General features: G+C 47.7%; 7 protein-coding genes across 17 annotated transcripts in view; 3 read left to right on the forward strand and 4 right to left on the reverse strand.

The window, feature by feature from the left end:
* Positions 1 to 24,365: 24,365 nt before the first annotated feature.
* Positions 24,366 to 29,622, forward strand: LOC109781117 (calmodulin-binding receptor-like cytoplasmic kinase 3). 6 transcript variants are annotated; one of them, XM_073508798.1, is made up of 7 exons: positions 24,366 to 24,643; positions 25,412 to 25,780; positions 25,937 to 26,190; positions 26,916 to 27,081; positions 27,159 to 27,248; positions 27,882 to 28,180; positions 28,931 to 29,622. In XM_073508798.1, the coding sequence occupies exons 2-7, from the start codon at positions 25,660 to 25,662 to the stop codon at positions 29,150 to 29,152; spliced, it is 1,152 nt and encodes a 383-aa protein (XP_073364899.1). In that variant the 5' UTR covers positions 24,366 to 24,643; positions 25,412 to 25,659; the 3' UTR covers positions 29,153 to 29,622. The 6 variants fall into 6 exon arrangements, with proteins under 6 accessions (XP_073364899.1, XP_020195292.1, XP_020195294.1 ...); XM_020339703.4 differs by lacking the exon at positions 24,366 to 24,643 and adding an exon at positions 24,663 to 25,308; XM_020339705.4 differs by lacking the exon at positions 24,366 to 24,643 and adding an exon at positions 24,663 to 25,002.
* A 161-nt stretch (positions 29,623 to 29,783) lies between these two features.
* Positions 29,784 to 33,496, reverse strand: LOC109781116 (dol-P-Glc:Glc(2)Man(9)GlcNAc(2)-PP-Dol alpha-1,2-glucosyltransferase). 5 transcript variants are annotated; one of them, XR_005768744.3, is made up of 8 exons: positions 33,108 to 33,496; positions 32,476 to 32,564; positions 32,072 to 32,405; positions 31,502 to 31,763; positions 31,050 to 31,187; positions 30,721 to 30,944; positions 30,330 to 30,472; positions 29,784 to 30,243 (listed from the first exon to the last, which is right to left on the reverse strand). XR_005768744.3 is itself a non-coding variant. In XM_020339700.3 (8 exons), exons 1-8 carry the CDS (start codon positions 33,195 to 33,197, stop codon positions 29,984 to 29,986), a joined length of 1,521 nt encoding a protein of 506 aa, XP_020195289.1. In that variant the 5' UTR covers positions 33,198 to 33,496; the 3' UTR covers positions 29,784 to 29,983. The 5 variants fall into 5 exon arrangements, 3 of the variants coding, with proteins under 3 accessions (XP_020195289.1, XP_020195288.1, XP_020195291.1); XM_020339700.3 differs by having other exon boundaries at positions 30,740 to 30,944; XM_020339699.3 differs by having other exon boundaries at positions 29,784 to 30,261; positions 30,740 to 30,944.
* An 85-nt stretch (positions 33,497 to 33,581) lies between these two features.
* LOC109781119 (uncharacterized) lies at positions 33,582 to 37,829 on the forward strand. Its single transcript, XM_020339708.3, has 5 exons — positions 33,582 to 33,716; positions 35,752 to 35,867; positions 36,417 to 36,502; positions 36,671 to 36,818; positions 37,465 to 37,829. Exons 2-5 carry the CDS (start codon positions 35,787 to 35,789, stop codon positions 37,555 to 37,557), a joined length of 408 nt encoding a protein of 135 aa, XP_020195297.1. The 5' UTR covers positions 33,582 to 33,716; positions 35,752 to 35,786; the 3' UTR covers positions 37,558 to 37,829.
* Positions 37,830 to 44,974: 7,145 nt separating this feature from the next.
* On the forward strand, positions 44,975 to 49,303 carry LOC109781114 (adenine phosphoribosyltransferase 2). Its single transcript, XM_020339696.4, has 7 exons — positions 44,975 to 45,485; positions 45,609 to 45,719; positions 46,842 to 46,934; positions 47,189 to 47,338; positions 47,932 to 47,990; positions 48,507 to 48,589; positions 48,997 to 49,303. The coding sequence occupies exons 1-6, from the start codon at positions 45,335 to 45,337 to the stop codon at positions 48,561 to 48,563; spliced, it is 621 nt and encodes a 206-aa protein (XP_020195285.1). The 5' UTR covers positions 44,975 to 45,334; the 3' UTR covers positions 48,564 to 48,589; positions 48,997 to 49,303.
* Positions 49,304 to 49,987: 684 nt separating this feature from the next.
* Positions 49,988 to 50,876, reverse strand: LOC109781115 (uncharacterized). Its single transcript, XM_020339697.4, has 2 exons — positions 50,358 to 50,876; positions 49,988 to 50,264 (listed from the first exon to the last, which is right to left on the reverse strand). Exons 1-2 carry the CDS (start codon positions 50,778 to 50,780, stop codon positions 50,160 to 50,162), a joined length of 528 nt encoding a protein of 175 aa, XP_020195286.1. The 5' UTR covers positions 50,781 to 50,876; the 3' UTR covers positions 49,988 to 50,159.
* Positions 50,877 to 54,697: 3,821 nt separating this feature from the next.
* On the reverse strand, positions 54,698 to 55,908 carry LOC109781111 (septin and tuftelin-interacting protein 1 homolog 1-like). The gene has a single exon (XM_020339693.3). It carries the CDS (start codon positions 55,906 to 55,908, stop codon positions 54,811 to 54,813), a length of 1,098 nt encoding a protein of 365 aa, XP_020195282.1. The 3' UTR covers positions 54,698 to 54,810.
* A 12,138-nt stretch (positions 55,909 to 68,046) lies between these two features.
* Positions 68,047 to 69,485, reverse strand: part of LOC109781112 (E3 ubiquitin-protein ligase WAV3) — a 5,482-nt gene continuing 4,043 nt past the window's right edge. For both annotated transcript variants that reach the window (XM_020339695.4, XM_020339694.4), the window contains one exon: positions 68,047 to 69,485. This exon is cut by the window's right edge and continues 770 nt beyond it. In XM_020339695.4, the coding sequence (XP_020195284.1) occupies positions 68,333 to 69,485 (1,153 nt within the window). In that variant the 3' untranslated portion in view covers positions 68,047 to 68,332.

Here is a 69,485-nt window from a genome sequence, read left to right on the forward strand (position 1 = left end):
AAATACAATTACTATATTTCCAAGTTGTTAAGCATGCTTGGTTTGGTTAACTGTCTGATCTCTTAGGAGTATGGTATATTGTGCAATGTGGTGCTCGGTTAATATTTGGTTCATTTGTTGTGGTGTTTACTTAACTGCATGGTTCAATTCTGCAATGCGATGTCCAATTGTTGTGGCTGCATTCTGTTATTGTATACCATGTGAGAAATAAATCGAATTTGGCTGTACTAAATACATGAGAAACATATACAAGTGCTATATTTCCTAGTTCTTGATCATGCTTGGTTTGGATAAATGGGTTTTCCATGTGGCTTGAATTAATCTGATGAATCTGCAATGTGCTTATTTTTCATCAACATATTTTATTGATAGCATGCGAACCCTTACTTAACCTGATGACTAACTACCTCATATGTGTTGCAAGGAAACAATGGGAAGCACTGAGGTTTACAATCGAGGTTAGCACGTGCATGGTCCGTTGTCTAATAGCACATTATTGTGCAATTGCAGGAACCATTCTAATATTTAGGTTTTTAACAATTTGGTCTTGGACATGTAGGTCCTGCTGTCAGAGGTTTTGACCCACTGTTCGACCACTTTTGCATATGGGGAAATGAGTTGTCCATGAATATCAGTCAAGTCAAGAAACTCTGAAAGATTGTTAGGATAAAGAAATTAGCGACAAAAAGCAACAAGATCTTTGTCTGCACAATGAAGAAGACATCAGTTCACTACAGGATGGTACTAACTATTATACCTTGCCTTTTCCTTTGCCCCATTTTCAATATAGAGAAGATATTTATGCACATCCTTGTTTTCAGGCCTTTCCAAAGTAGTTCATTGATGATTACCTCTCAAACCACCTGTATGGTCAGGCGGCGAGGAAGGTATTCATACAACACCCACAGTTCAATATTGAAGTGTTCCTGAAGAGGACGAAGGATGGACGGTCAATCATCCACAGGCACTGGCCTAAAGTTACAAAGACCTTCAACATCAATGAAGGCTCAATATTCGCCTTCTGCTTCAGCAGTTTTCCAGATGAGATACATCTGTCTATGTACCGTCTATGATGCTAATTTCGAAAGGTTATAGATGTTGGATGTGAAACTTGGTGTTGGTGTAGTTGTGTAATGGGGTAGCTGAGTGCTGAAGCTATATGATGTTGTACTCTGATGTATTTCAATTACGAAAATGAAATATATTGTGTGCTTAATATGAAATGTCAATTAGATTAATAAATGGATTATTAATAATCAGATAATTAGCCTGCTAATTGGGGTTTTCTATTGCAAACGGTTATTGAGAAAACACCGTGTGCGATGTATTCAATAACGCACACAGTTTCTAGGAATAAACCGTGTTAGATTAATGAACAATCACACACGACATCCTCTTGAAAATTGTTTGTGTTAGGCCACCTGGCGCAAACATTTACCACATAAACTGTGGTGATGGACAGCCCTTGACACGCAGTTTCTTCTACGCACCGTGTGTGATGCATTCAATAACGCAAACGATAAAATTGTTAATACCGTGTGCAATGGAAACGCTATCTCAAACGATTTAACGGGGAAAATTTTGTGTGATGTACTTGCGAACAGAAACATTTTCCTTGGAGCGACTATGTGGGATGTATATACGAATGGAAACGTTTAGCGGTGACTGACTGTGTGGGATGTACTTGCGACCGGAAATGATTTCGCCTGTATAATTGTATTTTTTGGGGGCTCTACTGTACGTATTTCCATATTTGAGCGCTCGCCGGTCGCACACGATCTCATTTTGCCGAGCGTGTGTGACAGGAGGGCATATTCCCGATGGTTTCTGGGTCATGTGGGAAGGACCCCCCTAACCCACACTCACTTGGCAACGGTTCCAAATGTCGTCGTGGAAAGGGGTTAAAAACCGTTGTACAGCACCTCGTTGTACTAGTGATCACACTTCTATTTACTTACAACTCAAAAATTACAACTCGATACTAGAACAAAATTATGACTCTATGTGAATGCCTCTGGCGGTGTAACAGGATGTGCAATGAATCAAGAGCGACATGTATAAAAAATAATGATGAACAGTGGCTTCGCCACAAATACGATGTCAACTACATGATCATGCAAAGCAATATGACAATGATGATGCGTGTCATAATAAATGGAACGGTGGAAAGTTGCATGGCAATATATCTCGGAATGGCTATGGAAATGCCATAATAGGTAGGTATGATGGCTATTTTGAGGAAGGTATATGGTGGGTTTATGGTACCGGCGAAAGTTGCGCGGTACAAGAGAGGCTAGCGATGGCGGAAAGATGAGAGTGTGTATAATCCATGGACTCGACATTAGTCATAAAGAACTCACATACTTATTGCAAAAATCTATTAGTCATCGAAACAAAGTACTATGCGCATGCTCCTAGGGGGATAGATTGGTAGGAAAAGAACATCGCTCATCCCCGACCGCCACTCATAAGGAAGACAATCAAAAAATATCTCATGCTCCAACTTCGTTACATAACGGTTCACCATACGTGCATGCTAAGGGACTTACAAACCTTAACACAAGTATTTCTCAAATTCACAACTACTCACTAGCATGACCCTAATATCAACATCTTCATATCTCAAAACAATCATAAGGAATCAAACTTCTCATAGTATTCAATGCACTTATATCCCTCTTGGATGTCTATCATATTAGGATTAATTTTATAACCAAAGCAAATTACCATGCTGTTTTTAAAGACTCGCAAAATAATATAAGTGAAGTACGAAAGTTCATCAATTTCTATAAAATAAAACAACTGCCGTGCTCTAAAAATATATAAGTGAAGCACTAGAGCAAAATTTCCTAGCTGAAAAGATATAAGTGAAGCACTAGAGCAAAATTACCTAGCTGAAAAGATATAAGTGAAGCACATAGAGTATTCTAATAAATCACGATTCATGCGTGTCTCTCCCAAAAGGTGTGTACAACAAGGATGATTGTGGCAAAATAAAAAGCAAAGACTCAAATCATACAAGATGCTCCAAGCAAAACACATATCATGTGGTAAATAAAAATATAGCCTCCAGTAAAGTTACCGATAGACGGAAACAAAAGAGGGGATGCCTTCCCGGGGCATCCCCAAGCTTAGGATCTTGGTTGTCCTTGAATATTACCTTGGGGTGCCTTGGGCATCCCCAAGCTTAGGCTCTTGCCACTCCTTATTCCATAGTCCATCAAATCCTTACCCAAAACTTGAAAACTTCACAACACAAAACTTCAACAGAAAATCTCGTAAGCTCCGTTAGTATAAGAAAATAAATCACCACTTTTGGTACTGTTGTGAACTCATTCTTTATTTATATTGGTGTAATATCTACTATACTCCAACTTTTTCATGGTTCATACCCCCCCCCCCGATACTAGCCATAGATTCATTAAAATAAGCAAACAACAAGCGAAAAAAATATGTTAAAAACAGAATAGTCTGTAGTAATCTGGATATTTCGAATACTTCTGTAACTCCAAAAAACCTGAGAAATTAGGAAGTCCTAAGAAATTTGTTTATTAATCTTCTGAAAAAAGAATCAACTTAAAATCACGTTTCTGTGATTTATGAAAATTATTTTTGTGCGCACAAAAGTTTCTGTTTTTCAGCAAGATCAAATCAACTATCACCGTAAGCTATCCCAAAGGTCTTACTTGGCACAAACACCAATTAAAACACAAAACCACATCTAACCAGAGGCTAGATAAAATATTTATTGCAAAACAGGAACTAAAAAGCAAAAACAAAAATAAAATTGGGTTTCCTCCCAACAAGCGCTATTGTTTAATGCCCTTAGCTAGGCATTTAACACGAATAGATATAAGTGTTATCATCTTTGGCTTTTATCCTTTTAATGGAATTATGCTCGAATGCGGGAGGCTCCTTGTGTTTCCCTTCATATTCAGAATTTTTTAGATCTAGAGCATCCAACTGCTTATTGCAAAGAGTAATCAACATATTCATGCGGTGAAGGTTTCCGCTAACATTTTTAAGAGATTCAAGAGATTTCTGCAGAATTTTTGTTACTTCGCATAATTTCTCAAAAACTTGGGCCCCTTCTTGAGTATGATGTAATTCCTTTTGTGGGGGTAGTATTCCTACTATTCCCTCTATAATTTCATACGCAATGGTGGGATCAATTTCAATAAAATTCCCTTTTGCAGCGAAATCCAAGAGTTGCCTATGGGACATGTTCAACCCAACATAAAAATTACGAAGTAAAATCTTAAAATCTCCCTCTATAGTGCAATTACGATATGATTCTATCATCCTACACCAAGCATCTTTTAAATTTTCTCCTTGTCTTTGTTTGAAGTGGAGGACTTCAAAATCCGGAGATAAGGGAAGAGAGAAAGTACTAGCCATAGAAGCGAGATGAGCACACAAGAAGCAAGAGAAGAAGACGAACGGAAGAGGGGCGAAAAAGGCGAATCTTTTCAAAAATCGTTTTAGAAGTGGGGGAGAGGCAAACGAGAGGCGAATGGCGAATAATGTAATGCGAGGGATGAGAGTTTTATGATGGGTACTTGGTATGTCTCGCTTGGCGTAGATCTCCCCGGCAACGACGCCAGAAATTCTTCCTGCTACCTCTTGAGCTTGCGTTGGTTTTTCCCTTGAAGAGGAAAGGGTGATGCAGCAAAGTAGAGTAAGTATTTCCCTCAGCTTTTGAGAACCAAGGTATCAATCTAGTAGGAGACAACGCAGCAAGCCACCGAATACCTGCACAAACAAACACCAACTTGCACCCAACGCGATAAAGGGGTTGTCAATCCCTTCATGGTTATTTGCAAGATGAGATCTGATATGGATAAACGGTAAAGTAATATTTTTGGTATTTTTGGTTTATGGAATGGAAAGTAAAAGATTGCAAAGAAAGTAAATAGGAAACTAAGATTGTAGATCGGAAACTTATATGATGGAAAATAGACCCGGGGCCATAGGTTTCACTAGAGGCTTCTCTCAAGATAGAAAATAATATGGTGGGTGAACAAACTACTGCTGAGTAATTGATAGAAAATTGCAAAGTTATGACGATATCTAAGGCAATGATCATGAATATAGGCATCACGTCCGTGTCAAGTAGACCGAAACAATTCTGCGTCTACTACTATTACTCCACACATCGACCACTATCCAGCATGCATCTAGAGTATTAAGTTCATAAGAACAGAGTAACGCATTAGGCAAGATGACATGATGTAGAGGAATTAACTCAAGCAATATGATGAAAACCCCATCTATTTATCCTCGATGGCAACAATACAATACGTGTCGGTTCCCCTTCTTTCACTAGGATCGAGCACCGCAAGATTGAACCCAAAGCTAAGGACTTCTCCGATTGCAAGAAAAACCAGTCTAGTTGGCCAAACCAAATCGATACTTCGAAGAGACTTGCAAAGATATCAAATCATGCATATAAGAATTAAGAGAAGATTCAAATAATATTCATAGATAAGCTGATCATAAATCCACAATTCATCGGATCTCGGCAAACACACCGCAAAAGATAATTACATCAAATAGATCTCCTAGAACATCAAGGAGAACTTTGTATTGAGAATCAAAGAGAGAGAAGAAGCCATCTAGCTACTAACTATGGACCCGTAGGTCTGTGGTAAACTACTCACACTTCATCGGAGAGGCAACGGTGTTGATGGAGAAGCCCTTCGTGATCGAATCCCCCTCCGGCAGGATGCCGGAAAAGGCCCCTGGATGGGATCTCACGGGTACAGAAGGTTGCGCTGGTGGAAAAGTGGTTTCGTGGCTCCCCTGGAAGTTTTTGGGATATTTGAGAATATATAGGAGGAAGATCTAGGTCAGGGGGTCACTGAGGGCCCCACAAGGTCGGGGGGCGCGCCCTCCACCCTTGTGGCCGCCTCATGGCTCTTTTGACTTGCACTCCAACTTTCCTGGGTGTCTTCTGGTCCAAGAAAAATCATCGTGAAAGTTTCATTCCGTTTGGACTCCATTTGGTATTCCTTTTCTGCGAAACTCTAAAACAAGGAAAAACTGAAACTGGAACTGGGCTCTAGGTTAATAGGTTAGTCTCAAAAATCATATAAAATAACATATTAATACATATAAAACATCCAAAACAGATAATATAATAGCATGGAACAATAAAAAATTATAGATACGTTGGAGACGTATCAGGAGCCGGTGGAGACGAGGATGTGTTATCAAAGTTCCTTCCCTTTGAGAGGAAGTACGTCTTCGTTGAAGCGGTGTGGAGGTACAATGCTCCCCAAGAAGCCACTATGGCCACCATATTCTCCTCACGTGTAACACCCCGAGAATCATGCTACAGGAACTCTCTGTGATTAAGCTAATCATGTTGCTAAACAGGGCTTGATCACATTGGAATCACATTTCCTATCAAACTCCTAATTCAAACTTCAATTAAAATTAAAGTGGAAAATAAAAGTTTTCAAAAATTTAAACAAAAATGTTCGGTGGGTGCCAAATAATACACTGGTAATTATTGTGGAGAAAACTCCTTTTTATAAAATGCCTAAATACTTTTAAATGAAATAAAACAGAAAAGAAAATAAACAAATAAAAAGAAAATGCAAAAGAACACAGAACAAAGAAAAAAAAGGAAAAGGAGAAGGCCCCCCCCCACTGGACCTGGCCCAACTGGGCCACCCCAGGCCCAGCCGGCCGGCCCACCCCGCGCTCCCCCTCTCACCTTATCCCACCCCCACCGACACCTCCCCCCCCACCCCCGAAATATCCCACTCACTCCTCCCTCTCCCCCGATCTGGATCGAGGAGGGCTCGACCCCGTCGCCGCGCCTGTCGCCTCGCCCCCGACAACCACGGCGGCCTGAGACCGACGTCGCCGCGCGGAGCCCCTCTCCGTCACCGAACCGCCTCCGAGCTCGTCGCCTCGTCCCCGTCGTCCTCCCCGCGCCCACTGCCCTTATCCCTACGGACCCGCGGTGAGGCCCCGGGCTCCCGCCCCCTCTCCTCGCACCCCCCCCCCCCCCCCCCGCGACTGTCGCCGCGCCTCGCGCGTTCCGTCCCCGCGCTCACCGCGGCCGGCCGCGCCCTGGCCACGCGCTACTCCGACCGGCCGTGCCCGCCTTGCCGCCCGCTTCCCCTGCTACCGCCCGCACGCGCTGCCCCCCCCCCTCACCGCTCCGGTCTGCCGCGCCTCGCGCGCCCCCGAGCCTTGCGGCAACTCCGCCTGCACCTGCCGCCGAGCCCGCCACCGTTGCTGCCGCTCCCCGCGCCCCGCTCCGGTGCCGCCCGGCGCTCCTCCCGTCCTCGCCCTGGTGCCGTGCCACTTCTGCTCCGCCCACCACGGATCCGTTCGCCCCGTCGGTGCCCTTGCCCGCCCCGCGCGACGTACCCCCCTCGCCGGAGCTCCCCTGCCGCCTCGCAGCGCCCGGTCGGGTGCGCCTCTGTTCGGGCTGGCGCCCGTGCGCCCGCTGCGCGAACGCCCGCGCCCGCGCCCGAAACGGCACCCGCATCGCCCCCTCTGGGCCGCTGCCAGGTGGGCCTCGCCCCACCTGGGCCACTGGACAACGGGGCCTAGCCCACCAGAACGTTTATTAATAAAAAAAGAGATAATAAATAAAATAATAATAATAATAATAATAAATATAATAATAATAATAATAATAAATATAATAATAATAATAATAAATATAATATAATAATAATAATAATAACAATAAGTAATAATAATAATAATAATAATAATAATAATAATAATAATTTAATTAATAAAGATAAATAAATAAAGAAATAAAAATAATTTTAATTAATTAATTAATTAAGTTAATTAATCCTGTTTAATTTAATTAAATAATAATTAATTAGCTAAACCCTAATTAACCTTAACAGTGAATGACAGGTGGGTCCCACTGGACCCACATGTCAGTTTGACTTAGTCAACCCCTGTTGACTGCTGATGTCAGCATGACATCATGCTGATGTCATAAATCCAAATTTCGAATTAAATTAAATATTTAATTAAATTCCAGAAATTAATAAAATCTTTATAAAATCATATCTTTTAATCCGTAACTCGGATTAAAATATTTCCAACATGAAAATTGCTCAGAATGACGAGACGAATCCGAATACGCAGTCCGTTCGTCCACCGCACCTCCCTAACCTATCGAACTCGCAACTTTCCCCCTCCGGTCCATCTGTCCGAAAACGCAAAACATTGGGAATACTTCCCGGATGTTCCCCCCCTTCGCCGGTACCACCTACTGTCGCGTTAGGACACACCTAGCACCGCTCATTGTCATGTCACGCATCATCATGTTTATGTTTGCATTGTATTTACTGTTTCTTCCCCCTCTTCTCTCCGGTAGACTACGAGACCGACACTGCTGTTGCCCAGTTCGACTACGGAGTTGACGACCCCTCCTACTTGCCAGAGCAACCAGGCAAGCCCCCCCTTTGATCACCAGATATCGCCTATTCTTCTCTATACTGCTTGCATTAGAGTAGTGTAGCATGTTACTACTTTCCGATATCCTATCCTGATGCATAGCCTATCCTTGCTACTACTGTTGTTACCTTTACCTGCAATCCTACATGCTTAGTATAGGATGCTAGTTTTCCATCAGTGGCCCTACATTCTTGTCCGTCTGCTGTGCTATACTATCGGGCCGTGATCACCTGGGCGGTGATCACGGGTATATACTTATACACTATATACCTGACACATGTGATGACTAAAGTCGGGTCGGCTCGTAGGAGTACCCGCGAGTGGATCTTTGTGGCGGAGCGACAGGGCAGGTTGAGACTGCCTAGGTGAGAGGTGGGCCTGGCCCTGGTCGGCGTTCGCGGTTACTTAACACGCTTAACGAGATCTTGGTATTTGATCTGAGTCTGGCCATTTGGTCCATACGCACTAACCATCTACGTGGGAGTAGTTATGGGTATCCCGACGTCGTGGTATCAGCCGAAGCTCTTTTGACGTCAGCAACTGAGTGGCGCGCGCCGCATTGGACCGTAAGCTCGCGCTTGTATTAAGGGGGCTAGGTCTGCTTCCGGCCGCGTACGCAACGTGCAGGTGTGCATAGGGCGATGGGCCCAGACCCCTGCGCGCATAGGTTTAGACCGGCGTGCTGACCTCTCAGTTGAGCCTAGGTGGGGCTGCGACGTGTTGATCTTACGAGGCCGGACATGACCCAGAAAAGTGTGTCCGGCCAAATGGGATCGAGCGTGTTGGGTTATGTGGTGCACCCCTGCAGGGAAGTTTATCTATTCGAATAGCCGTGTCCCTCGGTAAAAGGACGACCCGGAGTTGTACCTTGACCTTATGACAACTAGAACCGGATACTGAATAAAATACACCCTTCCAAGTGCCAGATACAACCCGGTGATCGCTCTCTAACAGGGCGACGAGGAGGGGATCGCCGGGTAGGATTATGCTATGCGATGCTACTTGGAGGACTTCAATCTACTCCCTTCTATATGCTGCAAGATGGAGGTGACCAGAAGCGTAGTCTTCGACAGGACTAGCTTTCCCCCTTTTATTCTGGCATTCTGCAGTTCAGTCCACTGATATGCCCCTTTACACATATACCCATGCATATGTAGTGTAGCTCCTTGCTTGCGAGTACTTTGGATGAGTACTCACGGTTGCTTCTCTCCCTCTTTCCCCCTCTCCTTCCTATCTGGTTGTCGCAACCAGATGTTGGAGTCCAGGAGCCAGACGCCACCGTCGATGATGACTCCTACGACACTGGAGGTGCCTACTACTACGTGCAGGCCGCTGACGACGACCAGGAGTAGTTAGGAGGATCCCAGGCAGGAGGCCTGCGCCTCGTTCGATCTGTATTCCAGTTTGTGCTAGCCTTCTTAAGGCAAACTTGTTTAACTTATGTCTGTACTCAGATATTGTTGCTTCCGCTGACTCGTCTCTGATCGAGCACTTGTATTCGAGCCCTCGAGGCCCCTGGCTTGTATTATGATGCTTGTATGACTTAATTATGTTGTAGAGTTGTGTTGTGATATCTTCCCGTGAGTCCCTGACCTTGATCGTACACATTTGCGTGCATGATTAGTGTACGGTCAAATCGGGGGCGTCACAAGTTGGTATCAGAGCCGACTGCCTGTAGGAATCCCCCTTTCCACACTCCTTGGCCGAAGTCGAGTCTAGACATTACAAAAACTATTACTAACATGGTTGTGTGTCTTACGGGCCCACGTCGCCATTGGGTGGTACTAGGATCTTTTACTCCTCGACCTTTACTCTGGGACTCTGAACTCTCTTCTACTCGGGTTAAACGAATTTACTAACTCTAACTCTAGGATCCCGTGACCGCATTCACCCCAAAGTTGGATAAGCCATAGTTGTTTCTTAGAGTAGTATTTTGAACAATTCACACACTGTCATTTGACTCCTTTGAAACGTCTTTGCTTTCAGATGGAACCCACGAGGCAGGTAGTTCGCCACACGATGGCCATTGGTGCCTCGGGATCACCTGCGGTGCTAGCTGAGATGATGACCTATCTGGGTTATCGTTGGCACCCTGAGTACACCGTCTACGAGGAGTATCAGGACTTTAACCAGGAGCAGTACCGTGCCATCGTCCACCTCTACCCTCGGGAGTATGACTCCACTACTGTGCTGCACACCGCACATGGAGTTGGTGTGACCATCGATATGGCTGTCCACGATGCTGCCTATGCTGCTCTGACACGTCTTCGTGGAGAGTATCAGGAGTTGGACACCTCCCCTTTCAGGCACATTGCTATCGCATCTGATGTTGGTGCGGAGGGATACTATACTGCTGCCTACTCCACTGTCGCCCGAGAGCCCTTCTACCATCAGAACCTGGTTCTGCATGCTGATGGGCTGGATCGAGCTAACCGAGCTCTTCGCCACGAGATGTACACCACTCGTCAGCACCTTTACCGTGCTCTGACGCTGCTACACCCCTTTGTCCGATCTGGACAGGTACCGCGTACTGCGATCTACCCAGCCAGGACCGTGATGCCCCACGGTGTCGGTTGGCCAGAGGTGGGAGGCTACTCTCCCGCACTTGGTCCTCTTCTGCCACCTGAGCGTCGGGCTCTACACCTGAGTATCCGCGGCCCCCAGTCTGCTGACGTGGAGGGCTATCTATTGCCTCACTACCAGCTGTCGGGCTACGATTACCTCCACAGTACCTCTTGGGACTGAGGTAGTCTTGCTTAGTTAGTATTAGTTGCAGTCGCCGCGAGCCTGTGTGCCGCCTATGCTGTTTTAGTCTATGTACTGAACTCTATGCATGACCCCTTTTGTAAGTTATGCCGACTACTATGTAGTAGTTGTCGTGCTCCTTTCATTATGCATGTTTCATCATGAATGATTCTTGTCTTTGCAACTATTTTCCAATGCTGAACTACCCCTGTTATATATTAGCAGGATGGTTAGACCAGGTGGTCGTGGTCGTGGTGGCGATGCCCCACCACCACCTGAGTACATGGCTGGTATGATCCAACAGTTTGAACTGAACCGCCAATTCATGGAAAATATGATGGCTCAGTTTCCTCGCCCCAATATGAACCAGCAGCCAGCCCAAGTGACTCTTCAAGATTTCATACGCCTCAACCCAACCATCTACCGCAGCTCAACTCAGCCTCTGGATGCTGATGACTGGCTCCGTGACATCACCTATGAGATGGAGTCTGCTGATGTAGCCCCTGCCAGCTATGTCACCTTTGCTTCCTTCTTCTTGAAGGGACCCGCAGCTCAATGGTGGGACAGCCACAGGCGTACTCTGCCAGCTGGAACAATCATCACATGGCCAGACTTCCAAGCAGCTTTCCGTGCCCGCTTCATTCCTCAAGGAGTCATGGACCGGAAGAAGCGTGAGTTCCGCAACCTCACCCAAGGCAACAAAACTGTCGAAGCTTATCAGCGGGAGTTTCTGGACTTGTCCCGCTATGCTGAAGAAGACATTGCAACTGATGCACGTAGACAGGAGAAGTTCCGTGATGGCCTTCAAGCTGACATCAAGCTCGCACTTCTAGTGCATGACTTTGCTGATTTCGCCACCTTGGTGAACAAGGCCATCAATGTCGAAACTGGTCTGCAGGAATACCAGAGCTCTCACAGGCGCAACCGTGACACGGGCTCATCTTCGGGCTCGCCCGCACAGAAGCGTAAGATATGGATCCCGAACAGCATGTACCGTCCAAATGCATCTGCCCCAAGGCAGAACTATGCTGCACCTCGTCTGCCTCCACCACCATCTAGGCAGTCAAGACTTCCAGCTCCACCATCCCAAGCTCCTGTTCCCACTCCCAATAATGGTCTGTGCTACAAGTGTGGACAACCAGGTCACCGTGCCAGGGACTGCCATCAGAATCAGAATCAACTGGCCCTTCCAACAACGGGCCGTGGTAACAACCAGCCCCGCAACAACAATGCTAAGCCTTATGGTCGTGCTCATGCCAACCACGTTGATCTCAACGAAGCTCACCAGCCTGCTACTGTGATGGGTACACTCCTCGTAAATTCAGTACCAGCATCCGTATTATTTGATACAGGTGCATCGCATTCATTCATGTCAGAAGATTTTGCATACAAGCACGATGTTAAATGTGAGGAGATGGACACTTCGGTACTGGTCAAAACCCCCGTGGGACAGTGTCAAACCTCCTTGGTTGGCATCGATGTCCCCGTGGAAATCGAAGGGCTGGAATTCTATGCCTCTCCCATTATCCTGAAGTCGTCTAACATCGACCTCATTTTGGGTATGGATTGGTTGAAAGCGCATACTGCTTCTATAGTTTGCGCCACTAAAACCGTCCATCTGCTACACCCTTCAGATGAAATAGTTGCTTACCAAGCTAATCTGGTGCAAAATGCCGAGGCAAGGCTCTACGCATTGAATGCATTGAACGCTGCACCACTCGAGGGCATTGAAAACATTCCCGTCGTGCGTGAATTCCTCGACGTCTTCCCTGAAGAACTTCCGGGGATTCCCCCTGCTAGAGCTGTCGAATTCATCATCGACTTGAAACCAGGCACCACTCCTATAGCCAAGCGACCCTACAAAATGCCGCCACATGAACTCCTTGAGCTTAAGGAGGAAATCGACAAATCTCTTTGCAAAGGATTCATTCGCCCAAGTTGCTCTCCTTGGGGAGCACCTTCTCTCTTTGTCAAGAAGAAGGATGGGACTAACCGATTGGTTCAAGACTACCGTCCTATAAACCAAGCTACCATTCAGAATAAATACCCTCTTCCTCGGATCAATGATCTGTATGATCAACTGGCGGGTTCATCAGTGTTCTCTAAGCTCGACTTGAGGTTGGGCTACCACCAGATCCGTGTTCGCGAAGAGGATATCCCAAAGACCGCCTTCGTGACTCGCTATGGTTCATACGAGTACACCGTCATGTCTTTCGGTTTAACCAATGCTCCAGCCACCTTCTCTCGTCTGATGAACTATATATTCATGGATTACCTCGACAAGTTCGTCGTGGTTTATCTGGATGATATCCTGGTATTTTCCAAGAACGAAGAAGAACATGCTGAACATCTTCGACTTGTGCTGGAGAAGCTACGAGAGCATCAACTATATGCCAAGTTCTCCAAATGTGAATTCTGGCTACCGGAAGTAACCTATCTTGGGCATGTCATCTCTAAGGATGGTATTGCCGTCAACCCCGAGCGAGTTCAGGCTATTCTTGATTGGACTCCTCCCAAGAACGTTAAGCAAGTCAGAAGTTTTCTCGGTCTCGCCAGCTATTGCCGTCGATTTGTCGAGAACTTCTCTAAGATCGCCAGGCCTCTGACTAACCTGTTGCATAAGGGTGTCAAGTTCCAATGGACAGACAAATGTCAGGAAAGTTTCCAGGCACTCAAAGACAAGTTGACTTCTGCTCCAGTTCTAGCTCCACCTGATACTAAGAAGGACTTCGTCATTTACTGCGACGCTTCCCGTCAAGGATTAGGCTGTGTTCTAATGCAAGACCGCAAAGTGATTGCTTATGCCTCTCGGCAATTGCGCCCTCACGAAGAGAACTACCCAGTTCACGACCTCGAACTTGCTGCTGTCATTCATGCGCTGAAGCAGTGGCGACATTACCTTCTCGGTAATCGTTGCGAGATCTTCACTGACCACCAAAGTCTGAAGTATCTGTTTACTCAGCCAGATCTGAACCTCCGTCAACAGAGATGGATGGAGCTTGTTGCAGACTTTGACTTGGGTATTTCCTATACGCCAGGCAAGGCTAATGTAATGGCTGATGCCTTGAGCCGCAAGTCTTACTGTAACCACCTCCAGGTTCACAAAGTTCAGCCCTCGCTTGTTGAAGAATTCGGGAAGCTGAACCTCCATATTGTTCCTCCGGGTGCACTCGCTCCCCCTCCTAAGGAGTTTGGCAAGGTGAACCTCCACGTTGTTACCCAGGGTTCCCTCAATACCCTAGTTGCTAAACCAGATCTCGAGGACAGCATCAAAAGGCTACAGAAGTATGACTCTGAAGCCCACAAGATTAAGCGCTACCTCGCAGAAGGAAAGCCCTCATTCTTCACCATTGCTGAAGATGGCACCCTATACTTCAAGGGCCGCCTAGTGGTGCCATGTGCAGAGAAAAACCTGGATATGACACAGGAAGTTATGAAAGAAGCTCATGATACGCCTCTATGTATCCATCCTGGTAGTACAAAGATGTACCAAGACATCCGTCAGAGATTCTGGTGGTCTAATATGAAGCAAGACATTGCTCGTTATGTTGCTGAGTGTGACGTTTGCCGTCGTATCAAAGCAGAACATCAAAGGCCTGCTGGAACTCTGCAACCTATCTCTATTCCTGAATGGAAATGGGACCATGTTGAGATGGACTTCGTCACTGGATTTCCCAAATCACAGAAAGGTAATGATGCTATTCTTGTCGTCATTGACCGGCTTTCCAAAGTTGCACATTTTCTGGCAGTCAAAGAAACGATCACTGCTAGCCAGTTGGCAACGCTCTATATGTCCAGGATTGTTTCCCTCCACGGTATTCCATTGGTTATCAGTTCAGACCGTGGCAGCTTATTCACTTCAAGATTCTGGGCAAGTTTCCAAGAAGCTATGGGAACTCATCTGTCATTCAGTACTGCGTTTCATCCTCAATCGCAAGGGCAAGTTGAACGCGTCAACCAAGTTCTCGAAGACATGCTTCGAGCTTGCGTTATTTCCTTCGGCAAGAAATGGGAGGAATCTCTCCCGTATGCTGAGTTCTCTTATAATAATAGCTATCAAGCTAGTCTGAAGATGGCCCCCTTCGAAGTGTTATATGGACGAAAGTGCCGAACCCCTCTGAACTGGTCAGAAACTGGGGAACGTCCACTCTTCGGTCCGGATATTATCCAAGATGCCGAAGAACAAGTCCGCATTATTCGTGAGAATCTCAAGACTGCTCAGTCACGTCAGAAGAGTCAGTATGACCGTCATCATAAAGACATGGTCTATCAACCTGGCGAAAAGGCTTATCTTCGAGTCACACCTATGAAGGGTGCTCACCGCTTCGGGATCAAGGGAAAACTAGCTCCTCGCTATATTGGCCCATTCACTATCCTCGAAAGGCGTGGAAAAGTGGCATACCAACTGGAGCTACCGCCGAACCTTTCTCAGGTTCACGATGTGTTCCATGTGTCACAGCTCCGCCGTTGCTTCAAGGACCCAATCCGAGCTGTGGATCATGAAGTGCTCGAATTGCAGCAAGACCTCTCCTATAAGGAGCATCCGGTCTGCATTCTCGACCAAGCTGAACGCCGCACACGTCAGAAGGCGATCAAGTTTCTCAAAGTCCGGTGGTCGCACCATTCTGAAGATGAGGCCACTTGGGAACGAGAGGATCGTCTGCGCGAAGAATACCCTGCACTGTTTCATTCTACCTCCTAAATCTCGGGACGAGATTTCTTGTAGTGGAGGAGATTTGTAACACCCCGAGAATCATGCTACAGTAACTCTCTGTGATTAAGCTAATCATGTTGCTAAACAGGGCTTGATCACATTGGAATCACATTTCCTATCAAACTCCTAATTCAAACTTCAATTAAAATTAAAGTGGAAAATAAAAGTTTTCAAAAATTTAAACAAAAATGTTCGGTGGGTGCCAAATAATACACTGGTAATTATTGTGGAGAAAACTCCTTTTTATAAAATGCCTAAATACTTTTAAATGAAATAAAACAGAAAAGAAAATAAACAAATAAAAAGAAAATGCAAAAGAACACAGAACAAAGAAAAAAAAGGGAAAAGGAGAAGGCCCCCCCCACTGGACCTGGCCCAACTGGGCCACCCCAGGCCCAGCCGGCCGGCCCACCCCGCGCTCCCCCTCTCACCTTATCCCACCCCCACCGACACCTCCCCCCACCCCCGAAATATCCCACTCACTCCTCCCTCTCCCCCGATCTGGATCGAGGAGGGCTCGACCCCGTCGCCGCGCCTGCCGCCTCGCCCCCGACAACCACGGCGGCCTGAGACCGACGTCGCCGCGCGGAGCCCCTCTCCGTCACCGAACCGCCTCCGAGCTCGTCGCCTCGTCCCCGTCGTCCTCCCCGCGCCCACTGCCCTTATCCCTACGGACCCGCGGTGAGGCCCCGGGCTCCCGCCCCCTCTCCTCGCACCCCCCCCCCCCCGCGACTGTCGCCGCGCCTCGCGCGTTCCGTCCCCGCGCTCACCGCGGCCGGCCGCGCCCTGGCCACGCGCTACTCCGACCGGCTGTGCCCGCCTTGCCGCTCGCTTCCCCTGCTACCGCCCGCACGTGCTGCCCCCCCCCCTCACCGCTCCGGTCTGCCGCGCCTCGCGCGCCCCCGAGCCCTGCGGCAACTCCGCCTGCACCTGCCGCCGAGCCCGCCACCGTTGCTGCCGCTCCCCGCGCCCCGCTCCGGTGCCGCCCGGCGCTCCTCCCGTCCTCGCCCTGGTGCCGTGCCACTTCTGCTCCGCCCGCCACGGATCCGTTCGCCCCGTCGGTGCCCTTGCCCGCCCCGCGCGCCGTACCCCCCTCGCTGGAGCTCCCCTGCCGCCTCGCAGCGCCCGGTCGGGTGCGCCTCTGTTCGGGCTGGCGCCCGTGCGCCCGCTGCGCGAACGATCGCGCCCGCGCCCGAAACAGCACCCGCATCGCCCCCTCTGGGCCGCTGCCAGGTGGGCCTCGCCCCACCTGGGCCACTGGACAACGGGGCCTAGCCCACCAGAACGTTTATTAATAAAAAAGAGAGATAATAAATAAAATAATAATAATAATAATAAATATAATAAAAATAATAATAATAATAACAATAAATAAAATAATAATAATAATAAGAATAATTTAATTAATAAAGATTAATAAATAAATAAATAAAAATAAATTTAATTAATTAACTAAATAAATAAATTAATTAAGTTAATTAATCCTGTTTAATTTAATTAAATAATAATTAATTAGCTAAACCCTAATTAACCTTAACAGTGAATGACAGGTGGGTCCCACTGGACCCACATGTCAGTTTGACTTAGTCAACCCCTGTTGACTGCTGATGTGAGCATGACATCATGCTGATGTCATAAATCCAAAATTCGAATTAAATTAAATATTTAATTAAATTCCAGAAATTAATAAAATCTTTATAAAATCATATCTTTTAATCCGTAACTCGGATTAAAATATTTCCAACATGAAAATTGCTCAGAACGACGAGACGAATCCGAATACGCAGTCCGTTCGTCCACCGCACCTCCCTAACCTATCGAACTCGCAACTTTCCCCCTCCGGTCCATCTGTCCGAAAACGCAAAACATCGGGAATACTTCTCGGATGTTCCCCCCCTTCGCCGGTACCACCTACTGTCGCGTTAGGACACACCTAGCACCGCTCATTGTCATGTCACGCATCGTCATGTTTATGTTTGCATTGTATTTACTGTTTCTTCCCCCTCTTCTCTCCGGTAGACTACGAGACCGACACTGCTGCTGCCCAGTTCGACTACGGAGTTGACGACCCCTCCTATTTGCCAGAGCAACCAGGCAAGCCCCCCCTTTGATCACCAGATATCGCCTATTCTTCTCTATACTGCTTGCATTAGAGTAGTGTAGCATGTTACTACTTTCCGATATCCTATCCTGATGCATAGCCTATCCTTGCTACTACTGTTGTTACCTTTACCTGCAATCCTACATGCTTAGTATAGGATGCTAGTTTTCCATCAGTGGCCCTACATTCTTGTCCGTCTGCTGTGCTATACTATCGGGCCGTGATCACCTGGGCGGTGATCACGGGTATATACTTATACACTATATACCTGACACATGTGATGACTAAAGTCGGGTCGGCTCGTAGGAGTACCCGCGAGTGGATCTTTGTGGCGGAGCGACAGGGCAGGTTGAGACCGCCTAGGTGAGAGGTGGGCCTGGCCCTGGTCGGCGTTCGCGGTTACTTAACACGCTTAACGAGATCTTGGTATTTGATCTGAGTCTGGCCATTTGGTCTATACGCACTAACCATCTACGTGGGAGTAGTTATGGGTATCCCGACGTCGTGGTATCAGCCGAAGCTCTTTTGACGTCAGCAACTGAGTGGCGCGCGCCGCATTGGACCGTAAGCTCGCGCTTGTATTAAGGGGGCTAGGTCTGCTTCCGGCCGCGTACGCAACGTGCAGGTGTGCATAGGGTGATGGGCCCAGACCCCTGCGCGCATAGGTTTAGACCGGCGTGCTGACCTCTCAGTTGAGCCTAGGTGGGGCTGCGACGTGTTGATCTTACGAGGCCGGGCATGACCCAGAAAAGTGTGTCCGGCCAAATGGGATCGAGCGTGTTGGGTTATGTGGTGCACCCCTGCAGGGAAGTTTATCTATTCGAATAGCCATGTCCCTCGGTAAAAGGACGACCCGGAGTTGTACCTTGACCTTATGACAACTAGAACCGGATACTGAATAAAATACACCCTTCCAAGTGCCAGATACAACCCGGTGATCGCTCTCTAACAGGGCGACGAGGAGGGGATCGCCGGGTAGGATTATGCTTTGCGATGCTACTTGGAGGACTTCAATCTACTCCCTTCTATATGCTGCAAGATGGAGGTGACCAGAAGCGTAGTCTTCGACAGGACTAGCTTTCCCCCTTTTATTCTGGCATTCTGCAGTTCAGTCCACTGATATGCCCCTTTACACATGTACCCATGCATATGTAGTGTAGCTCCTTGCTTGCGAGTACTTTGGATGAGTACTCACGGTTGCTTCTCTCCCTCTTTCCCCCTCTCCTTCCTATCTGGTTGTCGCAACCAGATGTTGGAGTCCAGGAGCCAGACGCCACCGTCGATGACGACTCCTACGACACTGGAGGTGCCTACTACTACGTGCAGGCCGCTGACGACGACCAGGAGTAGTTAGGAGGATCCCAGGCAGGAGGCCTGCGCCTCGTTCGATCTGTATTCCAGTTTGTGCTAGCCTTCTTAAGACAAACTTGTTTAACTTATGTCTGTACTCAGATATTGTTGCTTCCGCTGACTCGTCTGTGATCGAGCACTTGTATTCGAGCCCTCGAGGCCCCTGGCTTGTATTATGATGCTTGTATGACTTAATTATGTTGTAGAGTTGTGTTGTGATATCTTCCCGTGAGTCCCTGACCTTGATCGTACACATTTGCGTGCATGATTAGTGTACGGTCAAATCGGGGGCGTCACACACGCCCTCACACAATGCGAGATGCCGTGATTCCACTAGTGGTGCACTTGAAGGCGGCAACCAGACCTTTACAAACAAGGTTGGGGCTCTCTCCACAACCAAATTGGAGGTTCCCAACACCACCAAAAAGCTTCACCACAATGGAATGTGACTCCGAGGTGACCTCAACCGTCTAGGGTGCTCAAACACCCAAGAGTAATAAGATCCGCAAGGGATTAGTGGGGGAATCAAATTTCTCTTGGTGGAAGTGTAGATCTAGGCCTTCTCAAGTAATACCTAAAGAATCAACAAGTTTGATTGGCTAGGGAGATTGTTTGGGCAAGAATGAGCTTGCGAGCAACAATGGAGCTTGGGGGAGGAAGAGGTAAGTCAACTTGGGGAAGATGACTCCTTTATATAGTGGGGGATGAAATCCAACCATTATGCACTCACAGCCCGTGCACAAGCAGTAGTACCGCTCAGGTGAGTGGTACTTCCGTTGGCACGGAAGATTTCAGCCATTGCGTTCAAATGAGCATGTTAGGGAAGCGGTAGTGCCACCGGAGCGGTACTACCACTCCCACCAGCGGTACTTCCGCTTGGTGTTGAACAACAGCTGGAATCCGCGGTAGTAGAGGAAGACAGGGCGGCAGTGTCGTCCTGGGCGGTACTGCTACCTCTTGAGCATGCGTTGGTTTTCCCTTGAAGAGGAAAGGTGATGCAGCAAAGTAGCGTAAGTATTTCCCTCAGTTTTTGAGAACCAAGGTATCAATCCAGTAGGAGACTACACGCAAGTCCCTCGTACCTGCACAAACAATCAAGAACCTTGCAACCAACGTGCTAAAGGGGTTGTCAATCCCTTCACGGCCACTTGCAAAAGTGAGATCTGATAAAGTTAATAAGATAAATATTTTTGGTATTTTTGTTGTATAGATTGAAAAGTAAAGATTGCAAAATAAACGGCGACAGAAATAGAACGTTGGCGGGAGATTAATATGATGGAAGATAGACCCGGGGGCCATAGGTTTCACTAGTGGCTTCTCTCAAGATAGCATAATCTACGGTGGGTGAACAAATTACTGTCGAGCAATTGATAGAAAAGCGCATAGTTATGAGAATATCTAGGCATGATCATGTATATAGGCATCACGTCCATGACAAGTAGACCGAAACGATTTTGCATCTACTACTATTACTCCACACATCGACCGCTATCCAGCATGCATCTAGAGTATTAAGTTCATAAGAACATAGTAACGCATTAGGCAAGATGACATGATGTAGAGGGATAAACTCAAGCAATATGATATAAACCCCATCTTTTTATCCTCGATGACAACAATGCAATACGTGCCTTGCTGCCCCTGCTGTCACTGGGAAAGGACACCGCAAGATTGAACCCAAAGCTAAGCACTTCTCCCATTGCAAGAAAGATCAATCTAGTAGGCCAAACCAAACTGATAATTCGAAGAGACTTGAAAAGATATCAAATCATGCATAAAAGAATTCAGAGAAGAATCAAATATTGTTCATAGATAATCTTGATCATAAACCCACAATTCATCGGGTCTCGACAAACACACCGCAAAAAGAATTACATCGAATAGATCTTCAAGAAGATCGAGGAGAACTTCGTATTATGATCCAAAGAGAGAGAAGTCGTCTAGCTAATAACTATGGACCCGAAGGTCTGTGGTAAACTACTCACACATCATCGGAGAGGCTATGGTGTTGATGTAGAAGCCCTCCGTGATCGATTCCCCCTCCGGCGGAGCACTGGAAAAGGCCCCAAGATGGGATCTCACGGATACAGAAGGTTGCGGCGGTGGAAATAGGGTTTCGTGGTGCTCTCGGATGTTTTCAGGGTATATGGGTATATATAGGCGAAAGAAGTAGGTCGGTGGAGCCACGAGGGGCCCACGAGGGTGGGGGCGCGCCTACCCCCCTGGGCACGCCCTCCTACCTCGTGGCCGCCTCGTTGCTTCCTTAACGTCCACTCCAAGTCTCCTGGATTGCGTTTGTTCCAAAAACGATCCTCGCGAAGGTTTCATTCCGTGTGTATTCCGTTTGATATTCCTTTTCTGCAAAACACTGAAATAGGCAAAAAAACAGCAATTTGCACTGGGCCTTCGGTTAATAGGTTAGTCTAAAAAATAATATAAAAGTGCATAATAAAGCCCATTAAACATCCAAAACAGATAATATAATAGCATGGAACAATAAAAAATTATAGATATGTTGGAGACGTATCAGGTACTACCGGTCTCCACTGCCGCTCTACTTCCGCTTGTGGGACGGAGATTTCTAGAAGGAACAAAATAAGCGGTACTCCGTGCGGCGGTAGTTCCACCGGAGCGGTACTTCTGCTCATCTGAACAGTGCCCAGTAAACCTGCGGTAGTAGAGTGGTAGTTAGAGCCGCAGTACCGCTGGAGCGGTACTACCGCGCTGAACTGCCGCTCTACTAGCTACCGCCCATTTACAGAACGCACAGAACAAGCGGAAGTGAGGGTAGCATTGTTCTGCGGCAGTACCGCTGGAGCGCTACTACCGCTTATGTTGTTATGAAAAGCTCAAGCACAAGGAAGGACAAGCTCAATTGACGGGATAGATCGAGGGTGCAAAGAGATAGTGTACGTGTTGGTTACACCCAAACCTTTTCGAAGCGGACCCCCTCTTAATAGTACGGTGTTCCTACGACTCGAATCCACCGAAAAAGAAATGAAGGAAAAGCACCATTTTCACAATAGCTCCGAGGGGCACGAATCGTCTTGTGTCATAGATTATCTGAAATGCTCAATGCACACGATTAATCCGTGAAAGCATTGTCATCAATCACCAAAACCACTAAGGGAGAAATATGCCCTAACACTTGGAATGCCTACAAATGAATAGCATGCAAGCATATGGGCAAATGCAAAAATGGACATGCAAGCATAACGTGAATGGATACGAAGAGGGGCGCATGTATACCATATCTTTCATGCCGATGCCGCTCACGGGGCGTGCCTTGATGCTCTCAAGGGTGGCACAAAACTTGTTGCACTCTTGCTATATCACCCATCATCGCTTCGAGATGGACACCCACCCACGCTTGCTTTGCATTTGGTACGGCGCAAACTTCTTGTGTTTATGGAACTCACGATGAACACGAAGCCAAAAGGTTGATGCCTTTTGTTCAGCGCCGACCTTGAGGTCTTGCCCATGTCCCTCCAACACTCACAAAGGAGCTTGTCCTGAGACGGTGTGTATGTCTTCGTTCGCTTGCTTTTGCGCTTCATCTTCGCGACGGCTTGGTTGGCGAGCTCGTCCTCGAACAAAAGCTCCCCGTCGATGTCCATATCATCCTCTTCCTCGAGGTCGTAGTCCTTTGGAAACTCATGGTCGAGCGGGAAGCTGCCCAGGACGATTTGATCTTCCATGAAGGCGTCGTCCATGCCAGCTTGATCCTAGGTCGCTGGTGTGAATGGCACTCGGCCATCTTGGCTCTGGGTCTCATCGGGATTGTAGGCAGCCGTGCCGGCATCGCCAGCGGAGGCAGTGGCCACCGCACCACCTTCGAAGATGATGTTCTCGATGATGAAACGGTTGGCCGTTTCGTCGTCGTCGGTCGCCTGCATTTTGTCGAACAGGTTGCGGGCGCCGGGGAGCATGCCGGCTGGCATCTCCCGCGGGCGTTTCCTCGCTCCTCCGGAGGATGATGCACCGCCCACCGGCGTGGCGTTGAGGTCGATAGTCATGGGCGCGGGCGTGGACGGCGCCAACACGCTCAGCTCCGGCGAGCATTCCCCGGAGAAGCGGGAGGCATGCGGATAGACGTGGAGGCAGGGAATCGGCTACGTGGCAGACGCGCGCAGTGACTCTAGCAGCACCATTCGAGGGAACGCCGACGAGCCCGTGGTGGCCGCGGCCACGGCGGCGCTGACGAGCCCGTGCCGGCCAGGGTTAAACCCTAGGTAGATCAGGGCCTCCCTCGCTGCTGCGGCGACTCGGGCGTTGGTTTCCTCCTGCTGTGCGGCGGCGGAGAGGGCGGCGACGGCCACTGCTTCGTCCATTGCGTCCGCCGCGTGCCTCCGGCCCTTTCTCTTAGCCGACTGCACGGCCCGCTCTTCGAGCGTCAGCTGCTTCTTCTTCTTGGGTGGCGCGGCGGTCTTGCGGGGCGCGGGGGGGGGGGGGGGGGGGGGCTTGCCTTTGGCGGAGCCGACGAAGGTGAAGCCGGACAAGGCGAGGGAGGCGGGACCAGCGGTGGCACCGAGGGTCGGCGCGTCCTCCATGGCCGGGAGCGCGAGCAGGCGGGAGGGTTTTGGGAAAGTGGAGGGAAGTGATGGTCGCTGTGCCACCGACTGGTGGGCCAGGTGGAGAAGTAGGCGCGCGTCTGTTTCTTGTCCGCGCCGATGCAAATGAGACTCAAATTTGAGCCTGAAATGTGTCAGCAGGCAGACAAAAAGCGGACCCACGTTCGTTTAGATCAGCGCGTTGGGCCGACTTTTCTGTTCACGACGACCAAAACAGACGCGCGCGGATCAAATGGATCGGCACTTTGGAGTTGTCCTAGGCGAGTAGCATGCCTCGAAGGATCCTCGGGGTGGACAAAGGAGCACACGCCGTTGCGGCTGCCGCGGCACCCACCCGCAGCGACAGGGTCGTACGCAATCCAGCACCAACCAGCCGCACTCCCACTGACAGAACGGGCCAGAACCCAACCCAGACCCACCCCCTGGCGGCAAGTGGCGCCACACAGAAAAATTCCCTCCGTCGGCGTCGTTTACCAGTCGCCTCCCCTCGCCCGGGTCGTCGGTCTCGTCTCGGCGGCCTCTCGCTCCCTCCGGTCCTCGCACACGGTTTCCATCCCGCCCCACCAAAGATCCGATCAAACCAAAGGCGCCATCCTTGTCCCGGTCGGCGCCTTCCTCGCCATTTCCGCGTACACGTCTCAGCCTGGATCTTGTGGCTTCCGCGGCGGCGGAGCATTCGGCGCGCGGCGGCTCAGCTACAGCCTATAGCTATATCCTCCGGTGAGTCCCTGCTTCCTCCAACCTCTCCGAGGCCGATTGCGATGGTGCTTCTTCTGCGCGTGGTTAGGTTGCTTCCCTGATTGATTGCTAGCTTGCCTCCGTCGCACCGCCGGTCGCAATGGTTGCTACCCTAGTGCCGTGTTCTTGCCTTCTTGGGGTTACTTCTTTTTTCTGGGATTCTTTGTAGGAGTAGGGCTGCGATGCTTCACTTTTTGCAGCCGCTAGCTCGCTTGTTTAATCTGGAAGCTAGGAGCGGGCTTCTCGCGGTGTTGTTTCTGAAACTGACAGGGCTGCGGATAAGGCTCCATCAAGCTCCAATTTTGCTGTGATTGTGCTAGGGGACGCCAGGTTTGGTAATTGTACGGGGCGCCGTCTCAAGCCTTTTTGTTTGCTTCCCCTTACTGCTTTCAGTTGACACATGGGTGAATTTGTCTCTCGTGGCTAGTTCGATCTGTCTATAAGTGCAATTTTGTCTAGAGTGGTGGTCTTGTTTTGTCATCTATGTTTGTTAGTTGCGTGCATTGTCAAGTAAGGTGCTTACTATAAATATGCAGAGGCCCAGTGTTGTACTGCATGTAGAAAGACATATGGCTTGTGGCAAATGACAAGAATGGAAAGGGAGGCAGTTTCGTTATTGGTTAGGAGGATAATTCATTTACTCACCAGTTATGATCATGTCATCCCTCGAGTTGTAGCTATTCCTTTATTCATTCATTCAGCACAAATGATTAAATTAAATGTTTTACACATTTGCTGTTTGCATTGTAGTACTGTACCACTACAAGGGAAAAGAGGACAAGTATTGCTCTGAAGTGAGATACGCTTGGGGGCAGATTTTGGAGAACTCTTGGTCTAAAGTGTGAGAGATTTGGAGGTATATTTTGGACAACTTGTGGCCTAAAGTGAGATAGGTCTGGAGGCAAACTATTGTGCCCGTCAGCGTGCTAATGTGGGACATCGGATACAAATGAGGCACATCACACTTCTTTACTGGAGGACCGCAGACAGATAACATTATGGTAGCCGCTACAGCTACAGAAATGTTTCTTGTGTGCTTTGAATCCTTGTGCCCCTGTTTTCGCTCGAAAAGGAAGGATGGAAGTGAAGATCCTGTTCTTGCAAAAGACGGAAATTCCTGTAAGTAAAAATGACGAATTTTCATATACGGGTGATGAAACCTGTTAACACACTGAATCAATGCCTAACTTATTTTTTGTGATGAAATTTTAATGCAAATTTTGTGGTTATCAACACTTTGCCACCGTTTGACATATTGTTCCCTTCTTTTTTCAGTGAGTTCTTCTGAAATGAGGTCAATTTCTGACAGAATTCCCTCGAGCCCTCTTCGGGTACCTGCAAGTCCATCTAGATTTTCATTATCTTCACCGCCAAGTAGAAATGATCCATTGAACCTCAGTCTTGAAACGGTTATTAAACTGACACGTAACTTTTCGCCGGCCTTGATGATTGGCGAAAGTTATTTTGGAAAGGCCTACAGAATGGACTTGCAAAATGGCCTTATTGTGGCTATTAAAAGGGCAAGAAAGGTAGTTACTTTTTTCTGGCAACTACACTAGAGATTTGCATAAGTACAATGACTGAACTATTATTGTATATTCTGGTTGCTTTAATTCCACTCTATTAGGTTTAGCTAAAAGCCTAATTAGACACGACATTTCATGAAGTTTAGAAGTTCTATTATACTCCAGCCTAGCTTTCCTTGTCTAGCTTAGCTTTGTTTTCTGTCGAATTTTCTAGGTTTGTTCAGATTTGTATAGTTAGTTTTTTCTCCCTTTTGGGGGAGGCTGCTAGCCTTTTTTTGGTCGTTTGGGTCAAAGCCACTGTGGATGGTTTGTAATATACAATGGCATGCCTTCTGATGCTTGTTTCAGAGAGAAGAAGTCCTATTTGGGCTGAAACATTTTTAGATTGTCTACTGAGCTTATCATCCACTGCTCTCTCTTGGGTGGAATCAAGAAAGAACAAGAAATTGGCTAATGCATGTTTAGGTAGACCCAGTTGTTGATCGATCCATATGTGTGTAGACCAACATAAGAATAACAGGGTTATGCATCAATAAAACATGCTGCATTGCATTCTTCGTTCCAGTAGTTGTGCATTGCTCTTATATCTTTTGTGTGTTGTGTAAGCCTGTTCACTAGTCGGATTTTTTTCCTCTCCGCAATCCGGATAGCTGTTGATAAAAATTGGGTACCTTCACTTCTTTTTACACCTGTCTGACTTGTGATTCTGATACGGTCTATTTTCCCAGGAACATTTTGCTTCTTTACACGCAGAATTCAAAAATGAAATTGCACTACTAAAAAAAATCGAACACAGGAATCTGGTCCAGTTACTTGGATATATTGACAAAGGGAATGAAAGAATTGTCATAACCGAGTTCGTGGCAAATGGCACTCTTAGGGAACATTTGGATGGTATGCTGCAAACCAGATTGCTGCTTTATTTGATTCCTTCTCAGAATGAACAGTAACATTTTTAAATTGTCTTTCAGGACAACATGGACTAATATTGGGCTTCGGTCAGCGGCTTGAAATAGCCATAGATGTTGCCCATGGATTAACTTATCTGCATCTATATGCAGGTACACCTTTGCCTACATGTTTTCATTTGCTGAGTATAGAACACTCAAGTGAAACACTACTTGAATGGTTCTACTTTTTATTCTGATTCAGTCACATGTTCAGGAATTTACCTCAGCAGTAACCAAACACATGAACATAGTATTCTTGCTGCACTGAAAGTTAATAATTTGTGGGTACTTGTCAGTTACCATGATGGCACATGTTTTTGGAAATTATTTTGGCTGTCCGTTGCCTTGAGAAAATGTCATGTACATGTGCTCCAGCTTCTTATTAAGCAGGCCTAACGTGTTTTAAGAGTGTGTGCAAAATAAGCATTTGCCGTGCAAGTTTAACAGTCACAAGAATTTGAGGCTATGAATTTGCATGTGCGACCTAAATTATGAATTTAGCGAATCACAAGGATCAGCCATGTGACTAGATTTCTTTTGTGTGTCCTCCATTTAAATGCAAGATTTAGCTAACAGCATGAATATGCAATTATCTATTCAATAGAAGTAAACTTGTATAACATACTTTTGCTCTTTAGTATTTTGATGCATCAACAGGTAAACAGACGCATTCTAATTTGATCGTTCCTGCTGGCGATTTGCATATATCTTTTCTTAAATTATAATGCAATCTTATGCTTTTAGAGAAGCCCATTATACACCGGGATGTGAAGTCATCAAACATTCTACTAACTGAAGGCTTCAGGGCAAAAGTAGCCGACTTCGGATTTGCAAGAATTGGTTCGACAGATCCAGGCCAGTCAGAGATTCAAACTGATGTGAAAGGAACAGCTGGCTATGTGGATCCAGAGTATCTGCGGACAAACTATCTGACAGTCAAGAGTGATGTGTTCTCTTACGGCATCTTGCTCCTGGAAATCCTATCAGGTCGTCGTCCTATTGAGGTGAACAGAGGAGGAAGAGAAAAGATTACCGTGCGATGGGTATGTCTTTGCTTTCCTCTCTTATGTTTATATCATTTCAGTCGTTGATATCCTGTTTAATTTTTTAATCAGCTAAGCTTTACTAGTTAGCTCTGTTATGAATCAAGTATGTTGCCCATGAAAGGTAGATCAAACCACTTTGGAAACAATTTGTAAACACAAGCACAACTAGAAATAGAAAAAAAAAAAACTCGACCAACAGGCACTAGCACTGGTGCCATTTTAGTTTAGGAGAACCATGAGCACCCATGGAAGCTAGGTTTCGCATGGGATGGGATGGGCAAGCACCGGTGCCTCTAATCTAACCGTGTGACGCTCAGTTTCTTACAAGCAGAAAACAGAAATGTAGTACTCAATGCCCGCATAGTTTCAAGAATGAGCTTCAGAACATAAAAAACTGTGAACTAGTTATTCAATCATTTATTTGGTTCAATTCATTGCATCCTCGTACTCTTATCTGTGTTTTTCTGTGTTCATTCGTTTGGGTAGGTGATGTGTGTGCCTTCCTTTGATGATTAATAATGTGATATTTTGTTACAAGTTAAACCATACACTATGCAGCCCCCTCCATGTGTACACAGGAAAAAAAACTATTGTCACAGTACCTCGGATATCAGATACTTATCTTTTAACTTATTTTAACCGAAAAAACACACACCAGTAATCGTTAAGCTGCTTATCCCATCTATTGCCACTTAGATTCTACAAGTCATGAGTCATCTAAGGTTTGGTATAATGCCTTTGACGCAGGCCTTTGAGAGATATAACAAAGGCAATGTCCAGGAGATACTGGATCCAATGTTGACCGAAACAGTAAACGAGGATATACTGAATAAGATTTTCGATGTGATGTTCCAATGCGTCGCTCCTACCCGCGCTGACAGGCCACATATGAAAGAGGTTGTGGAGAAGCTCTGGAAGATACGGAGGGACTACGCTAAAACCCAAAACAGAGCAGAAGGGTCTCTTTAAACCATCTTGCACTGGGTTATTGACTGCTGTTTTTTTCGCTTGAGAGAACATGGGTGAACTCGGTTCTTGTTAAGGCTGAACATTGCCGTGCTTTTTTGTCGAACACGAACAGCTGAAATCTGTACAGGGTTGTAACACTATTGTTGCACATTGTGTATATAGCTGTGTTCATGTTTAAGAGATCGATTTGATGCATGTTGGCCTGGAACAGATGAATTCCGTGTAGAGGCACTGTTCAGTGATATGTGCCCTGGAGAAAGTGCAGTGGTGCAGATTGCAGTGCAGCTTCTGTGTGTGTAGTTTTAGAAACTGTACAAGCATTGTCGACTTGTATAAGATTCAGGAAGAGACTGAAACAGTTTTTTCTTTCTTTCTTTTCTGTAGTATATACTCTGCCTGGACTTCACAGGATACGAACACGCGCCATTCCGTAGAAAGTGATAAAACTGCAATATCAAATACTCATTTCTTTAGTCATTGCAGCCTTGTACAGTTCAAATTTTTGCAGCTTCTTCCGTTTGTTTGGGTTCAATTTTGTTTTCGCTAGCCTGGGTTTGTTTTTTTGCTTTGTGCTCTCCGCCTCATCTTGGCGTCGCCTTCTAATACAAAACAACTCACATTTGGGTGCATGTTGAAGAAAAAAAAGATCTCTTCAAATCCAAGCACGTATGTTTGACTTAAACTCATAAGAACACTCTAGTATACACAAAAACTGACCCCAAAAAAATTAAGATCACACATCATTGTAGTTCTAATTTCTCCAAGGGGGCACCGATAAGCCGGAGCGGCTGTGACTGAACACTGGAGTTGGTCACTTGTCAATTTCATCAACTACCACATGAACCTTTGTGTTCCCGGCTCATGGCCCCAATGGAATGGTCTGAACAGAAACATCGCCAGAGTGAACAAATCCACAGCAGCGTATGCAGACCCCAAAGCAAGCAATTTGCCATTACCGATTACCGGTGAATTAAGGACCAGTATGACCAATGGGATTGTGTAGTATCTAAATTCGACCAACGGAGCAGGGACGAGAACTAGAGCAACTGAGAAAACAAAGGACACCACCCAAACTCTTGGCTGCGATTTCCCTGTAAGATCAGGAAAAACTACAGAAGTTTCAGTTCATTATACTTCTCAAAATAGACATCCTTTTCTTAAGAGCGAAGAAGTTTACCTAAGATGTTGATAACTGAAAACCATGAGTACACATAAAGTGGAATCAAAATGTATTTCATCATCCAGCGAGCTTGTATGACCTTCCTCCAGATATAGAACGTGTAATGTCTATTGTCAGCCAGAAGATAAGGGTGAGCAATACTGCACCAAAAGATGAGGCTATTAGGATTTCATAAACATAAAAAAAAAACAAAGAAAAGCATTGGTTATGCAGAAGTGAAAAGTAGAATCGTCAACAATCTTCTGACATGTTTGACTGCAAACTGGAACTCTGCTCGTAGGTTGCAATTGCTAAGTTGAATATGTATATAGTTACTTGCCACTTAACTTCAGCCTCTAAAGGTTCTGCTTTTCGAAAAAATTATACTTAAAGCGAACAAGGCACATACGAGGTGTTCAGGTAAAAACCTGAATAAATGTACAGCCACAAAGCTTAAACCAAGAGCTATCAGCATTGCCAGAGAACTAAAGGTTTTGTTCTTTCTACACCAGTGGAACAAGTCTGATACTCGTCCGGGAGTAAAATGCCACGGTAGGAGGGCAGTAGCTGACACTAGACCAAAGTACAATAACTGTGCAAAATGTGGCGAAACAACATGAGCTTCCTTGGCACCTGCATCACTCCAAGCAAAGGCGCATGTTAGAAAATTATCTATCACTTAATCAACTGCTAAGCCCTATGAAACATGTAAAAAGAGCAATTCAACATAAGAGTTACCTAGTACTATGCCACCATTCCAGATTATAAATGCTCCAAATGCCACCAGAACTATTGCGAACGGTGCAAAAGTGATTAAAACTTTACACTTTGAATTCCATATTTTGAAGCCGATGTCGAATAGTTCTTCCGTAAAACCTGCACATCAATCATAAATATTTAATATGTTGTGGAAAGGATTGCACACAAAATTGAGGGCACATAATCTTGTAGAATTTAACTCCTTCTCAACAAAAAAACATTTTGCATTCAAAATTAGAACGTATAAATTGATAAAACGTTGCATCTGGTTTTCTCATAACAAGAAGAAAAATATCAATCATATCAGAAAAAGATCTATTTTCAATTTTAAAGGACATTAACAAGCCACCTAGTGAATCCCAAAAAGGAAGCTACAAGCTTACAGTAAAAGGTGGAAAAAAAATCTCAATTAAAACAGCTGGAGTACTCACTGGTGTGCGATTTAGTAGATCCAGAAACAACTCCCCTCTCACTTATGGGGTGATTAGTTCGTCGTCTTCTCAAACCTAAAGCACTGACTTTGCTATCCCTGTCAGACACTTCTGTTCTTGATTTATCTGTTGGTTCACTGTTCTCATCAGAAAGGCAGTCACTGAGAGAAAGATCTTGCACATATGCAATGGCTCCATTGGCAGCAAAAAATATCATCCATATTACATTAGTCTGCCGGAAAAGTATTGAGAGAGCACCGAACTGCAGGCAAAAGGAACAAAAATAATTAGCAAAGGCAGGAAGTATATCAAAAATTTCAATGTGAAATGTGTGGTTTGGTTGCTAAAAAATGATGTGGGGCACTGAACATTTTCTTATGAATCAACAATCTTCACCATCAAGTATGCTACGGATAAATTTTATGAATGTACAACTTCCTGCAACTCAAGCAAGCTAAAGAAACTCCTGTTGTGAGCACAATAAATCAACAAATAATGTATATGCTATGGTCTCCACAAAATGCAACCTTATCTCACCGAAGCTATAAAGAACCACGTTCAAACACTCACCAATGCGCTGACCCAAAACCGTTTCTTCAAGCAGGACAGGTACATCGCAAGAACTGAAGCTAATGATGCGACATCAGTATAATACAGAAAGGTAAAGAACCAGTGGACAGGATACAACGCTACAAGAATAGCATAAGCAGTTGCCTTCGTCTTGCCAATTCCTGGCTTGATACACAGAAGCAGGTCATGGACAAGAACACCGCAGACCATTGCCATTATAACATTAGTTGACCGGAGAAGTGCTGTGGTGCAAAGGGGGTCAAATGCCTCTGCTACCTTGATAGCCCATGCACCAGGAAACAGGGAAGCAAGATATGCTAGAGAAATGTAGTACCTGCAAAATTGCAGCAGTTCATCACAAGAAAACTTTGAGTTTGAAGCAATGAGGAGTAGTTGAAGCTCACAGGCCAGGAGGGGTGGTGATCATGGGATCCCAAGTCAAGAAATCTCCACGGCAGTAGTGCTGTGCCTGGGGAACATGGAATATCTCATCCTAAAAACAAACAATAAAGTGGTAGCGGATATGTTATCATGTTCTATTTGGAAGCATATTGTGCTATACACATCTTCAGAATGAGAATACAGCGAGATTAGACAAAAGTATGAACCCTAAAGATCTTGCTAAAGCTCTACCTATGCCCCACATCTGCTTGCTGAATCTAATTTCTCCATAGAACTCAACTTTCTATTTAACTATGAAACTATATATAACTCACAAAATCCCTTCATGCAAACGATGACGTTTTCCTACATGAGAACCAATGCTATCATATTAATGCAAATGTTTGTGCCTAATATCTTACTTGTATAAACAGCATTGGGCAAACAAGCGTAGTTGCAACTTCAGACCCTATGTGATTTTCAGTGAAAAATAAATCCTAACGCATGACGATGTTGCGAAACGAAAGGAATCGTTGTTTCCCAATTAGCATTTCTTCAGATAACTAGATTGCCGTAATACCACCATACTTCATCATCAGATTATAAGCAAGTGAGAAGTGACATTAGACATGCATATCGTGGCAAGAGGACTCACCATGTAGGGGTCAGGCACGATGGAGTCAACCAAGGCGGCGATCGGGATAGCCCATGCGGCCACCGCGGCGGCGACGGCCAGCCTTCCCATCCCGCAAGGCGGGGCTCTCAACTCCGGGAACCCCACTTGAGAGAGCCACCACGCTTCAGATCCAGTTCAGCGCTCGGGACTCGGAAGCACAGAGCTCATCACACGAACCCTCACTAGCTTGTCGGAGGCAGATTGCAGAAGGCCCGCGCCGTCGGTAGCGAGTTCGCCGGTGATACGACGCGGCCGGACGCTTCTACACTGCTCTACTGCTGCTGCCGCCGGCGTCTCGCCGGAGGTCTCAGGCTAGACCGGTGGAGATTTCAGCCGCGAGACGTCGGCCCAGTCGTCTGTAACGTACCGGCTCGAGCAGGCCCACGACTCTGCGTGCCCAACGCACCGGCCCGGCCCGGCCCAACCAGAGGCGGCAGGTACCTAGCGAACGGGAAAGAGGGCGAAGTCTCATTACTCGTTGCGCTTAGATCTCCCACCCTCTGATCTCTCCCGAGGCGCGAGCAGGAAGACGCCGGCGGGCGGCTCCGGCGACCGGAGACTCTGCGGCCTTCCCTCCGCCCTTTCCATGTGAGCAGCTCCTACTCTTCTCCTCCCCCATCTCGAGTTTTCTTAGGTTTGGATGGATCAGTTTAGTCTTTGGTTAATCAGCAGCGGATAGCTTGTTAAAAGAACCAACAGGGAGCAGCAGTGTGGTTGAATCGGGAACATCACGTACAGTTGAATACTGACTCCGCTATTTTTAGCTAGACCTAGGATCTTGACAAAGCCACTGGGCCAAGAAGGAATTGCTGTACAAGTGAGGACCAGTGGGAGTAGAATTATATTGAGATCTGATGAATGGGTGGGATATGCAAAAGTCTGTGTATTATCGTTTTGTCGTGTTGGTCTGTAGAGATCAGAGTATCTTCAAATCCACCCAATATGATTTTGTTTTCTTAGTGCTTGATACATTCTTAGATCACTTGGGGCCTCAACGAAAGAGTCCTCTGATTTTGAAATATATCTCCAATCCAATAGGGCAGCCCGGTGCATGTAGCTCCCGCTTGCGCAGGGTCCGGGGAAGGGTCCGACCACTTTGGGTCTATTGTACGCAGCCTTTCCCTACATTTCTGCAAGAGGCTGTTTCCAGGACTCGAACCCGTGACCTCCTGGTCACAAAGCAACAGCTTTACCGCTGCGCCAAGGCTCCCCTTCCATCTCCAATCCAATACTATAGTATAATATGATTTTGAAAGAGTATAAGCTGGCATTTCTTGCCACCAATTGCTATAAACATCTGTAGTGAGATGCCTAGAACTTCTTGAAGCAGACTTGGTTTGACCATAGTATCAACTTCAGTCACAAACTCACACATACTTGAGAAGAATATTTTGTGGCTGTTATTCTACTCTGAGCAGTGAGCTTGAAATTTTGCTATACAACTCATGGTTTCATGTTAATCAAACTGGGAGATGCCCTCTATTTCCAAAAAAAAAATTGTTGAAATTTTAGTAATTAAACTAGAAAAAACCTGTGAATGTGCACCTTTTTGATGTCAGTTTTTTCACACATGCCCCATTCTCTACCATCTGAGCAACTAAGAGTTATTTCACTGAACTACGATTTCAACACCAAAAAAAAACTATGTCTAGTAAAAGCACAAGTTTACAGAGTTTTTGGTACAAACACAGCTTGCGTCTTAACAGCTAAAATGTGTTAGCGCACATAAGTGAGATGATATTTGGTTGCAGTTAAAGTCTCTTAGTGCAAAGCAACAGAAGGCATGCACATCAGTAATCAGTTAAGACGCAAGCTGGCGTTTCTTGCCACAGATTGCTATAAACATCTGTAGTGAGATGCCTAGAATTTCTTCAACCAGACTTGGTTTAACCATAGTATCAACTTAAGTCACAAATTCACCCATACTTGAGGAGGATAAGTTGTAGCTGTTATAGTTTTATGCTGTTATTCTACTCTGAGCAGTGAGCAATTGTTGAAATTTTGCTATATGAGTCATGGTTTCATGTTAATGGAACTGGGAGATGCCCTCTGTTTCAAAAAAAAATGTTGAAAATTTTGGAAATAAAACTAGATAAAACCTATGAATCTGCACCTTTTTCATGTCAGTTTTTCACACATGCTCCAGTCTCTACCATCTGAGCAACTGGTTATTATTCCACTGAACTACGATTTTAACACCAATAAAAACTATTCCTAGTAGAAGCACTAGTGTACAGAGTTTTCGGTACAAACACAGCTTGAGTCTTAACAGCAACAGAGCCATAACTAAAATGTGTTAGCCCACAGAAGTGAGATGATATTCAGTTGCAGTTAAAGGTTCTTAGTAAAAAGCAACAGAAGGCATGCACATCAGTAATCAGTTACAGCCTTAAAGATAGATTAACAACAAATTGGCACATGGATAGAGGGGGAAAATGTAATCCTATCTGGCTTGGCTAGATGCTGATAACATGTTCATTCTTAGTTTTGAGTTTATAAATGCTATCCTTGAGCTAGGGTAGTGGTGCATTGGATTTTTGTTGATGATTAGTTTCTATGCTCAACTGTATTTCCTCCCAACCATCAAACTTACTTAGTAATATTTTGTTTACAACATCTGAAGATTGCTGTCAGAGTGGAACTAATCTGTTGCTGGAAATGGCAAGTACAGCATGTTTCGTGATTGTAAGTAAGAATGACATCCCAATATATGAGGCAGAAGTTGGATCTGCACCAAAGGTATGTGTCCCGCACTCCATCTTCTTTCCATCTATTGCATTTAGGTATATGCTTGGTAACAATGTCTCTCGGATGTGAAAAAATGAAAATATTTAATAGATAGTCATGTTGGATCATGCTCTTAAATATTATATCTCCTATAGGGAAAATATGTACTCCCTCCGATCCAAAATAAGTGTCGTGGTTTTAGTTCAAATTTGAAGTAAAACCACGACACTTATTTTGGATAGAGGGAGTAGGGAATAACAATTAACGGGGTTCTGTGAAATTCTTCTCTTTGAGTAAAAAAAGTGTTGCATTTTGTTTATTTGCCCCTGTATACATGATTTCCTGTATTTCTTTATGCTTGATGCCTCCTGGTTAAGTTTCATAATTTCATTCGTTCCCAAGAAATTTAAGAACTTCTACGTAATAGTGTTCATTGATGTGCAATTATACGTTAGAACCTTCTTGACATGGGGTGACTGGGATCTGTCTTTTGTGGTGTAGTCATATTGAATTACTATTAAATTGCATGTCTAATCTTCTGGCATTTATTTTCCCTCTCAGAAAGAAGATCTGGCTTATCACCATCAGTTCATCCTACATGCTGCGTTAGATGTCGTTCAGGACCTAGCATGGACCACAAATGCAATGTGAGATTCTATTGGTTGGTTATTTTGTTCTGTAGGATACACCCAAAAATATTTTTGTGCTTTCTCTAGGACGCATCCAAAAATACCGCAGCCCAAAATTAGTCTTCTTATATAACTATTATATTGTTTACCTCATCTAACCCTTTCTGCATTTTATGTTATTTTCAGGTTCCTGAGGTCTGTTGATAGATTTAATGACCTTGTGGTGTCTGTTTATGTAACCGCCGGTCATACTAGATTCATGTTGCTTCACGATTCGCGCAGCGAGGATGGAATAAAAAGCTTTTTCCAAGAGGTCCATGAACTTTACATCAAGGTAAGATGATTATCGATCGGTCCTTCACAATCTGGAGAATCGTCTTGTCGCATTTTAGTTTGCTATAAATGCTCAATTAAGCGCACACATACGTCAATTGTCAAATCATGCGTAATGCCACTGAGTATCCATTTTTGTGGTGAACATAATTTTTGGCGTCGGTCTATTATTGTTTGCTATGCTTTTATCAAGATGCTCCGTCTGTGTCAAGGTGATGGCACTTGTCTACCCTGTAAATAGGCAGCCGATGGGTGGACGATATGTATGGGTCAAAATCGCATGGGTTGCTTACGAGTCCCATACCTTGCAAAGTTGCTTTCCCTAAAAGAAAGGCATGCAAGGTTACTTGCTGATGCAGAATTGCTCACCGGTTCCATAACAAATCTTCACAAGCGTCTGCAGTCTCGTTCTAGAAGATCCTACATGTGTTAGGGTCTTGATATTTACTCCCTCCGTACCTAAATAGAAGTCTTTCTAGATATTTCAATAGGACTACATATGGATGTATATAGACGTATTTTAGAGTGTAGGTTCACTCATTTTGCTCCGTATCTAGTCCACATTAGAATTCTCTAAAAAGACTTATATTTAGGAACGGAGGAAGTAATAAAGTGCTCTTACAAATCTTGGGTTTTTTTTTCTGCAGATATTCCTCAACCCCCTGTACCTGCCCGGCTCTCGCATCGCGTCGTCTCATTTCGACACCAAGGTGAGGGCTCTGGCGAGGAAGTATCTGTAGCGTGCTGCCACGGAGCAGCTTCACTGTCGTAATGCGGAAGCAGGGCTGGCAAACGTACTCCACCGCAGCTGTTCTCCTGTCATCTATGCACCCTGCTGAATCAAGTATGCACACTCTATTTTTCTTCGTGTTGGATTGTTGCGTGCGCCAGTGAATCCCGAGCTTTCAGAATGTTTGTAAAATGGACTGTGCTGCGCATGGCAAACCTGCACTACAAACCGTGTAATCTCCGTGCAGCATACGGGGCATATACTAGTGTTGGTTTGATTTCCTGTCTTTGTCCTGCATCTAGCTCGCCTTTTTCCTGTGCGTGCGTGCACGATCAGATCTTACCTTCCTCCACCAGAGCTGTGGCTCGTATGCACTAGGCGGAAAGGTGACAGTGCAGGATACGCTACGCGTGGTACTATGTTGAACAATGCAGGGTATCTGATGCAGGAGTGAGATCTGATGAGTACATCGCCGCTGAAGAAAAAGTGTCCAGTTAGTAGCAATAGTGTGTGTTAGCCCTGGTTGTTTTCAGTCCCAGTCCAGCCCCATCATGCACGCCTGTGTGTGTAAAAAAGGCATCTTGGAAACTTTTTTTTTCTTTCAGATTGGCATCCTGGAAACATGTGGCACCGGCCCAGCGCCCTCTCTCTCTCTCTCTGCATACGTACAATACACAGGAACAGTGAGTTGATAGCATCAGGATCCAGACGTGTGGTTCGTGCACACTGGCCGATTGGCATGCAGACTGAAGAGGAGATCTTGGGGGGATTCGGTCGGGGCAGCAGCGCACACGGTATGTGGCCAACCCGGCGAACTGAGTCCCTCCACTTGGTCTGAGCTTATCGGAAGCCGGCCGGCAATCGGAGCCTCGCATAGTACTTACTACCATACCATGACTGACTTGTGTGCTCTTGATTGATTGATTTTCTAAAGTAAGATAGACAAGGGAATGATTCATCAGAGGATAAGAGGAGCCTGTGCCGGGCCTGGCTTATCACCTGATGTCATCTCAGCGACTAAACAGATCCGGGATTAATTAGGCCTGATCAGATCCGGCTAAACTCCAGCCACAAGAGGTGGACAGGCAGCGAGATCCCAATTCCCAAACCCAAAGTGCTGCCCAACCGCGATCTCTTATGTTGCCATGCATGCCAGGAATAACAAGCTAGCCGAGCTAATAGGCTAGTGGAGGCTCGGTGGGCGACGGCCGGCGTCGGTTTCCCGGCACAGTGCCTGCCGCCTCTCCCTTTCGCGAGATCGCCATCTATCTCTCGCCCGATCAGTACAGTACAGGCAGCATCTATCTACATCCTCCCAGATGAGCAGATCCGTCGACCGATTGGCTATATCTGCACGGCATCCGTTCCATCTTTTCTGGAGCATTGCTTCATTTTTCTCTGTCTCTAAGCGTGGCCGGGCGAGGTGTGTGGCTAAGCTCGTCCTGCTATGGGTCATCAGTCAATGCTGACAGTCACTCATACTACTGCTGGAACCCGAGGGCTTTCGTGAGGCGAATCATGATGGCTTTTGACAGGGAGGTGCGCGTACTGGTACTAGGCTACTGTAGTAGAGATCGCTTTCATTGTATGGGAGGTGAGATCTTACCGGGACGTAGGATCGCCGGAGAAAAGGACGGAGCTGAGGCTACTGGTCGTGGCACTACGCTGGACCATTCTAAGGCTATGGGAGCGTAGTAGGAGTACAACGTAGGACCCGTGCCTAGGACGGTGCGTGCGCTTTCCTTCTTTCTTTCTTAATCGTTCGTCTGCTTGACCGGACCCAACCATGGTGCGCTCCGATCCGGTCTTCCTTCCTTTCCTTTCATGGTGGTGGGAGTATGTTGCATCGGTCGCTGAAAATCCAAATCCTTCCTTCTTCTAGAAGCTAAACGTGAAAAGGAAGTAGTTAGTTAGACGCAGGATGACTTTGTTGACGAGAAACACTTAGTTGGACATGACTTGTACCGAAGAAACGAGGACCGACGCCGCATTTCTCCTTGGGTTGGGCCCCTGTAAAGTTGTAAGCTGAGCATGAGCAAGAGCACTCACAACGGTGCGGCGCCCTCCCAAAGGGCGTTCAACGCAAGCTGAGCCCTCACTTGTCAAGAAACATATATACTATAGGTATCTGCAGACCTGTGAGCATGATCTAAACGAGAGAGAAAAACGAGTATTTCAGTAAGGCGCGGCGTTACTGTCAGCTCTCCGCCCCATTTGGCGGCTGGAGATGGAGAACGAGAGGCCGCGCCGACGTGTCGACGGAAGGCATTTTGCCAGCCTGCCTTGCCGGGTCTCCCTCCCTCCCATGCGCCGTGACGCAGACACGGAGGGAGGAGTACATGCACCGGTCCGGTCCGGTAGTGTCACGGTCTCGAAGAGATGGACACGAGGTCGTTCTCAACTGACGACCTGCGACCGCGACGGAGCAGCCAGCCGTCAGTGCGCTCGGATATGCGTGCGGATTGCAACTTTGGCATCCTCCCACTCGCACAACCTCCTCCGCAATCTCTCTCGCACTTGACTTCTTTTTCTGGTTTCTATACTCACACCGTCACACTCGCCTTCTAGCTAGTATAGTTAAATGGCTCTCCTTATCGTAATCCCATTTGTTAGAATTGTAGCGCCTTCTTCACATGACATCATCTGAATCTGTGTACATTTACGGTGGAGGTTGTGGAATCAATCCACGCCAGTATGACGAGAGCCATATACTTCGTCCGTTTCAAAATAGATGACTCAGCTTTGTACTAATTTTAATATAAAGTTAGTATAAAGTTGAGTCATCTATTCTGAAACGGAGGGAGTACATTTTAAACAGGGATGTGTGTGGTGGAGCCAAGCAACGGTCGTGCATGCGCGTCGGATCGAATTAGCATTCATATATACGAGGAAAAACAACGTCGAGACAGCTAGCTGCACGAGTGTACGTAGTGACCCGATCCTGTGATTTTGTGATGTCCGTCTCTCTTTTGCTCTGCGAATCGGAGATCTCTCTCTTGATTTTTTTTATTTATTTTTTTTGCTTTTAGCAATATTAACCCTTCCTTTCTAACGAAGTGAGCGCATGGTTCGTTCGTTTTGGGCCTCTCCCTCAGAATTATCAGTGCCGATCTTACCACTGTTTTGACGATCAATATACTGTGCGTACTGCATCGAGCTCACAAAAAAAGCAAACACGCCCCCGCCATAGAGTTCCAAGTGGAATTAATTGTATTTTCCCCCATATAAATCGTTTGGATAATGTTATTTAGCGAACATTTACTGGGGATGCATGACCAATGTTTTCCACGGCAATTTATGTGTTGGGATCGTGGCAATTCTGTCAAGCGAACATGGTAATTAATGCAACAAAATCATTTGTTTCCAGAATTGCCATTTGTTTTGAAAGAATTGTCATGTGCTTTCCAAGAATTTGTGTTGCTGGCTATTGGGGTCCAGTTTTTTTTGCCCCGGACCGATTAGTAGTAGTAGTACCGGATCCCTCGACATTTTCGTTCCGATCCCTTTTATCTGCGAGAATGGCTGCGATCGCCGGAAAACCAAGAGGAGAGCAAAGCGGTGAAATCTCTGCGCTGCGCTTCAAGTCCAAGGACGCGGTGGGGAGCGCCAACGGTGGGCCCGCCGCGATACCCGGGATCTCACTCAGACTACTCACAATGGGAGTAACATAGGTAGTAACATCACACATATCTAGATAAAATAGATGATGTGGCAAGTAATAAATGAAGAAAGAATGGAAAGTGGTAACATAGCTAGTTACTAGTAGTAGTAACATCACACATATCAAGGCAAGATGTGTCTATAGCCTAATAAATGAAGTGCTTCATGTTACCACACATATGTCACTCCCCACTATAGAGGTAGTAACATAGACTAGTAACATGTCGATGTTACTACTCTATGTTACTGCCTGCCCATTGTGGCTAGTCTCACAGCCGTCTGCTGCCGATGGATACGCTCTGCCTCGCTAACACAAAAATCCCCTCGAAACTGTACACCATCAGTCTGCCTCGCCGGCCGGCCAACAGTGTGCCTACGGCCGCGCCCGCGTGCATGCATGCAGCCGCAGTGCGAGCTCAGCGAGGGCACAGTAGCGTTCGGCGCGGGCAGGCAGGAGGCAGCCAGCCGGTTCGCGGCGTCGAACGAGCCGGCCGGCCGCAGCGTACTGGACGGGACAGGCACTAGCTTGTAGGCGGTGGTGTAGGTGGGTACAGCCAGGTCGCAGGGTGGGGCGGGAGATCACATGATAATTCAATGCGAAAAGACGTGATGCTGGGCGCTGCGGAATCCGCCGTACGTACTGCGTGCCGCTGGTGGATGCGCGCGTGCCACTGTTCACTCGTACCGGGACGGATCTCCTCCCTGTGCCCGCGCATCTCCATCGATCTTCCCCGACCGTGATGCTGCGCGTGACGACATTTCTTCTTCCCAGCTAGTCTGTGTCGGTACGTACCTCTCGACAGGTGAAAACCACCGCGCTGTTTTTTTTTGTTACATTTTCTTAAGAAAAAAGAGCTCAAGTTGTATAGTATTGATTATCACATGTCCTTGCAAATTACGTCAGAATTCTTAGGCGTGTCGAAATCTTCCTCCTTCTGCATCCATAAATGGTGAGTCTTGAGCAAAGCTCGATACCGCCTCTAAGTCTTCGCCTAGGTGTTTCTAGAAGTAGTGTCTGGAAAGTCGTCAATGTGTATCAAAAGACATCGGCAGCCGCAATCTACGTAACAAATCATCATCCCAGAGAAAAGCACTAGGCATGCAAATTTAGAACCTCCAGGGTATCCTCCGCCCCTGCTTAGTTCAATCAAACGAACACAAATTTCAAGGTAATGCTAGTTCTAAAATTTTAGTTCGTTTGGTTGAGCTAAGGAGAGTCGAAGGGTACTCTTAAAGTAACAAATTTGCATTCTTAAAGAAGACGCCTAAACATACCTGTAGAAAGAGCACGTATGCCGACCGAATCCAGGAATATCCACCATGAACCAAAGTCGACCGGATCCAAAAAAATACTCCCTCCGTTCCAAAATAGATGACTCAACTTTGTACCAACTTTACCTTCAAACGCCCTCCATCATTGCTAAATGCACAAATGAAACGGGGGATAGGACGGGAGGACATCATTCCTAAACCGGGGCAACACCGTCGTCTCGCTGCCCCGGCCAAGACATAAAAGACTCCCTAAAAACAGCCTACACCAAAATGCCCACACCGTTGTACACTAATTCCGGGCTAGGCGTCCAGCTCGCCGCCATCTAGGACCAAGTCTCTATGGACTTTCGGATGCCATGAACACATGCAACATAGCGGTTGGCACCGTTGTTCCAGATCCGTCGTCACAGTTGGCCAATCCCGCCGCATCAAACTCCCATATGGACATATCCGCTCCACCGCAAACGGGGATGCCCGGTGGCAAGAGGGTTGGAGAAGCTACCGACAGCTAGATCTTCTAGCCGTGGCAGGCAGGTGTTACCCTCCGACGTGTAATGAAATTGTTGCTACCAAGTTGAGCCCCACGTCGTTTCTTTTTACAGATCACTCGCTCTTCCTTCTTCGCGTTTATTACATAGAACACAAAGTACCAACTTCTAACATTTCTTTTCTTTTTGGAAAGGACTAAGACCATATATTAAGTATAATATGTCTTCACAAACACGCTCTTACAAAAGGAAAAATACATCCAAACCCTTGAGGGCCCCGAAGTCTTCTTGCTCCCGCATCCGTCGATGACACGTCGCGAGTAAAGCTCGTTGTCCCATCTAGGCCTCCGTCTCGACGGAGCACAGTTGTTTCAACCCAGGAGTTTATAGAAGCCGCTCGGATATATGGATCTACATATCCAATCCCTGCTCTATAGAAGAAGAAAAAACGTCAAAGAGGACCTTCAAATACTCAAAAGACTACGAGTATTGGTCGAATCCAGATAGGTCAATTGGAAGCCAAAACCAATCAAATCCAGCAAGATCCACCGGAGACACACACCACATGTTGTGAGCCATGCTCGATGCCATGTTTGGGACTCCGCATCACCACCCCGACGCCACGACCAATACACACAAAGCTCCGCCCAAATATGAAAGAATCCAAACAATGCACACACTACCTCTCAGATCCAACACCAATATCAGAGAGAGACATCGCCTCGAAGGAAGATCAGGAGGAACCTTACTCTCCACACCACTGCCGTCATCGGAGCCAATGCCATGGACAAGCAAATACCGTAATTGAAACAAACTAGACTATCGGATGGACGCGGGACAAGATCCCGGGGTTCCTTTCTGTCCCGCCACACGGAGCAGTCGGTGGAGGCGAGGGAACCCTGATGATGATGGTGTCCGGGTTTCGCTCTTTTCTCATGATGAGATCATGGCGCCTAGGTGAGGTGAAGCGTGTATAAAGATACCATATTCTACCATTTAGCGCAATCGACGGAATTTTCCGACCCTTGGATTTTTTTGGCATGTGTTTGAGTAAAAAAGATTCAACAAAGTAGGTCTGCTACAACCTAAAAGGCGTCCATTAGAAAAATATATATTTCTATGGACAATTTTGTTATGTGATTCCTCTAGTATATTTGAAAAAACATGGTATGATCACATGCACATCCTATCCATATGAACACATTTGAGATAATGAGTCGATAAATCTTGAGATCGCCTTGATCCTCTCCCTCTGGTTCACAACCAATGGCTCAACTAGAAAGGGTTCGACCGGTGCATGAATTGGGCCAGTGCATGGAATATGTTCTCTATGCCTAGTACGCATATGATTCATTTAGTATTTACTGAGCTTTTTGTCCCCATTTTTTAGCTAATCGCATGTTAGGAGACATCATTGTTTGCTAAAAATGTGTCTACTACTTTTTTAGTTGCATCTTCGAAAAAAATCGCAAAATTGGAAATAATTTATTTTCTATAGTACTCTTTAACTGTTTTTTTTTTGCTTTTGTTTTGTCAACTGCAGAAACCACCACTAGAAATCTTGTCAATCACCATTTGGCATGACTGGCGGGCTACATCACAAACGGTGAGACAACTCAACAATGAAATCCCGTCAATCGCTGTTCAGCCAACAATGAAAGAAAAGATGAATGGTGGGTTTTTGCGATTTACTCCGATGCGCAACAAGCAAAGGAAAGTACACGTGCCGTGTAAAAACTAAAAAAACTGATCTCTCCGTCTCAAAATAAGTGTCGTTGATTTAATATAGCTATAGTACTAACTTTACACTAATCAGTGACATTTATTTTGAGACGAAGAAAATACGAACCAGACGCAGTAATAAAGAGTTAAAACACGTCTCCATCAGCAGTTACTAGCTGCCGTAGCCAGAAGCGAGATCTTTGTTTCAGACACAACCTCTGCTGCGGCAAAATCTCGTTGAAGCGAAGCGGTAAAACTTGCGCAGGGAGAGTGATCTCCCGTCCCGTGGCTGGAACGGCCAACGCCCCGCCGAGTCACCATTCATGAATCGGGGAGAGGTTGGCCGCTGTCCAGCGAGCGAGCCCAGCCCTCCTTCTCTACGCAAACACGGCACAGGTGGTCCTGCATACCGGCTGGCTTCCAAGGATAATAAAAACTACCCCTCCCTACGCTCTCACACTGCCTCCCTCCGGGCTACGTCCACCCGGCGCCTCCGCCGGTCTCCTCTCCTCGTGTTTATTTATACACACACACGCACACCTTTCTCCCTAGCCACCACTCACCACTCGGAGCGATAGCCGAGGAAGGAAGATCAAACGACGAAGCAAAGCAAGCAGCGAGCGAGCGAGCGTCGGCATCACGGGCATGGGGGAGCAGGGCACCAGCGGCAGCGAGGGAGGCGGCAGCATGGTGGAGGCACAGGCGCCGGCCAAGAAGGGCGACGGCCGCGCCGCCGACCCGCGGCTCCAGGGCATTTCCGACGCCATCCGCGTCGTCCCGCACTTCCCCAAGCCAGGTCCGTCCATCCCCCGTGCGAAACCATTTTTAGCTACACACGCTGGGGAGTACTACTAATTGACCACGCGCATACTAGCTGAGTAGCTGACTGAGGATCGTGTCTGGTGCTCTGGTCGTGCAGGGATCATGTTCAACGACATCACGGCGCTGCTGCTGCGGCCGGGCGTGTTCAAGGACGCCGTGGACATGTTCGTGGAGCGCTACCGCGGCATGGGCATCGCGGCCGTCGCAGGTAAGATTATCACCCTTATCCGCTCTCTAGTCAATCATGGGGTGCAGGCAGGAGCCATGTGCCGTCCACGCGCGCGCGCGCGCGTGCGCTCTGGTGCCGGCCCGTGCGTCTTTGTTTAATGGCGCTGGGAGCGCGCCGTTGGCTCGGCGCGCTGGTGCTGTGGAATATACTACCGCCGCCGGCCAGGCCTGCTACTAGCTGCGTCTTCGGGCCAGATAATTCCTGCCCCCTTTGTCTCCCCCGCTCCGCTCTGCCGGTGATCAGGTCATCACCACCGCACCACATTACTGTAGTGTACTCGTAGGAGTAACTCTTGTTTTCAGATAACAGAACAGTAGCCGCAGTACGAGGTAGCAACAGTATTGATACGCGCGCACGTACACGCACACGTACGTGTCTTCCTCATCAGTTCACCGTCTGGTCCAGAGAGCAGAGCAATTACACCCAGGGGCCAATGCCGCCACGCTGGGAAGAAGAGGAGGAAGAAGAGTCGTCCATGGATGGATCGAAGCCAATTCAATTGGAATAGTCTCTGCACGCGCATGTGGGATGTGTCCTCGCGCTGTCGTCGTATGGTACTAGGACTACGATGGTCCCTGCAGCCGAACGAACGTCCCGGACGGACGCCAGCGCGCGCCGGCCGGCCCCGTCGCGCCACTTGTACGGCCCGCGGTGATCGAGCAGGGCCAGCGGCATCGCCTGTACCTGTAGTACGTGTTCAATGCCCGGGTCACAGGGGGCGTGCATGTAGCCGGCAGGCGATTCGGGGGAGATCGCGCGGGGACCGTGATCACCTGATCGGACGGCCGTGGTCGATCGCGCACATGCGGTGTCGTCCCGTCCTCGCGTTCGCGCGTACGCTTGCTGGCCTGGCTCGGTACCTCTGCTGGTACAAGAGTACAGCGATCTGGTTAACTCCGCTGTTTGGTGCGCCTGGCTTATGTCAGCACCTAATGCCATCGTGACGTTATTACGTGTACGTACCCTAGCCATGCTAAATACGTATACGGCGAACAATGAATGATGACCCCGGCTGTATGTATTTCGTGGTTATGCCTGCAGTATCTGTACGCTTCTCTGATCTGTTCATGTTATATGACTGGCATCTTGTGCTGCTACTAGGCATTGAAGCAAGAGGATTCATATTTGGCCCGGCGATCGCGCTAGCCATCGGGGCCAAATTCATACCGCTGCGCAAACCCGGCAAACTCCCAGGTAATCTGATCTCCACCCTGCACTTGCAGATCATTCTCATCTCAGCTGTGACAAGGGTGATTCCATAGGCGCTGATATCAAATGATGTACCAATGGGTACTGAATCTCTGAGCACATTAACCATGTCGATTCCTGAAAAGTTTCATTCATTCAGAGCAGCTTCATCAAATGTTGTTACCATATTAAGGAAACAAATCGTTACTAGTAGTAGTTTCCAAAATGTGCTAATTTTGCTATACAAACCATTAATGAAGGTGAGGTGATTTCCGAGACTTATACACTCGAGTATGGGACGGATTGCTTGGAGATGCATGTTGGAGCCGTCGAGCCCGGCGATCGTGTGGTGGTGGTGGATGATCTGGTTGCAACCGGTGGGACGCTTTCTGCAGCTATAAAACTTCTTGGTGAGCCCCTCCCTCTTCTTCTCTTCTCTCTAGATGAAATGTGAATAATCCTTTAATACAAGACTCAACTTGGAGCTTGTGCTACACTAGTACTATAGCAGTAGTCCAGTAAATAAATGGAAGGGGGATAAGTAAGTCAAATGATGTGTGATGCTGACACGGAATAATCTCTCATAGTCTTGCCAAAAAAGACACATCGAGTATCATGCAGTGTAGCCACTTAAGCATCTCAACAGCTTAGTGATAAGTGACAACATGTAGTAGAGTAGAGGACCATCATGTTTTATTGACAAGAAGCAAAGTTTGCCCGTGAGCGTGACAAATTCCTGTTTGAAAGATAAGCCCTATATATGGGGGTGGCTACTAGCTAATTGCATAAAGGTGTGGCTTTGATGCGACTGGACGCATAATTTCCATCTTTCCATGCTACCAAGAGGAAACTTTGTAGATAACTATGAAGCGTTCACGCCACAGAGAGACGAGGAGTTCTAATTACATGTCTTGCTCAATCATATGAATATATCATGAGCTAACAACATGAAAATGTCTTTTGACTAATATTTCTATGATTGATGCAATTATTTGCATTCCAGAACGTGCCGCAGCTGACGTTGTTGAGTGTGCATGCCTCATCGGACTCCCTAAGTTTAAGGTACGCAAGGCCTAAGGTGAAACAACCCTAGCTAAAAAGTTACTACTACAAGTATTGCACTAGTATGTGACTAGGACAGATGAATGAGAGAACAATGAACAAAATAAGCACTGAGCTGACATGTTACTAAACTTACCTGTGACCAGCTTATGTAGAAGAATCCTAATTGCAAACCCTTGCAGGGCTTCCATATTTTACCTACATGAATACATCAACCTAGGCTTATAGGTTCTCCTCTTTGAACATACTTGCTGTAAATTGAACATATCAGGGATTGTGAGAAAAATTGGAAGATTGTGTTTGTAAAATATACCACTAGTAGAAACACTACATGCATACTCCCCCCCCCCCCCCCCCCCCCCCCCCCCCCGCACATTTCATTAATTTTACCATGGCATCAAGAATATACATTATTTTAAATCTAGCAAATCAATTTAATACATGGAAAACACATATTTCCAAGAGAGGCATGGCCCAGCTGCCCTTTCAAATTTATCAATTTTGTATATTCTGCAGGATTTCTACAAGCTCGATGGAAAGCCAGTTTACATACTGGTGGAGTCCCGCAAATAAAATGTAAAATGATGATGATTGATCAGGCAAGTGTTCATAGTCTCATGGTTGAAATATCGCCCAGTAGTCTTTGTTAATCTTTTTTCAACATATTATGCAGCACCGCTAGGTTTGTCAATTAACAAACTCATGTTCTTGTACAAATACACTGCTACAAATTCACAGCCGCGGGAGTAAATGATATGATCCAATATCCATGCTACCCATTCTGTAAACGTATAATTTCTTCGGTAACCTTTGTTAAGTAGAGACAAATCACAACTTCACTAGGCATCACTTATAAATAGATGCTTGGTTACTTCGTTTAGAAGTTCCACATTAAGCTATTCTCTACAATCCACATTAAGCTAATCTCCACAATCCACATTAAGCTGTTTAGTCTAATAATCCAGAGGTTTTATATACACTAATTCTGGCCTTGTTTCTTCTTCAGAAAAAGGATCACAGCTTCATTCGTTTGCAAGCGCGCATGGTGGATGTGTATTGATAACTCTGCAGTACACTGTTAGGGGCAGCTGCTATTGCTAAGTGTCTTTCTTGGTGGAGAGGGTGAGATAGATGAGATGTAGTCTTCCTAGCACTAGTTTTCCAGTAGTGGAGTATTTGATGAGAGCTTGTAGTTATTTCTGTCGGGAATCATCACCGTTAGCCGCAAAGAAAAGAACCATCCTGTTGTTCAGGTTCTTCTACGAGATTTTTCCTGTGTATCTCAGCATTAGTTTATTCCATTGTCTCTAAAATTGTGTGGTCGTAAGATTACAGTGCTAGTTACAACTATCCTTAAAAAATGAAAAAAAAATCTTAGAAAACGGAGTTACATCGGTAGTTTCTGAACTAAGCTATGAAAAAGAACAGCCTGGTTCAGGAGGTTTGATCAGTTCTTGTGAGCAAAATCTTGCCACGATACCGATCTTGGCACACCGGCGGAGCGCGGGAGCTGCTGCTGGGACGCCGATCTCGAAATGCCGGAGCCGGAAGGAGGCGTGAACTGCTGCTGCGATGCCGACCTCGGCATGTGGGCGGAGCAGAGCATCGGGGAGCTCGCCGTGTGGGGGTCACCGAACTGCTGGCACGAGACCGACCTCGGCATACCGCTGGCGCGGTGGAGCCGGCACCGGAAGGAGCCAGGATGGTCGGTGGGCGAGCAGATGCACTGCCCCTTCGCCTTCGCTGGCACCTTGGCCGCCGTGGCGGCGATCTTGGAAGCCATCTTCAGAGCTCCGGGTCTCTCTCGCGTTCCGGCCGAACTTGGAAGGTCGAATCTGTCGGCTGTTGTTGATACGACGCGTTTGTTTTAGTTGCGATTCCCACGGTGAATTTATAACGGAGTTGCAGGGTGGATTTTGAGTCGAATTCAGGTTCGTTACGATTCCATCAGAAACCGTGTCAGATGGGTTGCAAACCGAAACAACCTGACGGAGAAGTAGGACGCAAACTGAATGGAGAAACTTAACTGGTGATAGTTACATGACAGACAACTTACAAACCATCGATCTGACGATCTAATCTGTTGTACAATACGCTCGAACTCATCGATCAATAATCAAACAGAAGAACAAGGAAGTCGCGGGCGCGATCGATCGATCGGTCGACGGATCAGAGCATTGGAAGCATCATCTGGAGCAGGGGAGCCGGCCGGGACCGGCGGTGCCGCGCCTTGAACTTCCTGATGGCCGCCGTGAGCACCCTCCTCCACCCCTCCTGAAGAACCCAAGCCAACAGAAACCTCGTAACGCTAATGGCAGATTCGGGGAGCGAGCTCAAGCTTTGAGGGGTTCATGTGCAGGGAGCTACCTTGGTGGGGGCAGGCGATGGCAGCGGCGGCGACAAGTCCAGCTTCGCCCTGCCGGTGTCGTGGAGGTCGAGGAAAGAGCCGTCCCGCCGCAGCCGCCGGCGCCGCCACCTCGACCTGCTGCCGCCTCCGCCGGCAGCGTCCTTGAGCCTGCTCCCGGCCCTCGCCCGGCGCTTCAGCTTGGCGATGAGGAAGTCTCTGGAGCCGGAGGCCGGCGACTCGCTCGGGATCTTGTTGACCGGGGACCAGATGCCGCTCTGGCAGTAGTCGAAGTCGTAGGCGGAGGAGTCGGGGAACTTGCCGAGGAGGCCCCGCGACATGGACTGCTCAAGGTACTCCACCGTCACCACGCGCTCCACCACCAGCACCGGGGCGGCCGGGCTGCCGTTGTAGCCGCCGGCGTCCGTCTCGGCCGCGCTGTTCATCTTGGCTTAAGGCTCGTGAAGTGCTTGGAATTGAGAAGGAGCAGAGGGAAGGGGGAGCGTGGTGATCGGAGGAAGGGAGGGAAAGGGGTGGGAAATGGAGCAGATCGGTGGAAGTAACCGTTGCGGTGTCTGGCCGGGCACCCGACCGTTGGGATCTCGAGGGTTCGTGGCACTGATGAGTGGGGTCGGGAACTGCCTGCACCAAAGCTGATGTGTACGTCAAAGCTTGTCATTTGTTTTTTTTTTAGATAATATCATCGGGAGTCATAGAACTTGCGTTCGATATTTGGTGCTAGAACTTTAAAAATACAGAATTGCAGTCATTTAAGTTGACTCAAGCGTGCATATACGGTCACAACATGCACGTGCGGGCGTATCCGCGTGTATGGCCCCACCCGTCTGTGAGTGCTGGCACTCGGACCACACATTTTTTTTTGAAAGAACACCATTGTATTTTTTTATTCATGGAAAAAGCCGACCACAACTACGCCTCTTTTTCTTAAAAAAAAAACAAACCACTGTAATGGGCGAATTAACACAAAAACCGGGTACGCGTGGAATCAATCTCACGACCCACGCTTACAACACTGGCCAGAGCCACTCCACCAAACATTCACATGTCTACCGTTGATAACAAATACATATATGATCGGGTGTTATAAATATGTCTATTGTTTATAAATTTCAGTAATAAAAATAACGTTTAGAAATTCATGTGTTATAAATATTCATCCAAAGGAAATAACCTACTTTCAAAACTGTTCATGTATAATTTAAAATTTAAATTCTGATATGAATATTCAATCGTGTCTAATATTTAAATCATCTAAAATTTGAATATAAGTCATGAGTAAAAATAATATACAAGTGAATATTCATAAATATTTTAAATTCATAATTTTATATAATTTAAATGTAATCAGTGAATGTATAATTGTCTATGGATTTAGTAAACATATTTATTTAATAAAAAATTAATGTCCATATACTGCTCAACCATGGGGATTACAATCATACCGGTGTAGCAACTCAATCTCATTTGGTCCAGACCGTAGCCAACAGCTTTATATTTAAATGCTTTATTACTACTGATCATTTATTTGTGTAATAATTTTGACACACAAATATTCAAACATAATTTTATTACTTAAGTTTTACAAATATCGTAAAAAGTATCTTAAATGTCTTTATTACTTCTGTTTTACTAAACATTTTTTTACAGAATACACAGGTTTATATTTAATTATTTTATTTACTAATAATCGTCTTCATGTATAATATTTTTGACGCAAATATTTGAACAAATTTTATACTTACATCTCTCTTCGTCCACGTCTTACATTATGAGACAAAGGGAGTACCTTTTTAGAATACTTATGTTTTAGAAATATACATAAAAAATGGTGCGTGCAAAATGGGCCATAGTGTCTGCAGCCTATGTAAGCTCCACATGCTTTTTCGTTCGTGCATATACATTTCCTATCAACTGTAGTTGCTAATTTTTTTTTTTATCAACTATAGACATGTGAACGTGTTTGGTGGAGTGGCTAAAGTGGCCAGTATTGTAAGCGTGGATCGCGAGGTTGATACCTGGCGCACTAATTTTTTGTGTTAATTTGCACAATACAGTGTTTTTTCTGTAAATAAAAAAATCAGAGGGGATTTTGTGAAAAATGCGTCGTGTGGTCGGCTTTTTCCGTGAATAAAAAATGCACGCATAGTTTTTGCAAAAATGCATCGTCCGAATGCCACCACTCACTGACAAGTGGGACCATACACACGGATACGCCTACATATGTATGTTGTGACCGTATGTGTACGCTTGAGTCAAGTTAAGTGACCGCAATTTCGTATTTTCAAAGTTCTAGCACCAAACTAAACATTGAGTGCAAGTTCTATGACTTCCGGTGATATTACCTCTTTTTTTAACAATAATGCTAAACATATAAAGGTTTACATGCTTTTACACACTGACTAGGATCTTTTCAAACTAACTAACCTCTTCCCCTTATTTTCATGGGATGGGCCCCTTCTCCCCCTTAATCTCCAATCAAAACCCACCTTCATGTAAAAGCATATATCCTTTTGTACGTGTAGCATTACTCTTTTTTTAAGAGAGAGATTGGGGCGAAGTATTCCTGTTCTAAGGATTGCAAAATCTACATGATTTCTTAAATCATCAGACTTAGGGCCGGTTTGAAGTCTTCTAGCTCCACGCTTCACAAACTCCATGGATGAAATTGTGCAGGACACTTGGGCTCCGAGAAGCTGGATTCTCGAATCTATGCCTGATGACAGTGCAAAATCTTGGAGGAGCGTCGGCCCAGCTCCACAGTTATGGAAAGTTGCAGTTAGCCAATATTACAACCGAAGTGCCAACGCCAAGTCAAGCCAATCAAACCGGTACGCTCGCCCAAACATATTGCTCATCATTCCGTGCACTGAATCGGTACATGGGCTCCTTCCTTCGATGTCTATCCCAAACTGAATTGCCTTCCACCGGCCCAAATGGGCGCCCAACAACCTCTTAGCTGGGTTGCAACGCTGGGAGAAGCTACGCATGACGCCGGGCGCTTGGGAATCGCTAGGTGGAGCAAGAAGCTGGCTAGGGAAGCTGGATTTGTGAAGTTGGAGGAGATTAGCACAATTTCCAGCATCCATGGCCACAGCCGCCAGCGACGATGCCGACTCGGTGGCGCTCGTGTGGGGGCAGTAGGACACCAACGAGCGACGAGCTCACCATTGCCAGGGAGTCCTGGATACAGCTGCCCTGCGACATCTGTCGTTGGAGCCCAGCAAGTTGGAAAGTCAGAGGGGAAACCACGAGGAGGAGTTTGACCAACAAAACGTGGGCCGAGGATGAATCTAAGAATGGACCAGCGATAGGAGGAAGGAGAGGTCTTGTGTGTGGGTTTTGGTTACAAAGGCGGTTATGATGATTTCTCCGAATTGATTGAATCTGGGGAGGCAGGGACATGGACGAAGCGAAACACGGGAGCAATCCTTAAGGACTAGTGCCTTGGAGCCGCAATCATCGTCGGTGAACCCTTGAATCGATTCAAAGTTCCTGACACCATAACTCGCCGCCGCACATGCACAATAAGAAACTCTCACCTCACCACCTCAAGGAGATGGCAGGAATTTACGCCGGAGCTTTGTCGATTTCATCCAGATGGACGAACTCGAGGAGGATTGGAGCCCGAAATACTGACTCAACGAAGAAGCGTTGCCATCCGCCCAAAAGCCATCCCATGAGGACAAAAAAAAACGGTAACGCAAACTACTAGCCAGAGCAGAGGCACTGGGATTCTCTTCCCCACCACCGTCCGCCGGAGTGGCATGCAGAGGGGAGGCGAATCCACGGACTCGCTGATGGTGCTTGGAGGGGAGTTGTAAACACTAGCCGCTGCCAGGGAAAAGAACGCCGCGTCAAGTTGCAATATGAAAAGTGTAGACACAAGTCGCTGGAACCTTATGTTCATTTTAAGTACTATATATATAAGTATAGATTAAGCTTTTGTTCTATATGGTCACATAGTGAACAATTGACTATTACGCTTATTAGGTGGAATGGCTAGAGATACAACATTAATGTTTCAAAATATTGGAAAAAACTTGACTCCATCTGTTGTATAATGATGATACAATATGTCCGGAAAACTATATTAGAAAATCTCACAAAAAAGCAAAACATGTGTATGTCAATCTAATGGATTGTTTTTATAGCAGACCCTAACCAATAAATAACTATTGTGAAAGATGTCATTACATTTGTGTTAATATAATTTTGTCTTAATTTTACAAGCATATTTAATTATTACACACTGTTTGCAGCCGGCGTCCATGATTTTTTTCTCATGTTTAGTAACTGAGGGAACCTCTGCTCAAAAACAGAACTTGAGAGGAAACAATTATACTAGAAGTCACACAGTTACAGTAAAGATGGTATTTTAGATGCATCATCACCATTACATTACTAATCGTGAGTGGCTACCACCTTAATTACAAGCAAGCTGTGTGTGGGCGCGGACTACCAGCTATACCCAAGAAGGCTGTCGAGGTCTTGCGTTTCTTGATCCACCATGGCAGCGCCGGCGTCCAGACGGGCGAGCACGTGCTCGTCGGCGAGCAGCTCCGGGGTGAAGAGCTTCTTCCAGCCGGTGCACCATGCGACGGCCTCCCCGTACGACGGCTTCGCGGATTGCAGCCAGTGGCGCAGCGCGCTCTCCCATTTGTCGAAGAACTCCGCTTCTTCCAAGATCGACAGCACGTCTTTGGCGGGCAGGAGCGGCGCCCACAGCATCACCATGTGCAACGAGCTGTCCGTTTGCTTTGGGGGCGTGATCCTCAGCTCCCGCATCAGCCGTGTCAGCTCAGGCAGGATGTGGCGCCTGACGAAGATTTCCCAGTGCGCCGGGTCGAAGTAGTCTTTCCACGGCCAGACTATGTCGTGGCTGGCGCCGCTGATCTTGCTCTCCACGATGTCGTAGAGGCTCTCCGGCAGGTGGCCGATCAGGGGAATCCAGGGGCGCAGCCAATCGTCGCAGTCCGGGTCCCACGACGGGCGCCACTGTTGGGCTTCCATGGCGAGCCTCGGCGGGAGAACCTTGTCGACGATGTAGCGCACGGTGGAAGGAGGCAACGCCGCCTTCCATGCCCCTAGCGCGCGCTTCCCCTGGAGCACCTCTCCGGACTTGACGATGGCCGCCAGAGCGTCCGCCGTCTCCACGCTGCTGTCCCCTTGAAGTTGCATCTCTTGCAGCAGCGTCAGAGTCTTCTCGTGGCACTCTCGTTCCAGCCGCAGGGCTCCTGCGACAGCCTCCCACTCACGGCACTCGTCTAAGTCGCCTTCCACCGGCGACGGCGGCGGCGCGACCTGCAGGCCGTTGTCGTAAGGCTTGTCGCAATGTCCGATGCCGGCCCTGCGACGACGACGACGTGGGGCGGGTTGTATTGGGACGATGATGCCTTGGCCTTGTGCGCCAAGCCCGGAGCCGTCCTTGTAGTTCCAAAGCCGCATCATCTTGGCCACCGCTGGATTGGTGCACTTGTAGCTGCCCGGGGAGAGGGAGTCGTCGTCGTCCTTGTCGAGCAGCGCTCCGTTGAAGCTGGGTTGCAGTAGCGCCATGGTTGCCATGAGACGAGAGCGAACACCGTCGCTAGCTACTGGGATTCGATTCGCCGGCGTGCTGTTTGTTCGATCGGCTGACGCCTGTGAGAGTTGCGTACATATGGTATACGTAGGCAAGATTATATTAGGGGCCGCTAATTCGATTCCGTCCTGGAGACGAGCCTTCGACATTGAGCACGATTCCCTTTCTAACTCTCCAATAAGTATCCAATAAAAACTTCCGACCTCAGCTTGCCACTACTCGGAGTAAATAGCATAAAATTACCACTTTTCGTCCTATGGTTTCAAAAAACTACCACAAATTTGTTTGTGACTGATAACTGCCAGAATCGGCGTCGGCTGTTTCAAAAAACCCAAAACATCCGTGGCTAAGGAATTAAACCGGTTTATGACAGGTCGGGCCCGCACCTAAACGAACCGTTTGTTTGACCGTTCGTTTGACCGCTAACTTACATGTGGGTCCTACACGTAAGTTTTGTAAAAAAGCAATCGGTCCCTAGAATAATTTTAAAAAAGCAATCGTGTCCTTGGAATAATTTTAAAAAAGCAATCGGGTCCCTGGGAGGTCGTCCTGCAGCTTGCACGCCCGCACGCGGCGACCTCGTCGGGCTGCACACGGCGACCTCGTCGGGCTGCTCGGCCGTGCTGCAGGGCCGGCGACGCGCTCCCTCCGGCCGCTCCCGTGCCCGGCTGTGCCTCGGGCGAGCCGCTGGAGCAGCCGCCGACTCCTTGGATGTGGTCGGCCTCTTCGTCGCGGAGGCGGCTAGCGGAGGTGGTCGGCCTCTCTGTCGAGGCGGGCAGCGGAGGTGGCCGACCTCTGTGCGGCAGCGGGCATCGGAGGTGGGCGGTGTGCCCCTCCATGGGGCTTCGGCACGGTCGCCGCGCTGCCGCGCGCCATCGGGAGGTGCTGAGGGGCCACCGCGAGCCGCGCCGGGGCAAGGGGGCACGGGCCGCCGCCGGCAGCCCCTGCCTTCATGCCCTCTGGAGGTGAGCTCGCCGGTGGCGGCGTGGCGGCCGCTAGGTGGAGGCGGAGCTCCAGTGGGGTGGGAAAGGAGGCGAGGTGGACGGCGGCTGGGAGCTGGTTGGAGGGACCCGATTGCTTTTCATTTTTTTGGCTGGGACCTGATTGATTTTATACCACGTCAGTTAACAGTCAAACGAACGGTCAAACAAACGGTTCGTTTAGGTGCGGGCCCGACCTGTCATAAACCGGTTTAATTCCTTAGCCACGGATGTTTTGGGTTTTTTGAAACAGCCAACGCCGATTCTGGTGTTATCAATCACAAACAAATTTGTGGTGGTTTTTTGGAAGCATAAGACGAAAAAAGTGATAGTTTTATGCTATTTACTCCACTACTCTTATCGACCCAGAGACACGGACGCGCGACATGTCGACAACCGCCGGCAGCACCCAGTCGTCGTCATCGCCGCCGTGGTCCAACCTGCCCGACGACCTCCTCGGCATGGTCCGCCAAAGGCTTGCCTCCCTGCGCGATCGCGAGCGCGTCGCCGCCGTTTGCAAGGGGTGGCGCGCCGCCGCATCGCGCCGGCGGCCGCCGGCCAGCCCGCAGCTGCTCGTGTATCCTCTGCGTGGACGATTCGTCGGGAACAAGCTCCTGCGCGGCCCCGACGACTGCTTTGTCGTGCGCGTCCCAGACAAGATGGAACACAAGAGGTTCGTCGGCTCGCACGACGGTGGTTGGGTCGCTGCGGTCGATGATCTCTCCCTCGTGATCGTCAACTTCTTCTCCGGTGTGCTCGCGCAATCTACTCAACGTCAGGCCGACCAGCCTCCGGAAAATCATCTTCTCGGAAGCCCCCACCTCCAGCAGCTGCATCCTCGCCGCCATCGATTACCGGGGCTCCGACGTCTTGCTCTGCAAAGTTGGCGGCCGCGAGAGCGGGTGGACCATAAAATATATGCAAGGAAGGACGGTCAGCGACATCGCGTTTTGTAACGGCCAGCTCTATGGCCTCACGGCTCGTGACGAACAGCTGGTCAAGTTTGAAATCGACGTCAAAGAAGACGGCACGCCGGTCATCACATCCAGTCACCCCCTGGCCATCCAAACACGCCACGGTCCCACGTATGAGGATGATCCCTACATCTTCGAGCTGCACGGCAAGCCGTCAATGGCGATACGTACCTGGTGGCTGCCCAACCACGTCGACCCTTTCTTCAAGATCTTCACGCTTGTTGAGACCGATAATGTCAAGCCTTACAAATACAAGTGGGCAGAAGTGGTGAATTTTGATGAACACGCCTTGTTCTTGGGGTCAAATTGGTCTAAGGCGGTGCACGTGCCGGTAGGTCGACACCATGGTTTGCAAAGAAACCATATCTACTACGAGGCACAAACCACATGCCCAACAAATGAGTTGCCGGATGATGTGGTGTACTCCATGACAATGTACTACAGCGAGCACGTGTATTGCAGAAAAGACCAAAGTGTTGGCGATGGTGTGGAACGGATAGGATATCACCTCACGGGTTCTATTAATTCTGGCATGTGGCTTTACCCTTCAAATTTGTAGCAAAGTATTAGTTAGTCGAGGAGGTATATACACCCTAACTATGTTACATTCAATTGTCATTAATATTCTGTAAATTTATTTTGTAGTCTTCTATTATTAAAGCAGAGTTGATTCAGTCGCCTTCCCTCCTCACTCCTTTCCCCCCTCCCAACAACACCCTCCTTTCTTGGGTTTCCGTTGATTTTTTGATACTGTCAACCGATGCCAGACAAAAATAAAACCAACATAAATAGAGTAACTTGAAATAATCTAAACCAAATCGATACTTTTCTAAAATCACGTCATGCATTAACTCAATCAAAACAAATCGAATCTTCCCAAAATCACATTCCTTCCATTCCCCTACAAATACCCGAATCTAATCAAATCTTATTAAAACCTCAACTAAACCAAACTTTTCATGGCATTCACTACCCATACTCAAATCAGATAAATATTATCGGTCTAGAATATGGTGGGTGGAAGGCATATGTCGCATATAACTAGTGTTGAACAACCACTAGAATATCTATGTGCCCATTGCAACGCACGGAGCAATCAACTAGTATATTATAAAAGAACGGCAATGATACATCTCCTCTGCCTCTCAAACCGCCTATCAAGTCTCATCCTATTATGTGTTGCAAATCTTCCTAGGCCCCAACTCTTTTAAATTTACATGTGTCGCTAGATATTGTCAATAGCATTTGACTATTTACAAAAGAATTGTCCATATTACAATCCTAAACTTGACACTCGGTTTAAGATTCATCCATCAACTTTAAAAGCGGTCGTCTCACACCCCGAACTAACCATCCGGTCCATGAATCAACCCCCACCTGGTTTTGACTCATCAAAGTGGTTTTGACTTGGGCACCGCCACATCATATTTTGACCCTTCCCTACATGTGGGACCCACCCAGAAAAAAAAGAAACCATCTATGGCGAGGATGGAGTGCCTCGCCATGACCCCTGTACATGGGGTTCCAAGAAAGCATATCACTGATAGATCTGCTAGGGCACATGGACGCGTGAGTCAGCGACATGTGCATGCGGGGCCTACAACCAACCATCGACGCCTCAAGGAGACCTTCACATGATGCAATCGACCAATGAGACGAAAGATTCACTAGTGGTTGCTCAAGCAACAACCAAAGGTGGCCGTGGTGTCGAAGAATACACATTAATCCCAACAGAGGAAAGCCTAGAACAAAGAACTGATTGGGGGTTCCTCTTCCTTATGTTGCTGGGAAGCAGGATCGAACGAGGACGATGCCATGGGTGGGAAGCAGCCAATCTTCTACAAGTAGGTCGCCGTGTGTTGGTCAGTACAACACGCTGGTTTGCTCGAGCCATTCCAGGGTCTTAATTGTTACAGATATATTCGGTATTTAGAGATTGCAGCAGATTAGATAGCAATTATTGCCATCTTATCTCTAGGAGGGGATCCATTTACCTAGGCTCATCATATACAATGACTATATGACTATTAGAGATAAGATGGAAACAATTGATATCTAATCCGGTGCAATTTTAAAAAGGTTGCCGTGAAAAAGAAAGAAAAACTAAACCAAATCCGGCCTAAAGAAAAGGCGACTGATAGGCGCCGGTGCGCCGGCCTAAATTTGGGCCGGACGCACGCTGGCGGCCAGATGCGGCCCCGCACAGCCGTTTGATGTGTTCTTCCCACCGCGTACAGATCTGGGAAAAACACACGGGCCATGATGGCCACCACCCACCGCCACATCGCACAGCGAGTGTCTGTCCTCCTCCATTTGCCCTCGCTGTCGGCAGTTGTTGCCGTGTGCGCCGCCGATGCTCGCTGTCGATCGCTCGCAACAAAAAGAAAGTTACCAAAAGCACCATTGTGTCGCCGGCCCGTTGAATCATTTGAAAATACTAGTTCTAGCAAAAACAGACTACTATGGTAGCAAAAATGGCGTTGGTCCAATAAAAACGAATTCTGGTGGTACTGTTTTTTGGCTGGTTCCAGCAAACCAGATAGTTGGTTCCAGCAAAAAAGAGAGCTGATTCCAGCAAAAAAGAGAGCTAGTTCCAGCAAAAGAGAAAAACGTCGTCGCCATCCTCACCGGTGGTTGCTCGCTGTCATGGCAAAATGGGATGCTAGTTCCAGCAAAACAAAGAGCTGGTTCCAGCAAAAACAAAGAGCTGGTCGCATGGAACACCGTCTTTTCTCCTGATTTCTTTCGCTACCTCCCTTCGGTAAAACGGTCGCCACTTCTTCATACGAACTCAGAATTTGACATTCTTGGGCTCGTTGGATTCGTACGGAGCCAATCCATTTTTGATTTTAGATCTTGATTTGGAGCATTTTGGAAAAAATAACCTTTTCCACCTTTGAAATGGCTAAGTCTGGGTCCTGAATGTCCACCGTTTGAACTCCTTTCATTGTGCTAAGTACTTGGAAAGTCCGCATCACCTACAAGACACACAAAGACAAAGAAAACTAATAAAAACCAACTAGGAATAAAGATTATGCAATGCTCGCGGTGAAAAGGACAAAAACTGGAAATCCTACATATGGACATATAATTAGCTCAATGGAACATGATATGACTTGATATACAGAGATATTGTGCAAGAAATGAGCTCTAAAGATGCGTAAAATATGGAGCCATCGAATCTGCTTCACCAGGTTCCAGTGAGTGTCACGAGGAGAGTGCATATGAAGACACACCTGCTGGACAACGTACTGCAAGTCTGGCCTGGTGAGCGTCAAGTACGATGATGCAAAACTCAAAAAGAGAAGCAAACAAGACCCAAGAAAGATGATGCAAGGATGCAATGGTTTGAGCTCTCTATGAATGATACGATCAAGCTATTCATCGAGAGCCCCCCTTGATAGTACGGCAATCGATCCTATAACCCGGTCTCCCAACTACCATCATGAGACCGGTAAAATAGAAAACCTACCAAGGGCAAACTTTGCCTTGCACATGGTCCACTTGAGCTAGATGAAGACGATCTTGACTACCTCAAGTTGGACCACCTTTCTTGATTGTGTTGGCTCGATGAAGACTAGTTGATTGCTCCCCCATACTCCACTATGGGTGAGCCACTTTTCCGCACATCTTCACAAGTCCATTGTCACCACAATGGACGACAAGCTTCAAGGATTTGATATCTTCGTGATGCTTCCTTGAACTTGCACACCGCAACCTAACCCCACAAAGAACTCTCACGAAGATCATGGGTTAGTACACAAAGCGTAATTGACAATGCTTACCATACCATGGGATCGCTTGATCCCTCTCGGTACATCTACTACGCTTTGTGTGTTGATCAACTTGATTCACTCTTTTACTTAGTCTTGATCAACCTCTCATAAGACCAATTTTTAGGTAATTCCTTGAATAGCACCTTGGTCATCACAAACTCTCCTTGAAACCAACACATGTACTCCAAGGAAAGCCTATGGACAAAACCTTCAAATATAACTCAACGCAACCATTAGTCCATAAAGATTGTCATCAATTACCAAAACCAAACATGGGGGCACCGCATGTTCTTTCACTCCCCCCTAGTCTCGTCGGTGCCCTGTATACACCGGTAGCGGTGGGGGGGGGGGGGTGGCATTTCAGCCCGTGCTTTTACGGGTCCGCTTGGCCGCCGCCCGCGCCGGCACGTAAATCAGTTTTTCCATGAACTGTATACACATTTTGCGGGTTGGCATTATACGGGGTCTGCAAGAGATGCTCTGAGCCGCCGCCGCCCAAGGCGCCTCCGTCTACGCCTCCATGCCGTGCGGGTGCCCCCTTTTCCTTTTTCATATCTCTGTCTGTGCGCTTTTTTTGGGTTTTCTTTGTGGTTGACACACACCCAAAACCGCCCCGCGAATGACATAACTGCTAAAAAAACCAAGTTTTTCTTAAAGGAAATTCGCCGAGCCGCCCTGACACTTCGAGTCCCAATCATGGAGCAACTGCACAGCATTTCCCCCATCCCCTTTATTTTCACCCTTTTACTTTTTTTTTGAGACAATTTCATCCTTTTACTGTAGCACAACAGCTGGACGCACGTGCCGAACTCATGTCGGACGATAAATGGTTTTCGAACGAAATTTGCTGGACCATGGTCCAGCATCTGCTCCGAACTAGTACACCCAGCCCACCTCCGTCCGTTTCGCCGTTACGCACAAACGCGCACCCCCAGTATTCCTACCGTACAGCCGCGCCATACGACGACCCCACCTTCTTTCGTTCATTTTTAGTGGCTCGCTGTAAAATGCATTCAATGCGGCTGACCTGTCCGATCTGGACGAACCAACGGCGTGGATAGTGCTATTATATGGTAGTATGACCCAAAACGCTCCTCTCAGCATCGGTGATATTCTCCAAAAAAATATCCATGACTCCTCTTCATGATTTTATAACCTCATCCGCAAATCCTTTTTGATAGTTCTAAAATCCAAATAAATGCACAAGAGCGACAAACCAATTATAATGAAATATCTTAATAGAATTAACCTATATAGATAATGAATTAGTGGTTAATGGTATTACCGTGTACATACAGAGGTTCCGGCCGGCAAGACAAGAAGTGGTTAACTGCTGATCCATTGATGCCCTGGTTCTGGTTGGATCCAAGAAGGAGGCCCCTAGAGCCCTAGGCGGAGCATTAGAGAAGCGATCAGATCACAGTATCACACAAAGAGGCGCCAAGCCGGAGCACTAGAGTAGCAATCTCTCGCGGTTGGCCGTCACTCTCCGATCTCTGCACCGTAGCCGCCGCCGGTTGCCGCTTTCGTCGCGTACAGGTAGATTGTAGTCGCGTAGTTGTATCGATAGGCTACGAGCGAAAGAAAATCTTAGGAAACGAGCGAAAGAAGATAAGAGGACGACCGTAGATTGCTCCTGGGCTCCCGGAACGTGTGCCCTTTGACTATGCGATTCCCATAGGCTGACCAGCAGCAAAAAATTTAGGCCATGGGCTACGGCCCACATGCATGGTGGGGGCCCGGGGCGGCCGCCCCTCCTGCCCCCCCAGGACCGGCCCTGCGACAATGGAGCGGTAGAAGGGAACATCCGAGGCTGGTAACCCATCATGAACAGAAAGCTTGGCCTTTTTATCAAGTGTAGGGACGTGTGTGCAATTAAGCATGCCATTACACTCGAGCAACTCGTGGGCGTACTTCTGTTGATGTAGAAAGAACCCATCAGCGCGGCGAACCACCTCAATCCCGAGGAAGCTCGTGCGGTGGACCAGTGACGATTGCACACAATCGTTGGAGAAGATAAGGCCATTATGAAAGGGGGAGATAGCATAGATTTTCCACCAATTGGGTCACACCAATCTTGTTAAATCATGGGTCCTACACGATCGATGGTGTCCAATTAAAACTTCAATGAGCAGCCCATATCAAATGGCCCCATGTAAATCCAGAAGAAGATAAGATGGCTATCAATTGCTTGAGTGGGGATGATGTGAGGAGACAAAAACTTAGGAGGAGATATGCTGAACTATTGGAGAAGCAGGTTGCCTAAGAAGATGTTCGTTTGATAATATATAAGCCCCTTTGCTCTTAGAAAAACGACGATGTTGAAGTATTCAACTACTCAAAAAGGGTGAATAAGCAAAAATAATTTAGCGAAAGCCATGGTGTGATATGTGGTTTGCTGATGCTACATTGGTGTTTTGTGGCCACATGTATTATACTTATCATTCATGTGTTAAAGTGAGGACCGGCACAAACAACGCACCGCCCATTTACCACGCTGATCGATCCGCAGTCCTACAAAATTGTTGTCTCCTTCACTCCTTACCACAACATACAGCCACCACCCTGCACACTCCCTAAACGCTGAGTAGTGTCCCTTTAATCTCCATTCCACAGCAGACATCCGTCCACCTCTTTTCTAGCTTCCGCAGTACACCACCCCCTCGCCAGTAGTCAATCCCATGCTGACGCCACCACCTAGTAATGAAGCTTCCCACAGCTTTATTTCCCTCTGGCGTTCTCAAAGAGCAATTTCACCATCGTCGATCAGGTCTTGAGGCCGCCACTTGCTCCTCCTCAGACCAATGTAACCCCATTATATTCCTTGTCTTCCCAAATAGCACAACATAGTGCATAGAGGAGACAAACACAAGGTCATGTGTGGCATGTAGCCTTGTCCCACGGAATCGACACAAACATCGGAGGGTTGCCACATGTAGGCCACAAAGTCAGAGAGATGGTCCGCACATGCCCTCGACGGCCTTCACAGATAGCCCGCACATAAACTTGGAGGACATTTTACCAAGCCGACAGAAAACCTATATACGTTGAGGAGACGAATGACGGAAGAAGTAAAGCAGAGTGAGGACATGCCAAGATCATCCTTGCAATTGAATTTTTTGACAATAACGCACTACTTATAGGAGAGAAATATTGCTCTCTTCTTGATCCACCTCGCCCTTCCTCCTCCATCGTCGTCATCAGATGGCGTGACCGGGCGAAGCCCAGTCGGCGTCGACGACGAAAAGGCTTCTCGCCTCCTCGCGCGTGGGATCTGGTACAGACTGGCTACGATGGGTTGGGACAGGATACCATGATTTGTAGGGTCACGATGGCATGACGGGCGATCCTCCCAAATGCAACGCTGGTAGCTTCGGCGACATTGGCTTCTAGTTGGCGCGACATGTGTGTGGTGGCCATGATGTCGAGCTGGGCTCCGCCTAAATCTGGTGTCCATTGGCGACTGGCGGCGCAGGATGACAACTTTTGTTGTGCCTTGTCCGGTAGCGGCTGGTGGCGACGATGGCCTGGCGATACACTTCCGCGGTGGCGTGGTTGTCGGTGGCTATTGGAACTTCGCCTATCTCTGTGGGCACATGGGTAGTGGGAAGTTGGCGAAATGGTGGCCTTCAGTGGGTTATGGCGGGGGCTGGCGCCAATGTGAGAGCTGGGTGGAAGCCGCGACCGGCGCTGCCAAGGTTGCATGGCCACAAGAAGTGTCTGTTTCTAGACAGTTCCCCATGTAGATCTGCAGGAAAAAAATATGATAGGGTACTAGCTATCGCTTCCTCTAGAGGTGCTCCCGGTAGGTGGCTGGCGGCGCAAGCCCGGGTTTGGCGTTTGGGCATTTCCCCCTTCCCTATGACAGACTTGTATGTTGGAAATATGCCCTAGAGGCAATAATAAAATGGTTATTATTGTATTTCCTTGTTCATGATAATTGTCTATTGTTCATGCTATAATTGTATTAACTGGAAACCGTAATACATGTGTGAATACATAGACCACAACATGTCCCTAGTAAGCCTCTAGTTGACTAGCTCGTTGATCAATAGATGGTTATGGTTTCCTGACCATGGACATTGGATGTCATTGATAACGGGATCACATCATTAGGAGAATGATGTGATGGACAAGACCCAATCCTAAGCATAGCACAAGATCGTGTAGTTCGTTTGCTAAGAGCTTTTCTAATGTCAAGTATCGTTTCCTTAGACCATGAGATTGTGCTACTCCCGGATACCGTAGGAATGCTTTGGGTGTACCAAACGTCACAACGTAACTGGGTGGCTATAAAGGTACACTACAGGTATCTCTGAAAATGTCTGTTGGGTTGGCACGAATCGAGATTGGGATTTGTCACTCCGTATGACGGAGATGTATCTCTGGGCCCACTCGGTAATGCATCATCATAATGAGCTCAATGTGACCAAGTGGTTGGTCACGGGATCATGCATTACGGTACGAGTAAAGTGACTTGTCGGTAACGAGATTGAGCGAGGTATTGGGATACCGACGATCGAATCTCGGGCAAGTAACATACCGATAGACAAAGGGAATTGTATACGGGATTGATTGAATCCTCGACATCGTGGTTCATCCGATGAGATCATCGAGGAGCATGTGGGAGCCAACATGGGTATCCAGATCCCGCTGTTGGTTATTGACCGGAGAGTCGTCTCGGTCATGTCTGCGTGTCTCCCGAACCCGTAGGGTCTACACACTTAAGGTTCGGTGACGCTAGGGTTGTAGAGATATTAGTATGCGGTAACCCAAAAGTTGTTCGGAGTCCCGGATGAGATCCCGGACATCACGAGGAGTTCCGGAATGGTTCGGAGGTAAAGATTTGTATATAGGAAGTCTAGTTTCGGCCACCGGGAAAGTTTCGGGGGTCACCGATATTGTACCGGGACCACCGGAAGGGTTCCGGGGGTCCACCGGGTGGGGCCACCTATCCCGGAGGACCCCATGGGCTGAAGTGGGAAGGGAACCAGCCCCTGGTGGGCTGGTGCGCCCCCCATGGGCCTCCCCCTGCGCCTAGGGTTGGAAACCCTGGGGGTGGGGGGCGCCCCACCTGACTTGGGGGGCAAGTTTCCCCCCTTGGCCGCCGCCCCCCCTTGAGATTGGATCTCTAGGGCCGGCGCCCCCCCACAGGGCCCCTATATAAATAGGGGGGAGGGAGGGCTGTGCACCCCAAGCCCATGGCGCCTCCCTCTCCCCCCGTAACACCTCTCCCTCTTGCTGAGCTTGGCGAAGCCCTGCCGAGATCCCCGCTGCTTCCACCACCACGCCGTTGTGCTGCTGGATCTCCATCAACCTCTCCTTTCCCCTTGCTGGATCAAGAAGGAGGAGACGTCTCTCGCAACCGTACGTGTGTTGAACGCGGAGGTGCCGTCCGTTCGGCGCTAGGATCATCAGTGATTTGGATCACGACGAGTATGACTCCATCAACCCCGTTCTCTTGAACGCTTCCGCTCGCAATCTACAAGGGTATGTAGATGCACTCCTCTCTCTCGTTGCTAGATGACTCCATAGATTGATCTTGGTGACACGTAGGAAAATTTTGAATTATTGCTACGTTCCCCAACATTGTACCCACATGCGGACAGTCGTGGCACTGATGTTGCCGTTTATGCCCCCTATGACCGGCCTTGTGGTAGGACGTTGGGGTAGGTGGGGTGATGTCAGCCTCCCCTCCAGTCTGTGGCATCCACATGTTTTGACGCCATTGAGAGGTTCGGGGAGGGATGTTGGGGAGGCGCTCGGGTGGCGCGCTACTCGGTAGGCTCGAGGCAGGTCTCCTGGCGGCGGTGATGGTGTGCTTCTCGGTCGTGTGGCTGGCGAGAGGTGTTGAGGTGGGTGGCCCTCGCGTCCTCTCTGTTGGCAAGGGAGGTGCCCCAAATTGGGTTCTGGAGGTTTCAGCTTTCTCACCATGGCTGACTTTGCCCCGTGGTGACTCGTGGAAGCAACCATATGAAGGCTCCATGCTTCAGCACCGATGGCGACGACACCCACGGGTGCCGCTCTCCTCTTGAGGACGTTGTCGCAGCTTCGCTTTCCCTCTCAGGTTACAGGTGAAAGCATTGTACGTTCCTTCGAACGTGAGGATGGTGACGCTTTGTGTGTTTCCCTCCTGAGGGCGTTGTCGTAGAACTAAGGTGACGTTGGTCGTGGCATTGTGTAGTCTCTAGAAACTCCTGTATTCTTGTTGTCGTGGCATTCGTCCCATGTATGTTATCTCATTTTTATGTTCTGCTTGAGGGCTTCTTCAATACCTTTTATTGTTTGGCGGTGTGCTTTTATATATAAAGCCGGACGGAAATGGTAAACCACATATAAAAAGCAAGAGGAACTCTATCTCAAAAAAATTAATTTTGACAAGTAGCATCACAAATAGTGCAGAACATGAGATTAATTTTGTCATTTCGACTGTTAATTACACTGTTCGATATTATTCAGAAAAATAGCAATACAGTTTATACAGTTGTTCAGAGCAGAAAGCCAGTTCAGAGAACTCTTCAGAGCAGAAACAAAACAAATTCCTACCTCCAGAACATTATCAGAATAAAATTAATCTTTTGTAAAACAAACTCCAGATCGAAACTTCATCGATTTGTAAGCTTTGTATAGCTACTGGATTAATCTGTGGTGAACAATCTCAGAGAGCTACTAGTTCAGCTCCTTTGGGACCGTCGGTTCGGAGCCATGAGCTCCCTCTGGCGCCCCAGGCTGCCGTTGCCCGCTCGCGGCAGACGCCTCGCGCGCCCTCCGCGACCGCAACAGCATGGCGAGCATGGCCGGCGTCGCGTACGGCAGCGTCGCGGCTTGCTGCGACACCTGGTGCGTGGCCGCCGTTGTCGTCACCGCTCCATCTTGGAATGCAATCACCGACGGCAGCTGCAGCTGCGATGAACTGCCCCGTTGCTGCATGTGCGCGCTCATGCCGGCGAGCATGGACGCCCGCCCGGAGCGCGCGTAGTCCTGCCGGCTCGACACGCGCCTACGCATGTCCCGCAGCTCGATCTCCAGCGCCACGATCATGGGGTCCCCGCTGCGTGCCGCGTCTGACTGCGCCACCGCTCCCCGCCGGTTCTCGAGGATCTCCACCGCCTCCTGGTGCCCGCCCCGCTCTGCGGCTGCCCTTGCTGCCGCCATGTCCTCGGTGGCCTCAACCCGGACGCGCTCCCGCTCCACCTCAACGGAGCGTTCTGCGTCCACCGCGTGTTCTGGCCTCGCCACCACCGTGTCCTCTGCCACCACGTTGACTTCCGCGCCGGCGGCCGCGTCTCGGTAGAGGCAGCTGACTTTGATTAGAGCAGTGAGATCACCGTCCGTTTCTTCAGCTCTCGGTACGACCAAGAACAGCAAGAAACGCCTCTCCTCGTCGGCGTAGAGTTCGCCGACTACAATCGACGCAGCCCGGCCGTCCTCGTTGACGAGGCTCTGGTAAAGCCCGGACTTGACCGAGCCCACGCGAACTCCGGGATGCAAGCACTGGACGGCGACGCGCGCCTCTTGGACCACGACGGAGAGCAGCCCGCCGACGCACTGCGCGAACGCGTCCTGGATCACGGCCTCATTCTCGATGAACGAGAACGTGCCGCCCGTCACCTCGGAAACGGCGTGCATCGCGGCCGCGTCGTGGTCGTTCCCAAAGCCGAACGTGTGGACCGGCGTTGCCCGGTCGCCGGCACCGGTGCCCGTGCGCGCAAACGATGGCGGAACGAGCGCTGCGTAGTTGGGTAATCCCCTCCCGAACGCCTGCCTCATAGGGGTGTAGTTGTCCTGGCCGTCGGAGAGGAGAACGACGCTCGAGACGCCG

The sequence above is a fragment of the Aegilops tauschii genome, chromosome 2, assembly GCF_002575655.3.
Source record: "Aegilops tauschii subsp. strangulata cultivar AL8/78 chromosome 2, Aet v6.0, whole genome shotgun sequence".
In the NCBI taxonomy this organism is placed as follows: domain Eukaryota; kingdom Viridiplantae; phylum Streptophyta; class Magnoliopsida; order Poales; family Poaceae; genus Aegilops; species Aegilops tauschii.

Coding starts and splice junctions, on each gene's coding strand:
- LOC109781114 (XM_020339696.4), top strand. CDS start 45,335: ATGGGGGAGCAGGGCACCAGCGGCAGCGAGGGAGGCGGCAGCATGGTG. Junction 45,720..46,841: donor GGGCATCGCGGCCGTCGCAG/GTAAGATTATCA, acceptor TGCTGCTACTAG/GCATTGAAGCAAGAGGATTC. Junction 47,339..47,931: donor TGCAGCTATAAAACTTCTTG/GTGAGCCCCTCC, acceptor TTTGCATTCCAG/AACGTGCCGCAGCTGACGTT.
- LOC109781111 (XM_020339693.3), bottom strand. CDS start 55,908: ATGGCGCTACTGCAACCCAGCTTCAACGGAGCGCTGCTCGACAAGGAC.
- LOC109781119 (XM_020339708.3), top strand. CDS start 35,787: ATGGCAAGTACAGCATGTTTCGTGATTGTAAGTAAGAATGACATCCCA. Junction 35,868..36,416: donor AAGTTGGATCTGCACCAAAG/GTATGTGTCCCG, acceptor TTTCCCTCTCAG/AAAGAAGATCTGGCTTATCA. Junction 36,819..37,464: donor TCCATGAACTTTACATCAAG/GTAAGATGATTA, acceptor TTTTTTCTGCAG/ATATTCCTCAACCCCCTGTA.
- LOC109781115 (XM_020339697.4), bottom strand. CDS start 50,780: ATGAACAGCGCGGCCGAGACGGACGCCGGCGGCTACAACGGCAGCCCG. Junction 50,265..50,357: donor CATCGCCTGCCCCCACCAAG/GTAGCTCCCTGC, acceptor TGGGTTCTTCAG/GAGGGGTGGAGGAGGGTGCT.
- LOC109781117 (XM_073508798.1), top strand. CDS start 25,660: ATGGTAGCCGCTACAGCTACAGAAATGTTTCTTGTGTGCTTTGAATCC. Junction 25,781..25,936: donor TGCAAAAGACGGAAATTCCT/GTAAGTAAAAAT, acceptor TTCTTTTTTCAG/TGAGTTCTTCTGAAATGAGG. Junction 27,082..27,158: donor TCTTAGGGAACATTTGGATG/GTATGCTGCAAA, acceptor ATTGTCTTTCAG/GACAACATGGACTAATATTG.
- LOC109781116 (XM_020339699.3), bottom strand. CDS start 33,197: ATGGGAAGGCTGGCCGTCGCCGCCGCGGTGGCCGCATGGGCTATCCCG. Junction 31,764..32,071: donor GGTTTTGGGTCAGCGCATTG/GTGAGTGTTTGA, acceptor TTTTGCCTGCAG/TTCGGTGCTCTCTCAATACT. Junction 30,473..30,739: donor GTGGCTGTACATTTATTCAG/GTTTTTACCTGA, acceptor CTTTTGGTGCAG/TATTGCTCACCCTTATCTTC.